The sequence below is a fragment of the Nicotiana attenuata genome, unplaced genomic scaffold (assembly GCF_001879085.1).
Source record: "Nicotiana attenuata strain UT unplaced genomic scaffold, NIATTr2, whole genome shotgun sequence".
Taxonomy (NCBI): Eukaryota; Viridiplantae; Streptophyta; class Magnoliopsida; order Solanales; family Solanaceae; genus Nicotiana; species Nicotiana attenuata.
Window position 1 is genome coordinate 279,144 of NW_017670855.1, and position 72,089 is coordinate 351,232.

At 40.5% G+C, this 72,089-nt stretch overlaps 3 protein-coding genes across 4 annotated transcripts; 1 reads left to right on the forward strand and 2 right to left on the reverse strand.

Annotated features, from left to right (window-relative positions):
- The first annotated feature begins 4,934 nt into the window (after window positions 1-4,934).
- On the forward strand, window positions 4,935-5,519 carry LOC109243928. The gene has a single exon (XM_019410940.1). The coding sequence runs from the start codon at window positions 4,935-4,937 to the stop codon at window positions 5,517-5,519; it is 585 nt and encodes a 194-aa protein (XP_019266485.1).
- Window positions 5,520-29,039: 23,520 nt separating this feature from the next.
- Window positions 29,040-36,160, reverse strand: LOC109243937 (protein RETICULATA-RELATED 1, chloroplastic). 2 transcript variants are annotated; one of them, XM_019410954.1, is made up of 7 exons: window positions 35,536-36,160; window positions 34,850-34,948; window positions 33,981-34,201; window positions 31,903-31,972; window positions 31,599-31,678; window positions 30,503-30,567; window positions 29,040-29,544 (listed from the first exon to the last, which is right to left on the reverse strand). In XM_019410954.1, the coding sequence occupies exons 1-7, from the start codon at window positions 35,959-35,961 to the stop codon at window positions 29,351-29,353; spliced, it is 1,155 nt and encodes a 384-aa protein (XP_019266499.1). In that variant the 5' UTR covers window positions 35,962-36,160; the 3' UTR covers window positions 29,040-29,350. The 2 variants fall into 2 exon arrangements, with proteins under 2 accessions (XP_019266499.1, XP_019266500.1); XM_019410955.1 differs by lacking the exon at window positions 31,599-31,678 and having other exon boundaries at window positions 29,381-29,544.
- Window positions 36,161-36,693: 533 nt separating this feature from the next.
- Window positions 36,694-42,331, reverse strand: LOC109243938 (BTB/POZ domain-containing protein At3g44820). Its single transcript, XM_019410956.1, has 4 exons — window positions 41,961-42,331; window positions 41,170-41,239; window positions 38,310-39,521; window positions 36,694-37,832 (listed from the first exon to the last, which is right to left on the reverse strand). Exons 1-4 carry the CDS (start codon window positions 42,008-42,010, stop codon window positions 37,266-37,268), a joined length of 1,899 nt encoding a protein of 632 aa, XP_019266501.1. The 5' UTR covers window positions 42,011-42,331; the 3' UTR covers window positions 36,694-37,265.
- Window positions 42,332-72,089: the final 29,758 nt, after the last annotated feature.

Sequence of the window (72,089 nt, forward strand, 5' to 3'; positions counted from 1 at the left end):
TTGCACCTTTGGAGGCACTATCTGCTGGAGAACCCGTTCATGGTCAAGACAGACAACATAGTTGTTAGCCATTTCATGACCCAGCCGAAGTTGAATGGTCGATAGGCTAGATGGCAGGAACTCCTAGCTGAATTCCACTTCAACCTGGAGTACCGAAGTAGGAAGACCAATCATGTTGCTGATGCGCTCAGTCGGAGAGCTGATCTAGCATCGGTGTGCCTACTCGCCACCCTAAGGGGGAGCAAAGTAGCCACCACCATCAAGGACCATATACAGGATCTACTCATCAAGGATCCTGCTGCACAGTATTTGGTTGATTTGGTAGGACAGGGCAAGACTCGCCAGTTCTACATGGAAGATGGTTTTCTGAAAGTGAAAGGGAACAGACTTTATGTTCCTAAAGGAGGAGATCTGCGAAGAACTCTTCTGGCAGAATGTCACGATTCTCTGTGGGCCGGCCATCCCGGTGAAGAACGCACCATGGCGTTACTTCGCCGTGCATATTATTGGCCTCAAATGGCCGATGATGTCGCTCAGTATGTGAAGACTTGTCTAGTATGCCAGAAGGACAAGTCGGACTGCTTGACACAAGCGGGACTTTTGGAACCACTAGTTGTCCCAAAGAGAACTTGGGAGAGCGTTTCCCTGTATTTCATCATCGGATTGCCCAAGGTCGGAGATCTCACAACTATCTTTGTTGTGGTTTTCCAAGTATGCCACCTTTATAACAGCCCCACAATATATATCAGCAGAAGATACAGCTCGACTCTTCTTCTCTCATGTCGTCAAATATTGGGGCCTGCCCAAAGACATTGTTAGTGATCGCGACTCACGTTTCACTAGCAACTTTTGGACCCACTGTTTAAGTGTCTTGGGTCAAAATTGAGTCACAACTCAAGTTTTCATCCGTAATATGATGGCCAGACGGAGCGGTTCAATGGTATGTTGGAGGAATATCTCCGCCACTTTGTAACCGGATCACAGAAGAATTGGGTGAAGCTTCTGGATGCTGCTCAACTGTGTTTCAATTCACAAAAGAGCTCTAGTACAAATAAAAGCGCTTTTGAAATTGTTACCAGATAGCAACCGCTACTCCCACACACAGTGAATGCACCAAACATGTCTAAATCTCCTCGAGCTGCTAGCTTCTCAAAAGAATGGAAGCGAAATTTAGAGATGGTGCGGAGCTATCTTGTCAAAGCTCAAAAGCGGATGAAGAGGCATGCTGATCAAAATCGTCTCTTTGTTGAATACCAAGTAGGAGACAAAGTGATGGTCAAAATCCCAAAGCAGTACTTATTTGCAGGGGTCCATGACCCTCGCCTATTGCAAAAATACATTGGACCCTTGTCCATTGAAAGGCGTATTGGGAAAGTTGCATACCGGGTGGATACCCCAGCTTGGTGGAAAATTCATCCCGTCTTCCATGTTAGCCTTCTGAAACCTTTTCGGGAAGACACGAAGGATCCTTCACGGAGCCAGCTCACAATACCCAGTATTCGAGGTCCCAATTCAACCGGGAAAAGGCATGTTGAAGCTATCCTTGATGATAGAGTGATTCATGCCTCAAGGAAAGATCACCAAGAGTTCTTGGTGAAATGATAGGGCTGTGATGCAGAGGAGAATACTTGGGAGAGGGGAACAAACCTCAAAGCCTACAAGAGCCTAATTGAAGATTATCTTGCAAGTAAGGCACCGAGGACGTCGCCAACTCAGGTAGGGGAGAACGTCATGGGTCGCTTTCCAGCCATGCCCCATGACCCCTTGGGCGTGTCCCGTGGCGTCCTAGCAAGCCTCCAAATGCCTAGCACCACGGACAACCCCGTGGTCTTGGCCGCGCCAAGTGACAAGCGCTCATGTGCCTCTGTCTCCCCACCGATATCCCTCGCCACCGCCCAGCCGCAGGCAGATGCCAACAGCACCGCGCGCGTTGACTGTGATGCCAAAGACAATGTTGCTGACAACGGACTTGTTCCTGCCTTGTAGAAAACTAATTCCCTTTCATTGTAAATTTTAAAGTAGTTTTATTTCATTTACTTCCATTATGTTTCTCTAGCTTAGTCAAGTATCTTTTTTAAGCACTATTAGGGGGGATCAAGCAATCAAACTTTCTAGCAAGCAAACAATTCTCTGTACTGGTGTCTCTCCCCCTCGGCACCGTGTTGCTTTTCTGTAATAGCTTTCGTTAATGCAATCAAGCTTTCTTTCATTCTCAATTCTCATTTCTGTTCTCTCAATTGCTCTTGACATTGGTTTTCCCGTACGGCACTGACAATCTCGTCTAGCGTACGGAGGGGACCTCAGTTGGCGGACAGTAAGTGCATTGAAATCAGTTGCTTAGACTTACGTCGCCCTTCTAAGGAATCTCAGGAAGGCGCCGCGTACTATTAGAAGTACCATACCACAAACGCCGATCCTTTTTTTTTTATAATTGTGGTGTACATGCCAACTTGCCACTCGTTGACTAATTCAGAGTCGCCAACTCTTTCTATATTTTGAAGGTGATTGTTGCACTTGCTCAAACTAAAAGATTTGTTCCATGACAATTGTATGGGTCAAAATCCATTTTTAGTTGAAATAGTATCAGTAAAATATCCTAAGGCACCCCGTGTCGAAGTAATCATCAGCAAAGGCCGTGGTCGAAGAGTCAGCAAGACTGAAGTCAAAGAGATGTCATCAAGGCCGAGATTGAGCACCTTTGACAGAGTTACAACGACTAGTTTTAAAATAGGACTTAAAGGAGAATTTTTCTAGTGATATTCTCTGCACTTGTATTATTAGGGCTTCTAAGAACATGTTCCTTATAAAAGAAAGAGACACAATGATATGGGACATGTGATATTCATTTGTAAAACACTCTTTGACTTTTAAGAAGAGAATCAGATCTTATTGCATGGAGAAAAGCAGAACCTTTTGGCTAAGATTCTTGTCTACACTTTTCCACCAGATCCAAGAATAACTCAGATATTCGAAGGATTATCTATCACTCATCATTTTCAGAGAGAATATTCATTACGTCCCCCTTATCTTGGGTGACTTCTTTGCATTTATTAACATAAATGCCATTTATTGTCATTCATTAATATTTAATGCTACATTATTCCCTTTGATTTCTTGAGTATTGATTACCCGTTGCCGCTGCTATCAAAATATACCTTCATAGTACTTATTTCACTTTTAAGGATCCCATCTTTAGGATTATTAATCTTAGCTAAGATTAACTCTAATTTATATTGATTTAATTAGTTGAACCAAGATCTATATATTTGTCAAACAATTTGGCGTCGTCTGTGGGGACTTCTTAGTTAAATTTTTAGTTTCCTCTAGATCTACAATCAGTGCAAGTCACTAACGTCAAAAAACCCCGGGATCTTCTTTCTTTTGTGCATACAAAACCCTATATGGCAGGTAACCAAGGAGAAAGGACAAAAATAACAAGTGACTTCCCAACCAACCTCATGAATGTCATCAATGAAAGCTGTGAAACAGTAGGTGAGGACGTGACGCCTAACGCGTCCCCTAAGCGAGAAAGGTCGCCTCCCCCACACTACAGTATAACAAACCCAGCGGAAAAGGGGCCTCTACGTCTGTAAAAGAAGGGGCACCCCTAGCTATGAAAAATTCCTCGAAGCATGGCTGAACGACACGCGAGCGAGCGTCCTTAACAAACCTACTCCAGGCGTGACTAGAGAAACCGCAAGAGCTTGCATGATACAACAAACAGACAAGCAGTGCAACCAACCAAACACTCCAACGATAGGTATAACTCACAATATTACTAACATTCCAGGTGATAACGTTCTCGTTGCCATTCTAAAGAGGATGGAAGAAATGGAGAATGAAAACAAGGCACTCCGAGACCAGATGAAAGAACATCAAGAATGAGTTGACAAGATACCGGGTGCCCCTAAGCTATTGCCAAAAAAGGACGCCGGCAGGTTCGTAGAGCAGCCATACAATGATGTTACAGACCTACATACCATACCAAAGACTTTCAAAATGCCACCCTACCTCGAGATATACGGCAAAACGACCGATCCTGAGGATCATGTGACTTCCTATGTCACCGTCGTGAAAGGCAACGACCTCGCCAAGGAACAAGTGTCCTCTATTTTGCTAAAGAAGTTTGGCGAAACCCTTACGGGAGGGGCGTTAACATGGTACACCTACCGGCCCGCTCCATAGAAACTTTCGAGGAAATGGCCGATAAGTTCGTAACCGCCTATGCCGGAGCCAAGAAGGCCGAAGCAAGAGTAAACGACATATTCGCTATTAAGCAGTCCTTGGGAGAAGGACTAAGGGACTTCCTTGCCCGGTTCAACAGAGTAAGGATGACTCTACCGAACGTATCCGAAGGGATGGCGGTCGCAACTTTCCAGAATGGGCTGAATAGAGATGGTTCAAGAGTAACTAGAAAACCGTTGAGCCGATTGATGAAGTATCGTACAACCACTTGGGACGAAATCCATAATGCTTTACCGTGCCAAGGTCCGAGCAGACCAGGACGACCTTAATGGACCAATCACCGGCTAGCCTCGGTAGAAGCCAAATCCAGAAAAGAACAAAGAGACAACACCAGAAGAGATCACCTGGTTCCGCGACTCAACAGGGAGTGGCACCAGCCATACGCCATGACGGCTGTTGCGCGTCCCTCCCCCTCTCCCCCCTCCCCCGCTATGAAGAAGGTCGATACCAGCCAAGGACGGGAACTCACCGGAGCGAAAGAGGTATGCCTCATTATTATTTGCTCACAATTTTTGTGTGTCACCTAAAAAAATAGTCTACGCTCTTGAGAAACTTGGAACAAAGGTGGAGTGGCCACCGAAGATGAGTCAGACCCGAACACCAGAAAATCCGACGCCCTCTATGAGTTCCACTAGGAACGTGGGCACAAAATAGAAGATTGTATCGCCCTCAAACAAGAAGTCGTAAACATGTTGCGGCAAGGGCACCTCAAAGAGCTGTTAAAAGATAAGGGGAGAACCAACTTCTCTAGAGGACGTGAACATCAAGGCCCGCCAAAGCCGCCATCGCCAGCTCGTACTATCAACATGATCATCGGCGATGGCGACGATGCCTACATCAATAGCGTGAAGTTTACCACCACTCACAAGCTCAAGCAGTATATGACCCGCCAACGGTACACCATACTCGAAGAAAGTATCATCTTCGACGAGTCGAATGCGGACGGTTTGAATTTTCCTCATAATGATGCCCTCGTTATTACTTTACGCATTTTAGATACCGATGTCAAACGCATCATGGTGGATGCTGGAAGTGGTGTATGCGTTATCCATCCCCGAGTCCTTACCCAAATGAGACTGGAGGATAAGATAGTACCGCGATGCATCACGCTAACCGGTTTTAATAATGCAGTTGATCGGACATCCGAGGTGATTACACTCCCTGTCTTGTCCTGCAGCGTGACTCTGGAGACGACATTCCACCTCATGGACCAGGCCATTGCATACAATGCCATTGTGGGACGACCATGGATACATCCCATGAGAGCCATCTGATAAGTTGGGATTTTGACTACTTATTAGCGCCTTTTTACTTTCGGTTTAGTCCAAAAGTGCTTAATTGTATTCCCGAAAACTGATGAAATATGCCTAATTGCAGCCCTGTGCGGCCGCACCAGGATTTGTGCAGACCGCATAACTTAAGAGATGCGGCCGCATTTTAGAATTGTACGGGCGCAGATCCAGCTCCTGTCAAGTTTGAAGAAAAGTGCGGACCGCACATGGAATCGTGCGACCGCAGAACCTCCAAAAGGGTAATTTTGTCTGAAATTTCCAGCTTTGTATAAATAGACTAGTTTCATGAAATTAGGTTAAGTTTTGAATATTGGAACTCCTGTAGCCGTTTTTCCTTACTGCTTTAGGCAACTTTAGCTTACTTTGGTGATTTAACATTGGATTTTTGTCTTTTAATCTTTCAATATGAGTTTTATCATCTTTTCTCCTCTATTTTCTTCTATACCCATTACGAGTAGCTAGATTTTTAACTAGGATTGTGACCCAACCCTAGTGTGTAAACTAATGGGTGTTTAATTTATGGCTTGTTTATGGTTTGGTGTTTATTATTTAGATGTTCTTGCTTTTTTATTGTAGAATTAATAATTGCAAATATTAGCTCATGCCTATTTGACTTGGACTCTACTTGAGAAAGAGAGACTTAGTCTAGGAAAACTTGGCTAACAAGAATTTGGGATGAAATCAAGAGATTGATAGTCCCAATTAAAGGGTTTAACCTAGAGATAGTAAAATCGACTTGAGCATTTTATCAACTGTTTTGTTCAATACCCATTTGGACTCAAGAAAGTCAAATTGGGCAAAATCACTCTCTTATCGAGAGGTATTGAGTGGGTGATTGAGTGTTGATATCTATAATACACCCCGACCAACAAAATAAGCTTTAAAGCTTACAACCCGCTAAGCAAACACCAAGGTTAAGGTCACAACCCTAGGCCTTCTACAATTTTGAAAAACAACCAAAAGCAATATTTCCTAGTTTCATATTTTTAGAATTGCAATCTTTAGCATAATTTTAGAAGTAAAAACAAAACCATATTTGTAGAAGTGCAATCTAGATACTTCACGTGCTTAGTCCAAATATATACTACTAATTACCGTTCATATAGCTCCATGTGGATTCGATCTCGACTCCTAGTTGGGTATTATTATTGCAATCGACCGTTTCATAACCTCGAATAGAGGTATGACTTGGACGAGATTAATTTTTGGCGCCGTTGCCGGGGAGCTAAAAAAGGATTTAGCTATATATTTGGTTTTGTGTGCGAATTTTATTCTTTTCCTTTCGTGTTACTAATCTTTTTGGTGAAACAATTGTAGGTGAAACAATGGCTCTCAACAACAATGATCCTCTTGAAAACATGCCTATGGGGGATGTGGACGTGGAAGATGATCAAGTTGAAGAGGTTCCTCTTAAACCTCAAGAAAATAGATGAGGACGACCGCCTCAAGACAATGTTCCCGTTCTACCCCACGTCTGCAAAGAGTGGCTCCACATCGGGTGTTGCTGAATGAAGGGTATGCAAGTGCCATAGTCCCACCCCGTATTAGGGCGGGCAACATTCAAATCACAAATTTTATGCTCATATTGTTGGAGCAACAGGGATTCTTCACTAGGGCTCCGAATGAAAATACGTATAAATACTTGAAGGGGTTTGTGGACACTTGCTGGAGGAGTAAACAGACAAACGTCTCCAAGGATGATTTACGGTTGAGGCTATTTCCTTTCTCTCTACGGGGAGGGGCCTTGGATTGGTTAGAAAGGTTGCTAAATCTTTCTATGCATAAATGAGATGAATCGGCAGAGAAATTCTTTTCCAAGTTCTTTTCTCCCGGGCATATGGCGACTCTTAGAGACGAGATTCTAGCATTCAAACAAGAACCCAATGAGCCTTTGCATGAGATATGGGAGATATACCAAACTATGGTGAAAGAGTGCCCAAACAATGACATGACGGAGGTTGTGATTCAACAAACTTTATATAGGGGGATCAATACTACCAATCAATGCGTGGTCAACCAACTTGCCGGTGGAAATTTCATGACAACGCTATATGCGGAAGCTTGTGAGATTCCAGATGAAATGTTGGATACTTCATCGGCATGACAAAGTAGAGCAAATGTTCCTCAAGGTGATCCAAATGTGATTCACTTGCATAAAGAATTACATAATCATGGGCAAGCAATTGCCGAGTTGACCACCACAATGAATCAACTAGCCAAGACTCAACATCAACAAGTGCAAGGTCCTAAGAAAGTAAATGCAATGGAGAGAATTAGTATGATGGTAAACAAGAGAAGGCAAAAGGGTCCTCAAGTGCAAAACCGTGTGGAATATTATGTGCAAGATGATAGTGGGTTTGATCAAGATGAATCTTACAATGAACAAGAGGAGGAAGAACAATATGTGAACAACTTCCAAGGGCAAAGAAACAACTCTCAAGGCCCGAATCAACAACAATGGCGACCTCAAGGAAATCAAAAGAATTGGAATTCAAACAACCAAGGTAATTGGAAAGGTGGTAACAACCAAGGGAATTGGAACAATCAAAGCAATCAAGGAAATTAGAATGGTCAAAATAACCAAGGCAATTGGAGTGGCAATAATCAGGGATATTGGGGAAGCACAAGGGAATCGGGGTCGGGCTTTCAAAGGCCCCCGATGTATTAACAACCGAGCAACCTGACTCCTTATCCTTCCCAAGGTCCAAGTTCTTCCAACAATGAGATGAGACGAATTGAGAACATGTTCAAACAAATGATGGAGAAGAATGCCGACTCCGATGTTCAACTAGCCTCTCGCAACACTTCAAATCTCAATTTGGAAGTTCAATTGGGGCAAATCTCGCAAGCTTTAAACACTCATCCTAAAGGGGCACTACCAAGTGACACGGTGATGAACCCAAAGGGTGGGAACAACACGGGACATGCCATGGGCGTTACTACAAGGAGCGGAAAAGGTGGAGATGCAATCACCTCAAGTCAAAAGAAACTTGTGGATGATGAGAAATTGGTACAAGAAGATGAGATCCCGGGCAATGAAGTGCAAGAAAGTGATGAGGTGAGAATTGATATTGATGACAATGTGGAGGAGACTCAAGTGGAAGTGAACTCGTCTAGGGAGCACATTGTTGACATACCGGAACCGGTAGTGCCAAGGGCTAAGGCACCAATGCCAAGGCCTCCTCCTCCATACCCTCAAAGGCTTGCCAAGAAAAATGGCGAGAACCAATTCCAAAAGTTCATTAACATGATGAAAAGTCTATCTATCAATGTTCCATTAGTTGAGGCTCCGGAGCAGATGCCCGGTTATGCAAAGTTCATGAAGGACTTGGTGACAAAGAAGAGGCCGATGAATTGTGAAACTATAAAGATGACTCATCAAGTGAGTGCAATTGTGCACTCAATGGCTCCTAAATTGGAAGATCTCGACGCTTTCACTATCCCTTGTACCATTGGGAGTGCCGACTTTGCTAAAGCTCTTTGTGATCTTGGGGCAAGTATCAATTTGATGCCCTATTCGGTTTTCATGACTTTAGGAATTGGGCAACCAAGACCTACATCCATGAGATTACAAATGGCGGATCGTACCATGATGTGTTGGTTCGTGCTGATAGGTTCATTCTCCCGGTGGATTTTGTTATTCTCTATTGTGAGGTTGATTATGAAGTGCCGATCATTCCTGGGAGACCTTTCCTTGCTACGGGAAAGGCCCTAGTTGATGTTGAAGTCAGAGAGCTTACCTTCCGGGTTGGTGATGAGAAAGTGATTTTTTATGTGTGCAAGTATATGAGGCAATCCAATAGCAATGAGGTGTGCTCTTTCGTGGACTTGGTGACCGATGTGCTTATTGATGAAACAAGTGCCGTGATGAATGTTGATGATACTTTGGAGGCCGTCTTGCTCAAGTGTGATGGTGAAGAAATGGAGGGTTACGTGGAATGTGTGAATGCTTTGCAAGGAATGGGGTCGTACACTTATGAGCCCGGAAAATTATCTTTGGATCTTGAGAATAGAACCACTCCTCCAAAAAAGCCTTCAATTTAGGAGCCTCCCATCTTGGAGTTGAAGCCATTACCTCCACATCTTCGATATGAATTTCTTGTCCCTTCTTCTACTTTACCGGTTATTCTTTTCTCTTGTTTGACTAATGTGCAGGTAGATTCTACATTGGCGGTGCTACAAAAGAGGAAGAAGGCTATTGGATAGACTTTGGCGGATATTCGGGGAATAAGCCCCGCATTTTGCATGCACAAGATCAACTTGGAGGAAGGTGCCAAACCATCTATTGAGCATTAAAGGAGACTCAATGAAACCATGCAAAAGGTTGTCAAAAAGGAGTTCATCAAGTGGTTGGATGCAGGGGTTGTGTACCCCATTTTCGATAGTTCGTGGACTTCTCCGGTTCAATGTGTCCCAAAGAAAGGTGGAATGACGGTGGTCACCAATGACAAGAATGAATTGTTTCCTACAAGAACGGCGACCGGGTGGAGAGTGTGTATGGACTACCGCAAGCTCAACAAAGTCACAAGGAAGGATCATTTCCCACTTCCTTTCCTTGATCAAATGCTTGATAGATTGGCCGACCGTGTTTTCTATTGTTTCCTTGATGGGTATTCTGGCTACAATCAAATTCTTATTGCTCCGGAGTATCAAGAGAAAACTACTTTCACATGTCTTTATGGTACTTTCGAATTCTCGCGGATGCCATTTGGGTTGTGCAATGCACCGACGACTTTTCAAAGGTGTGTGATGGCCATCTTCACGGACATGGTGGAGGATTTCCTTGAAGTCTTCACGGATGACTTTTTGGCAGTCAAGGATTCTTTTGATGATTGTATAGCAAACTTGGACAAAGTGTTGGCAAGATGTGAAGAAACAAACTTGGTGCTCAATTCATGGTTGAGGAGGGCATTGTCCTTGGCCACAAGATCTCAAAGAATGGCATTGAAGTCGACAAGGCAAAGATCGAGGTGATTTCTAAACTTCCACCTCCAACTTCAGTCAAAGGCGTACAGAGTTTCTTAGGTCACACGGGATTTTACCGGCGGTTCATCAAGGACTTCTCCAAAGTGGTAAACCCGTTGTACAAGCTTTTGGAGAAAAATGCCAAGTTTCATTTCAATGATGATTGCATGAGAGCCTTTGAGTTTCTAAAGCTCAAGTTGACCACTGCTCCCATTATCACCGCTCCAAATTGGAGTGTTCCTTTTGAGCTCATATGCGATGCAAGTGACGTAGCGGTAGGGGACGTTTTGGGGAAACGCATCAACAAGGTCTTTCATCCGGTTTCACTACTACAAAAAAGGCCTTTGACGGTAATTATGTAGCGGCAATAAGGGAATTGCCGTTAATAGATTCTTTAAGCTGAAATATTAGCGGCACATGACCATTAGCCAGCAAAAGATATCCATTTACCGACAACAAAAATAAATTGCCACTAAAAATCACTAATTAAAATATATTGTTGTTATTTTAGCTTTCCCTCCAAACCCAAAAAAAAATCTTTCCCTCCAATTATTTTGGACATTGATGAACTATTTCCTCCAAACTAAGAAAATCTAGACAGCTGGAAACAAAATCAAGCAAACACAATATAACAAAATCACGCAGACACAATAAAATTTCCGGCTGAGATAGTCTTCTTCTCCAGGTAACTTCTCTTCTTAACCATTGTCGCCTTTGCCCAGACCATCCCAGGTAACGCAACTCATATGGCTCTCCTGCCCTATCTCTTTTCCGGATTCTGAGTTTTGGTTTTAGTTAGAGATCTATGTTTCTGGGAAGGATTTTCAGGCCTTGTAAGTTTCTATCTTTATTTAATAAGATTCAAGAACAAGATATTCAATTATCGTCATTCCTAAGACCGTCTTATTTGCCAATTTTTATCTTTGTTTTTTATTTTGAAAATTTTGCCAATTAATATTACTTCAATTTTGAATTTTGGGTGGACCATTAGGGTTTTCTTTGCAAAGTTGTGATCGATATTTTTTCCACCTTTATGCTTGTGAACTGATTCTATGACGCATGACAGACTTATGAACTATTACTGTTTTGCCAAACTCTATTCTCAATTTTTAATTTAGTCTTTGTAGCTGCTAAATGCACTACAACACTTTGCTAATATGACATGTTGGGCATTGAGAAGAGTAATGTTAGCACTGTATTTTTCAAATTTAAATTGGGGGTTCGAGTTTGAGTTCTATTTAGATGATTGCTTTTCGACCTTCTTGGGGATGAGATAGCAGATTCATGTGAATAACATGTGGGTTCTGGCTATTAAACTCTGTTTCATTGCGATTTTAGGTAGTCCAATGTTTCATTGAGATTTCAGGTAGTTCAAAATATGGTTCAGTTAAGAAAATTATTCTCGGTCTCTTTTGTATAGCACATTGGGCCTTCTAGTTAGGTTGGATTGATAACTCTTTTCAGATTTTATTTACATCTTATTTTTAAATTTTGCACTTTGATTTGTGTATTATGGGTCATTATTGTTATCTACCATGAGATGGAAAGAGCTGGTGAATTGTTCATTTCAATATTTAGTTGAGGTAACATTGTTGTCTGATAGGCAAAATGTGTGCTCTAGCATATCATATTCTTAATATATTGTTGGTAAAATGGTCTTAAGCTAATTTAATGAATATATTAAGCATAAATTTGAATTTTAAGCCAAGGAAATAGTCCTACATTACTTTCTAAAGTTGATGATGATTGTTATTTAACTCTTCACCCTGATAGAGAAAGAGACAAGAAGTTGTGGCAAAACATATATTTCTTCTCCATAACGCAGTACCTACAAGGTATTTCTTCTTTTCTTATTCTTTGTATGTGATTTCCTAGCATTGAAATGCAAGTTTGGTTAAGCATCATTGATTTTTTCAAGTCTCTATAGCCACATATGTGAATTTTTCTTGGTGTGGTGTTCTTCTGGTTAAATACTTTTGTGTTATGTTTATTTCTACTCAGTAATTTGACCATTTGCCTTTTGTTAACTCTTGACTCTAAGCTTAACTTGTATATACAAGGCATGACTTTTCTTAGAGTGCAAGAGTGGTGATGTATAACTAGTTATTGGTTTTTAGTATGTTTTCAATTTTATGCTGTTGAAACTCTAAATTACAATTTTTGTTTGTTGTGGTTTTAATGAAGCAAAGTAGTGATAAGGCTAATTATCACTATGTTGTCACAAATAAAGCATTTCTGCACTATTTCTCTATCTCACTCTTTATATAGTCATGTCCTTGTTGTCTTTTTCACCTTTTAAATTACAGTGCTTGTATGATATTTTGCCAGTATGCATCATACATGTTTAGCTTTAGTGTTCACTGTCTCACGGTATTACTCATCTTTATCCTTCGGCACGCTACTATTTGAGTTTTCTATTGATTGAATTTTTCTCCTTTTTATTTTTTTATCGTTGGAATTTGATTTCATGTAAACTTGCAAGAAATGAAAACAAGATCTATATGTCCTTATTCTTTTTTTTCTTTCTAAACTCTAAGGCAGCATGATTCTTTCTATAACATGAATATACTAAGCTTCATGACTAGTTGAAAATAATTTCGACTTACATGCTTCCATAATTCCATTGAACTTTATCAGTATTAGTACCATTTGGGTCTTTTGGATCTTCTGATGTTCCAACATCCAGAAGTAACTATTAAAGACTTTAACTTCGAAGCAGGGAGTTAGCAGAAACTGAGAAATATATCTTTGCACTTGGGATATAGACTTTTTACTGTAATTATCATACTGTTAGTTGGGTTATCAAAAGTAAATAAGAGTTTCAATAACAATAAATTGAGCACCAGTTAATACTATTTGACAAATGACAAAACCAACCCAATGACGATGATCATATTTCAGCGAACTAGTGTTTTCATCGGTTTTTATAGATTGAATTCTTCTTCCTACTTATTAATTCATGTACCAGTAATATTGACTATTTTAGCAACTATGGTGTTAAGTTTATTCCAGTCCATGCTACTCCCCTGCCACCTTTGTCTACAATATATATTTTAGGAAGCCACCTTTCTGCCACAAGTAGATAATAATCTAAATTACATGCATATTTTATGTAGTATATACTTATTATTGATTCAAAAAAATGTCATTAAGTTCTCAATAGTTGAAACCCATTGTTTAAAACTCTTTAGGTTTAGATACAATTGAATATTCCAATTGTGAACGACCCACCAGACAGATCGCTTATGGGCTATAGAGGATATTGTCTGCTAATGGAAGTACCCTTTTTCACATACAATTACAGTACATGACTACATTCAGTAGCACTATAGGAATTATTTGGCCTTGAATCAATTATCTGAATAGTCTACTTAAGTATGTGTTGCTTACAAGTAAAAAGTTGTCTCAATGTGGCATCTCATCCATTGCAGTTGCATGATTTTAGTGTGCTTTTAGGCATGGAAGTCCATGAACTTGTGCAGATTGGTATTTAACATATAGCCGGTTCGTAGTTGTGATAACTTATCTTTCCACTACCCGGATGGTTGGTCTGGTGGTGTTGTGCATTAGACAATTACTTAACAATAACCATTTCGGTATACATGATTTTGATCAGTAAACCTACTTATTTGGATAGAAAAATAGGTGCCATTTGAATCTACAAAAAGCTGGTTCTTCGGTGAAGGCTGCAGGTAGTAATCTTTAGTTGTGAACTAGTTTCTCCGACTTTATTTTCAATATACAGTAGCTCTAAACTAGTTGGTTAACATTAGATTTTGATATTCAACTGGAAAATTTGGGTAGTTTGAGTTGGTTTTGAAACCAAAAACTGAATTGTTATTCTAGAGTGAAAAAAAATAACCTAAATTTGGGGCAGTGTTTTGAGAGCAGGAAAATTGAGGTTTACATAAGAACTACAACTTCTTCTTAAGTGAAAACCCGCTAAGTCAAGCATATAGTGTACATGTTTTTGTTGTCTACATTGGTGTGATCATCTCTGTCTTGAATTCCTCTTATATTTAGTGCTGCTCTAGTAGGAGAAGAAAATTTGCTTGCTTATGTCTATATTACAGTGCATCGCAAACTTTCTTAGTTGTGTTTAACTAATATTGTATGCAAACATTCTCTCATTTTTCCCTCTAGTTCTTTTCCGAGGATATTGTCACTTGATTGTAGATTTGGAGTGTAACTGGTCCAAAATGAGTAAAATGGATTATAAGTGATTTATAAAGTAAGCTCCAACTCGTCTGGAATTGAGGATTATATTTCATCTATTGACATAGTTATTTTATTATTTCAGGTCATACAATTTGATGTTCGATAATTTAGTGGATGGAAGATTTCAATATGACGAAAAGTTGCAGAAATTATTTGAAGATTATTATTCGTTAGGATTAGTAATATAATGGCATTAGCTATTTAGTTCAAACAATATAAGTTTTTTTTTAAGTTACTGTGATATTAATATTTTGGATTAGTATTTTCTTTTGTTAGTTAAATTTAATGAGATATATTATAGTTTTATGAATTAATATTGATATATTTTGTTATTTGGATTATTTTTTGATTGAATGCAATAGCTATTGTTAATGGTGGCTAAACTATTACCATTATAGCGTGTTTCTTTTAATGCCAATTTAACAGGATATAACAACTATAAAAATAGACGATAAAAATGGCAAATTAAGACGTTTGTATAGGGATATTGTAGCCATTCTATTGATGTTAAAGATGACTTTTAGTGTTAATTTAATTGAATTTACTAGCCGTTAAAGTGACGTTAAAAGGGCATACTAATACATTTTTAGAAGAGATGTTGTTGCCAATCTAATTTCCACAGAATAGTTATCGCTAAAGATATGTACTTTTAGCGGCAATTATTTTGAATTTAGCAGCTATCAAAATAGACATTAAAAGAGCATTCTTAGCCGTTTTAGAGTGGGTTTAGCAACTATCATAATTGCCGCAAATATTTGCCGTTAAAGAAAATAATCTTTAGCGGCAATAAGTCATACCTTTTACCATTTTGTGAGAAGTGCCGCTAAAGGCTTTGCCGACCCTGGCTTCAACGGCTAAACACCAATTGGCGGTAAATGATATATCGACTATTGTTATTGCCGCCAATGCTATTTTTTATTGCTGCTAAAGTCCCTTTTTGTTGATAGTACCCAGGTCAACTACACCATTACAGAGAAAGAGCTTCTTGCCATTGTGTTTGCTATTGAAAAGTTTCGCCCATACTTGATAGGTACAAAAGTGATTGTTCATACGGATGGCGGCACTCCGTTATCTCATGAGCAAGAAAGATTCCAAAGCCTGTTTGATGAGATGGGTACTATTGTGGAAAGAGTTTGATATTGATATCCAAGATCGAAAATGGAGTGAAAACCAAGTGGCGGACCACTTGTCTCGTTTGAAGGAGGAGGGGAGGCCGAATGATGGCCTTAAAACCAATGACTCCTTCCCCGATGAGCAACTTTTGGCTATTTCTATGAAGGAGGTGCCTTGGTTCGCGGATTTGGCAAATTATCTTGTGAGTGGTATCATTCCGGTTGAGTTTTCTTCAAGCCAAAGGAAGAAGCTCAAACGGATTGTCAAGACTACTATTGAGATGAACCGTACCTTTTCCGTATTTGTACAGATGGAGTGACTAGAAGATGTGTACCGGAGGAGCAACAAAGTGAAATTCTTGGGGCTTGTCACTCTTCGCCTTATGGTGGTCACCATAGTGGAGCAAGAACGGCGGCCAAAGTGTTAAGTTCCGATTTCTATTGGCCCACTCTCTACAAGGATGCTAGTGAGCTTGTCAAGCGTTGTGATGAATGCCAAAGGGCCGGTGGAATCAAAGAAAAATGAAATTCCCCTCACCACCATCTTGGAGATTGGCATTTTCGACGTGTGGGGTATGGACTTCAAGGGTCCGTTTGTGAGTTCTTGTGGAAATACATACATCTTGTTCGCGGTTGATTTTGTGTCCAAATGGGTTGAGGCCGTTGCTTTTCCCAACAATGAAGTGAGAAGTGTGCTGGCGTTTTTGAAGAAGAACATCTTTACAAGATTTGGTACTCCAAGGGCTATCATAAGTGATGGGGGTTCGCATTTTTGCAACAAGGCCTTCGATACCTTACTCACCAAGTATGGTGTCACTCATAAAGTGACGACCCCCTATCATCCTCAAGCAAGTGGTCAAATGGAAGTCTCCAACCGAGAGATAAAGAGTATTTGTCAAAAACAGTGAATGCCAACCGGACGGATTGGCCAAAGAAACTTGATGATGCTTTATGGGCTTCTAGGACGGCTTATAAAAACCGATTGGAATGTCTCCATACCGGTTGGTGTTTGGGAAAGCTTGTCATCTTCCGATGGAACTTGAGCATAAAGCCATGCGGGCTTTGAAGAAGTTGAATCTTGAGTGGGATGTCGCCGCCAACTTAAGGGTGGCACAATTGAATGAGCTAGATGAGTTCCGCTACCATGCATATACAAGTTCATCCTTATACAAGGAGAAGATGAAGCACCTCCATGACAATTACATTCGGAACAAGGAGTTTAAAGAAGGTGATCTTGTGTATAGTTCAATTCTCGGTTACGGATGTTTTCGGGAAAGTTGAAGTCTAAATGGAGTGGCCCGTTTGAGGTTGTGAGTGTGACACCCTTTGGTGCATTGGACTTGAAAAATAAAAACGATGAGGTTTTTAGAGTCAATGGTCACCGGGTGAAGCACTATTTGGGAGAAGCTGATGATGGCCACGTCATGGTGGTTCTTCATTTCAAGTGATGATGGTAATTTGCGTCGTGCCGCGACGTTAAATCAGGCACTTCTTGGAGGCAACCCATGTGTCCTTTTCTTTTTCTTCTTCTTAGGATAGGCCTTGTTTTGTGCTAACTGGTTTTGAAGTGTGTTGCAGGAATGAGTGTGCTTTGCAGGGACTGTGCTCAGAAAAAATTGGCTATGTATGGAAATTGTGCGGACCGCACAAATTTGAGTGCCACTTCAGGAGATCTGCAGCCGCACAATTCTTGTACGGGCCGCACAACTGGAAAGCCAAAATTGCACACTATGTGAAATTTTCCTGTTAGAGAAATGGCCGAAGTGCGGCCGCACAAGGAAATGTGCAGTCCGTGCGGACCGCACATGAAATTGTGCAGACCGCACTCAAACTCTTGAACCGTTGCCTAACCGGTCAAGTATAAATAGTAACATCTTCACTACTGAAAAACTTTACGAACTTTGAACATTCACACAAAGGCAAACATATTGCATTTAACTAATCCAAGCATCTGGCACTCAAATCTTCATCTTTGATTCTTCCTTAGCATCACTGGTAGTTTAATTCAATTTTCAATTTTCAATTTTCTTAATTTTGTTCAAAATTGTTTAGGAATTTTTAGGCCTAATGTCAAAATCATCATCATGTGAGCTATAATGTGTGTTGGGTAACTTCATACTTGCTAATTGGGAGATGGGTAAACTGTTAATCATGATTACTTGCCACTACCATGTCAAAATTTATGTGCAAAAGATAGAACCCTAAGTTACTGCCCGTTTTTGTTTTGAATTGTGCGGCCGCACAAGAAATTGTACGGTCCATAGATTGCTAGTGTAGGGATTATGATGTGAATTGACTGTGCGGACCACACTTTAATTGTGCGGTCCGCAGAAACTGGACCACGGTCGCAGATCGACCAATTCTCTGTTATCAAATAGTTGCATTTTTTAAGTTGAAATTGTGCGGACGCACTCAAAATTGTACGGTCCGCACTTCAATTGTGCGGTCGCACTTGAAATTATGTGGACCGCAGAATCACCACTGTGGTCGCACTTCAAAATTGTGCGGTCCGCACATTCCCAAATGCGGCCGCAGTAAAAAATGTTCCGCACTTCTGTACCTGCATCTGGTTTTTTCTACAACTGTATGATACTGTGAGTTTGAACTATAACTGATCCCTGTTGTTATGTAGTGCAGACAATGGTTAGATCACGAGGACGAGGTGATACATCTAAAGGGAGGGGTGAATCCTCCCGAGGCCGAAGCAAGAGTACCATACCACTCTCCGTACAGAAAGTTATAAACAAAAAGGCGACAGTCGGGAGAGCCCCAGAGCCTGCTGAGTCCAGTTTCTATGTCCCGTCTAGGGAAACATCAGAGGACAATTAAGTGCAAGAGTAGCCCGATGCACAGTCTCAGCGAAGGCAGTTTCCGGGTAGATTCTAGCTCAGAGATGAGCCTTCCACCTCAACTAGCTCTTCTGACGGTTTGGAAGATGACAGCCAGGGTTCAGAGCCCTCTTCCTCACATGCCCCTGCCGCACTAGTTACAATTGATGATGATGATGATGTTCCGGATAACGGTCGAGGGGGAGATACCCGAGTTGTCGGCCTTGAGAGATTGAATAAGAAAGAAGTTTGGGAAGACAGATTCGTGAGCCTGACTGCTTTCAACAGGTTACGAGAGTGGTGGCCTCAGATATCGCTCACACTTGAGCGTCAATTTGTTTTGAAGGACTTGGATAGATACAACCCGAATGTGGAAAGACAGTTTCGGGAGAGAAAAGGGTGGACATGGTTCACCCGAAGCGTGGTGGATGCCAAGGAGCACTTAGTTCAGGAATTCTATGCCAATGTGTTGCATATCAAGAAGGGGACTAAGGTGACCAAAGTGAGGAACCTAAAAGTCAGATTCAATCAGACCTCACTGAACACATATTTGGGGATCGAGGATGTGGAGCCGGTACAATATTTGGAGAAGTTTTCATGGGGTGATGTAGCTCGCCCATGGCTAGCAGAGACATTGGCAGCTCCAGAACCACCACCACCATGGATCACAGTAGGGGTTCCCATTCAGCGAAACACCCTCAACTTTGAAGCTAAGGGTTAGCAAATATTTGTGTGCAGCCGAATAGATCCGAGCCGGAATGAAAAAAATCTCCCAGTCCCACGGGCAGTCCTAGTTGCCTCCATCATGGCTGGGTACCCAATCAATGTGGGTGCCATCATGTCGGCCAATATATTTCTGGTCGGTAGGCAGGGTGAGAGCTCCTACCCGCATCTAAACACTATCACGGAGTATCTTACGGATGCGGGAGTGGATTCAAAGAGCTTTGATACGAAGGTTCAGGCGAAACAGCCCTTCACATGGTACTCTTTGAAGTACCCGAGGAACTGAAGAACAAGGGTCAGCCAACTACTACCGTGGGCCAGTCTGATGAGCCTTCGGTGGCAGTTACAGCTTCAGCTGACATGCCTACCACTGTAGTTGGGCCTTCTAGTAGTACAACTGTCATTCCTCCACCTCCATCTTTCGGGCCGTCAGCATCAGTCCCATCCACTTATACTCTAAAGACAGTACCCACACCAGCTCACCCACTTTCTGCGCTGCGAGTCTCCCAAACATTGGCAAGTCTCAACAACTGAATGCAGACAGCTACTGCAAAGCTGTCTGATCTATCCAGTGTTGTTGTAGCACAATCTTCTACCCTAGCACCCTAGATTTCTCCCACACTGGAGGATACTTTGAAGAAGATTCTGGAGAACCATCTTGGGGGCTCATTTTCCAATATTCCTGCAATTAAGCATATTTCATCAGTTTTCGGGAACACAATTAAACGCTTTTGGACTAAAATGAAAGCTAAAAGGCGCTAATAAGTAGTCAAAATCCCCACTTATCAACTCCCCCAAACTTAAGCTTTTGCTTGTCCTCAAGAAAATAAGGTAATTCCCATCTCTACAAGTTAAGAGCTATTCCAGCTAATCAAATATGCATCAATCACTCATCAATTGGGACCAACAATTACTCACAACACTTATGAATTATCAACAAGGCAACGGGTTGAACTTTTAAGCACAAATAGTTCTAATGTGACACTTGAGCATCAAGAGTTGACTTTATTCATCAAGGAAGCTCGCTCTTTCATGTTGGTCATTGTGGATCCCAAACTCCTCTTCCTCTACTCTCCGTTTGCCTATCTCACTCAAGAATATAACTCTCAATTCAAATATTTGTGAAAGGTTTGCTCATCTCTCTCAAAAGAATGTCGAAAGTACGGTTCTACGTACCATAGGCTTGCCCCTCATGTAAATCACCACTAATGTAAGCTTACTCGGCTAGAAATCACGTAGGGCTTTCTCGAAATGCAATGAAGTCTTTTTGACTAAGGTTGGATATGCTATGATAGAACATGTTTATCTTTCCTTAAGCACTCCATTTTCTCTTATTGGCTCATGCTTTGCCAACTCTTTGAGGCATTTTCTTTTCCTTAGGGGAACAAGAGAGACTTAGCATCACTCTTTCTTGATCATGATATTCATTTTCTCCTTCCTTTCTCCGTGCTTTGTATTATTACTTTGCTTTGAAGCCTTTCAACTCTTCAACTTATTCACTTTCTTTTTGCATTTTTCTTTTTGTTCTTTCTTTCTTTTTCTTGCCTTTCCTTCTCTTCATCTCTTTTTTGTGCCTTGAAACCTTTTTCAAACTCCTCATCTCTCCCCCAAACTTATGTTTTTAGCCAATTGTTTCTCAAGAGTGTTAAGAAAACTCGGGTGCCAAGAGGTGACAACAAAACGGGTAAAGGCTTGTAACATGGTTATCAAAAGAGAACGGTTTTTAGGCTCAAATGGGTTGACTAGGGATAACAACATTGGTGGGCCATGGAAAATTTCAAGCGGGTCAAAGAGAGCCTACAATCACTTCTCAAGCCAAGCAAAGCTTAAAATTTTGCCTCGAAACACATTTGAGGAAAGTTCTAGACCATTCGCACGGGTACTTGGACTTGTAAGAAAAATATCTCACCTCTCACACAGCTGGATTGTCAAAGAGGATAGAGTCGAGGGCCCACAACGACCATATTCAAGATTGAAAATCACTATGATTCGACTAAACCACTCGATGATTGCTTAAGTCAACACAGGAGTCAGAAGGTCACTAACTAGAGCTATTTCTTTCCAAAAAGCTTGTTTTTAATCATAAGGATGTAGTTAAGTGTCCTGGTACCAAGTGAAGCATGTTTGACGCTTCGAGCCTCACTCAATTAGGTCTTTTTAATCATTATTATTACTATTCTTACCTAAACACCAAAATTGAACTCAATCCCTTAAGAAGGTTGTCACGCCATCCATCGTTGGGAAGAGTCGCCCGATTCACACAATAACTACCTTTGGAAAGAACCGTGGCACTAAGAAAACCAAAGGCTTATTGTCCACTCAAACATAAAAAAAAAAGAAGCTACTAGATTAAACAAGAAGCTACTAAATTAAACATTGACAAATAAGAAAACAGAATAAAGAAGCTACAAAGCAAACTACTAAAAGCACATGAATATACATATGAGAGAGGAAAAGAGAGAATATATACATCAAGAGAGAGAGAAGAGAGTATATACATGATAAAGAGAACGAAGAAAATATTGTTAGTTATTACAAACCAAATGTGTAGAAATCATCTGAATAGCAAATAAACTCCACCTCCCGAATAAAAATGAGCATTGTCCCCAATGCTTAACAAAATAAGAATAACGAAGGGTAAAAGTGAAAAGGACTCCCTATGTGGCCTTGTACATCTCCGTGTCCATAGCAGCGGCACCGCCCTCAGTCTCCTCTAACTGGATCTTATCATCCTTGGCTCTAGGAGTAAATGGGTTGGTGAACATCTAGCACATCGCCTTAATAGTGTCGGCAGCAAGGTCTGGCTCCTCAGACTGGCCAGCTGGTGCCACTGGAGCTGATGGTGCTGCTGGATCTACTGGTGCTGCTGGATCTGTCTCTATCAATATATCAAATGGAAGATCACCAACTGCTGCTATCCTAGTCACCTCTCTCCTCAACCTGTCAACTAACTTCTAGTCACCGCTGTTCTTCTGAGGCGGCATAATAATTGTGCGGTCCGCACTTCTGTTGAACTTGAGATGCAGGTTCTCTGAACTTTTGCCCTAGCCCAGTTTTTGCAGCAGCACATGTCATGTGCGGATCACACTTTGCACATGTCTTTGCTATGAGTTTCTTCACAATCTGTGGCCGCAGACGATAATCTACGGTCCGCACTTCTCTGCCTGTTTTTTTCCTTGAGTTCAAATCACTCCTTCTTGAGTTGGATTTCATCTTGGGGGCTCATTTCTTAATACTCCTGCAATTAAGCATATTTCATCAGTTTTTGGGAACACAATTAAACGCTTTTGGACTAAAACGAAAACTTAAAAGCGCTAATAAGTAGTCAAAATCCGCACTTATCACATTCGCCCAAATACGGGAACAAGAGGTAATCACCTTTATATGGAGAAACATCATCTGCTGATTCGGCCTACCCAAGGAAATCAATTGTTACAACGAACCCCATTTCACAGGAAAGAAAACCGTCGAGTTCTTCGAGAAATGGCATATCAAGAGGATACTCTCAACCCCATATCACCCAGCAGGTAACGGGCAAGCAGAATCCTTCAATAAATCCATACTAAACATCATACAGAAAAAGCTCGAAGACGCCAAGGGACTATGGCCGAAAATACTACCAGAAGTATTATGGGCCTACCAAACAACTCCGAAGAAGAGCACAAGAGAGACGCCCTACTCTTTGGTCTACGGGACCGAGGCCCGGTCGAGGTCAGAGAACCCAGCCTAAGGTACTCCTATAAAAGCGGTACGAGTAACGATGAGAGCAGAAAGCAGGAACTCGACAAAATCGACGGACAAAGAGATATGGCATGCATAAGAATGGTCGCCCAAAAATAACAAGCAGAACGCTATTACAACAAGAAAGCAAAGGTCCGGCCGCTTAAAGTCAGGGACTATGTACTGAAAGCCAAAACTCAAGCAAGGAAAGACCCCCTGGGAAGGCAAGCTAGGAACAAACTGGGATGGTTTGTACAAAATCACAACCAAAGCAAACAAGGGGTCATTCCAACTAGAAACAATGGAAGGAAAGCAAGTACATAACAATTGGAACGTCAGCCACCTCAAATACATCAACTTTTGAGAGAAAAAGTGTCCCCCAAGTTGTACTCTTTTTCCCTCACTTGAGTTTTGTCCCATTTGGGTTTTCTAGAGGTTTTTAATGAGGCGACGAAGGGAACACTTCGGGTCGAAGTACGCGAGGGTAGGACCGTTGTTACTATTTCATTGCTCGACTTCTCAATACTCTCCAAGTCAAACAATGAAGGGACTAGGAAGACTGGGATTGGGACTGGGACCAGAATACCAACCAACACCCAAAATCTGTAATTTTCTCCAAGTATGTAACCAAAGCAACAATGTCAAAGCAATAAGAACATTGTTCTCATATTAAGGTTATGTCTGACCCCGCTCAAACAAACACCTACCAGCCCTAGGCCGCGATTCAATAAAAGGTTATGTTCGACCCCGCTCGAACAAACACCTACCGGCCCTCGACCGCGATCCAACAAAAGGTTAGGTTCGACTAAGCTCAAACAAACACCTACCGACCCTTGGCCGCTATTTAATGAAAGGTTATGTTCGACCTCGCTCGAATAACACTCACCGGCCCTCGGTCGCGATTTAACGAAAGGTTGCGTTCGACCTCGCTTGAACAATACCTACCGGCCCTCGGCCGCGATTAAACGAAAGGTTATGTTCGACCCCGTTCGAAAAAATACCTATCGACCCTCGGCCACATTTCAACAAAGAAACACACACGACATAGGAATATTTTTCTCCAAGGCCACGGTCAGCTAAAAAGACAACAACAATAAGAAGGGCAAAAGCCAAACGAGCAAACAATAGAAGCAAAAAACATATAAGTACAGAAAATAAACCACAGGAAGGGAAAAAGATGCAAGGAACAACTTTGATATTTCATACTTAAACCGTTTACAAAGGCTAATGAAGACGCTGGTAAGAATACACAATCAAAAAGAAAACTACTGGTCGCCACCACCACGACTTTTAGTGCCCTCACCAACTTGGTCTTCAATAACATCACCACCCTGACCAACAGCACCTTCACCATCTCGATCCTCCCCGCCATCGCCACCTTTGCCCTCAGGATAAGCGGTATCATACCAAGCGTTCTCCTCAAGTCGTCCTACACCCTCGTCCCCATCCCCTTCATCGGCCTAATGCGTAACACGATCATATACACAAGCGACTCGAGCTTCACGAGCCTTAACACAAACATCTTCAAGGGCAGCCTCAGAAACGGACCCCGCCGCATGCAAATCTCGAAATACATCTAACTGGGCCTCGGCATGAATCCATTCTTCATATAACTCCCAAGGTACATTGGGAAACTTCGAAATACGGGAGGAGGATGACTGTGCAAGCAACTGGGCGTTCTCAGCCTCCAAAGCGGCCACTCGATCATGAAGAGCGGAATTATCTTTTTTCCAACTCTCCGATCCTCTCCTTGAGTTGATCCTCCTTGGATCTCGCCGTTGACTGATCATTCTCCCGCTCGGCTCAGAGGGTCCTATTCGCTAATTCAAGCATATCTGCCTTCCTAGTTCCTCCGAGCATCCGAACGAGAAGAATCTGCCTTCTCGAGCTCCTTTTGCTTCTCGGCAATCTCACTATTGAGGGTCTCCAGCTGAAGTCGACACTCTTCTAACCGCCCCCGCAACTCGACCACTTGAGCTTGAAGGTCACTGCATTGGGCCTCCACGCCCCTACTAACCTCAAGTTCCTCTTCCTTACTCCTCAACGTCCCCTTAAGGACGCTACATTTCTCGATGGCCTTCACCAGCTCATCATCATTCTCTTTCAACTCGTCCTTAAAGGCCTGCATATAGCCACCTTCGCAAAATTGCCTGCGGAGATCTCGATACTTGCCACGGTACTCAAAATACTTAACTTTCAACTTTACAAATATTTCTTTACACCTCTTCTCCAGGGCACTCTCAATCTCCAAAATCATAGTCTGCAATCATAAAAAGGAAAGAGAAAAAAGAAGTTAGAACCAAAGACGCCCTAAAAAACACAAAAAAAGAAAGAAAGAAAGAAAAGAGGTTGAAACACAAACACTCACCCTAAGAGCAAAGCCGTCAATGCTCCTCGACAAAGCACCATCATCTATTTCTTTAAGGGTCTTACCCTCCATCTCGAAACAGAGAGGGCCGAGGGCAGGGACTACCTCCTCGGTGTTCTTCAATAGGTCGCGATCCATGGGGATCGCGATAGTCCTCGTAGACCCCTCAAACCTCACGTCAAGCTGGGTAAGCCCCTCCTCCATCATCCTCAGGTCGTCCGCATCAACGTCGGAACCTGATTCATCACCTTCCTCAGCGACGCTTTTGCCTCTCTCATGGGCTGGCAAGGAGGTATCAGCAGCCGTTCGAGAAGTCAACACCTCCTCTCGTCGTGAAACATCATGAACATCAGCAGTCGTTCCATCAATTTCCGCCACCGCCGAAGATAGACACACATCCATATCACCTCCCCCCGACCTCGGAACCTTGGGATTCGGATCAATATTATCTCCCACACAATGGTCGCTGTCTCACGCAACGAAAAGTCCCATCTGCCGCATTAACGTCTCGAACGACTCCTTCACCAACGTCCACGGACCTCCTCTTTCGAGGCAGGAGATCTCCTTCACTAGGCAGAGGTTCATCGTCTTCGTCTATGAGAGAATACATGGGAGAAGCTGAAGTATCCACGGCCGAAGCGGGAACAAATTCGGACGCGACGACGGAGGAAACCCGAACGAAGATAGGATCAGTCGCGGTCGAAACATAGGCGGAAACCGAAGGCGTAGTAGCTTTCTTCTTTTGGAACGAGGGCGCGGGAGCCCTCGATTTCCTCGTAGACCCTGGTCAAAGCTAAAGAAAAGCAGAAAAAGGGAAAATCAGCAAAGGAAAACTAACAAAGAAAGCAAGGCCTCTTGGAGAGCAGGCCCGAACTTTTTGAAAACACTTGGTCATTCATGAATCCCTACGATATAAAGGAGGAGCCGCTCGACCCAATCAGAAATATGAGCGACCAAATGAGGAGGTGAGGTCTTGGCTACAAAGCAAAAAGGCAAGAGGTCAAAATCCATGGTCGAACATAGGGGAGAAATCAGGTACCTACGAGCAGAGAAATCAGTTACTTACGAGCATAGTTCCAAGCCTCAGAAAAATCGTCGACATTGGCCACCACGTCCTCGGTTCTGACACAAAAGGAGTTGAACCACAATTGGCTGCTACCTTGTCATCCATCTTCACTACCAAGCATTTTCCCCTTTGGTGGCGAAGATTCAACATCGTTCTCCTATAAAAGCTAGTGGCGAATAAGTGTATTAAGTGCCGAAGTGTCAATTCGACCCCGGCTAGCTCGGCAAACTTGGTAAGCATCTTCATAAGTTTATAGACGTACGACGCAAGCTGAGCTGGGCAAACGTCGTGGTAACGATAGAACTCCTCGACCAACGGTAGGAGAGGAAAGGAATAACCAACTTGGAAAGAACAGGCGTAAAGGGCACAATACCCGGGACGATGGACCTGTACCGCGTCCCCTTTAGCGGGGATCAACTCGATATGATCAGCAAGGCCAAATTTGGCCTTGAGTTTCGCTAATTCCTTTACCATCATCACTAATCGAAAATCTCCAAATACGACCTCAGGGACTTTGGTCAAATCAGATCTGGAATCAGGGTTGCGTGGGACTATTTCCTCCATCGATTGGAAAGTTTTATCCTCAACGGTGGTGGAAACACTCTCCCCACGAGAAGGGAACACCACTGCCAAGGGAGCAGCACGACTCCCCTCGCCAGCCTCAGAAGGTACGTTGGACATGATTTAATGTAAAGAAAGAGAATAACAAGCAGGAGGGAATAAGGAACAAGGTAAGTTGCTGAAACAGAGAGTAGAGAGGGTTCTGCAAAGAAGATGAAGGAGAAGCTAGTGCTTAAAGATAAGAAAGAGTTTGGAAAAAGTTCCAAAATCGACAAACCTTCTCCTATTTATAAGGTTTAAGAGGCACCAGAATCGAAATGACGGGTCATGATTAGCGCGAAAATCGAAACGGCAGGGCCAATCAAGGGTCACACTTGAATTGATGCAATGTGTTAGGAAACAGCGTCATTATGACGCATGAGGCCATGACGTCACTTTCTCTCTTGGACCAAATGGCTCCAACAGACTTCCCGGGTAATTCAAAAAATTCAAAATATGCGGACCCCAGAAGGCTACGTGGCCTTATCTCCACAACCACGACCTCAGCCAACTTCATAGAATTGTATCATGAACGACATTGTCCGCTTATCGACTTCGTCCGCGGTAACGACGTCGATAAGCGAAGGGACTACTGTATGGGTCAAAATCCATCTTCAGTCGAAATGGTATCAACAAAATATTCCCGGGGCACCCCGTGTCGAAGTAATCTAATTATCAGCAAAGGTCGTAGTCGAAAAGTTAGCAAGACTGAAGTCGAAGAGATGTCATCGAGGCCAAGGTCGAGCACCTTTGACAGAGTTATAACAACTAGTTTTATGATAGGACTTTAAGAAGAATATTCTAGTGGATATTCTCTGCACTTGTACTATTAGGGTTTCTAGGAATATGTTCCCTATAAAAGAAAAAGAGACACAATGATAGGGGAAATGTGATATTCATTTGTAAAACACGCTTTGACTTTAAAGAAGAGACTCAGATCTTATTGCAAGGAGAAAAGCAGAACCTTTTGGCTAAGATTCTTGTCTACACTTTTCCACCAGATCCGAGAATAACTCAGATATTCGAAGGATTATCTATCACTCATCATTTTCAGCGAGAATATTCATTACATCCACATTATCTTAGGTGACTTCTTTGCATTTATTTACATAAATGCCATTTATTGTCATTCATCAATATTTAGTGCCACATTATTGCCTTTGATTTCTCGAGTATTAATTGTCCGTTGCCGCTGCTATCAAAATATAGTTTCATAGTACTTATTGAACTTTTGAGGACCCCATCTTTAGGATATTAATCTTAGCTAAGATTAACCCTCATTTATATTGATTTAATTAGTTGAACCAAGATCTATATTTTTTGGTCAAACAACAATGACCACGAATCGTGATTGACTCAAGTTTTGATCTCAATTTCCGAAGTGATGAGCCCTTCTGGTGGTTCTCCTGGGTACCAAAATGGGTTCTTTACAAGAAAGAAATATGTCCATATAAGTAAGCTGAGCTTGCAATTGCAGTTGTTCCAAAGCCATGTTAGTAGCTGAGCTGGGCCAAAGACACTACTAACACGGATTCATAGATAAATAGACTATAACATCTGATCTTACTTTGAGGCCGTTAGGCATTTGCCTAGCCATCTAAGCAAATGCAGTTCCAGTTCAACACAGAACACTAAACCTGAAATCTCATGATGAATGGACATTTATAGCAAAAGCTCATAAAAAAAGGGCAGCCCGATGCGCGAAGCATTCCACGTTCATGCAGGGTCCGCGGAAGGGCCGCACCTCAAGGTGGTGTGATGTAGGGAAGCATCGGTGACTGATTCCACGGCTCTAACCCGTGACCTATAGGTCACATGGAGACAACTTTACCATTGCTCCGAGATTCTCCTTCTAACACTCATAATACCATTCAAAATTATTAAGGGAAAACTAGCAACATACAGTAAGAGAAATATCCAGGGTAGCATATAATATTTTCAACAGCCTTCTAGCTTGCCACTAGTGGATCTTAACAGGCTGACATTTGGTGCTTTCTATTCAAGAAATGAACCGGATTTTGATACTATAATACCAGTGTATGCTAGGAAAGCATTGCATACCAAACTATTTTTTCTATTCTAGGAAGAGGAAGGATCAAGGAATAGAGGTGCTGGGAGGGGATTTAATGAAAAACTATCTAATTGAATGATCCTATAAAATTGAACATTGGAATATCTAAAAGAATTTTTTTTATTCTTTGTAACACATTCTCCTATTGCACTCCACTCACCTTAGCCCACTCCACAAATTGCATCCCACCATAAATATTGTTAGCAAATCGTACACCCACTGTGAAGGCCATCGCAACAGGTGGGACACGTTTTGCCACAGGTGATGCTTCAACTAAGCGCTCCAACCCGTTTATAATTTGGTATCGAGTATTTGAGGAAACAGCAAGAAAGAATCCTGGAAAAGGAGAAGGAGAAGGAAAAGGAAAAGGAAAAGAGTCAATTCTAGCAAAAGGTAGAGTAAGGCTACAAGACATGCAAACTTGACAGCAAAAAGCACTTTGGAATAATAGTAATACTATCATATCAATCAAATTCAAGGTATTAAAGTTAATAAGTTCAGAAATTATGTCAAAATTCAAAATTGCATCCTGTAGTCCATTTTAAACCTTTTTAAGTTTTACTCTTTTAAACTATATGATGGAGGTAAAATTTTCAAGTCTCACCCCAAAATTTATCTATTAGTTGGTCATTTATTCTTCACAATGATCGACAAGTACACAGAAAGTAGAGCTTCAGATCTTCATAAACTAGAACCGAACTAATGAATAACACCGCATAGAATATATATACGTAATATTTTTAAATTTTAATTCTTTATAAGGAGTACAGGTCTACTTGTTATTTCGATACACGTTCCTTCTAAATCTTATTCTTTTAAATAATCCACTAAAGCTTACTTGCTTTAAATGGGTAATAACATAGTTCACCATTTTGTATGGAATGTACAGATGCTCTTGAAAGGCATATAACTATTTACATTCCAATCCAAAGTCTCCGCATTAGTCTACTTTGGCTAGTAACAAAGATCGGCCCTTGTTCTTAGAACTATTACGTAATAGCCATGTAATACCAAATAAGTCTGCAATTAGTATAAAGAAGAGAATCAACAAAATGAGGAAGAACAGGGAAAATGCTTCATGCAGCAGGAATTTGAGAATCAATAGTAATTAGAAAAGCCCACAGGATGACGGGATGGATCTCTAAACAGAAAAATAGTGATGGTCCTAGAAACTCCGTGTTCTATATAGGAACAGTGAAACACGCATCACATTCTACTATCTGGAGTTTGCCCTTTGTGTTATGATGTTTGGCTGCACATATTCAAGGTAAAATCAAAAAGCAGTTCAACATACCCCAGAGTGCAGCACTTTTTAGTAAAGGAGGGACAGGTATATCCTCTTCTGACTTCTTGATGCTCCTGTTACACACATAAAGGATATCAGATAATTATAAGAATGCAAAGCACATTAGCTGAATAGAAGTGCAGCTGATTTCATGGCAATCAGAAAAAGAAACTAAGTATCACAACAGAAGCACATACCATAAGATTTAGTGCATTGGAGAGAATAAAGATGTACACATTCCAATAGCAACATTTTGAGAAGTTGGTGCACACACACGAACTCCATGTTTTATGGTATTATTCCATATAATGTTCTTTAGTGAGAAAATAGCATGACATCTTGACAGAGAGTCCACAAAGTTCCAATAACATCCATGTCAAAACAATATGAAAAGAAACTAAATGCAGATATCACTGCAAGAAATCCAACTTCGAATATATTGGAGATCCATCTACAAAAGAATACATAAAATGTAGCCCCAAAAGAGAGGAAGAAGAAGAAAAGGAAAAGAATGTAGATTATAGCTATAAGGCAGCCTGCAATTGTCTCTTGCTAAATTGCATACAGAAAGTAACTGAAAAATAAAAGGAAAGAGGAGATATAAAACAGCCTGCAACAGCCAGGAGAAAAACCTCTTGCTAGGTAGCGTGCAGCTGCCACAGGAAAAAACAAAAATAACAAGAAAAGGGAAAATGACACCATATATATATATANCCGTAAGTGTCGAGTCTAACCTCAACGAGGTAATGAGGAGGCTATGACAAGACACCATATATATATATATATATATATATATATATATATATATATATATATATATATATATATATATATATATATATATATATATATATCCCCAGTTACCCCCCACAATTCTAAAATTGATCCAATTGACATGTAAATGTGACAGGAAACAAATCAATTCCAAAACAGCAAAGCATCTCTATCTTTGTTCTATGCAACTGGCCAAAAGACTTGAATGAACTTGATTTGCAAAGAGAAAGAAACCCTCAATAACTGTACATTGAAAATTGGCTAGACAAGAGTTAGGGGTGCATTGGCAGTTCAAGTGAACTAGACTGTGGAGAGTAGTTCAAAAACATACCTCTTAGCAGTCATTATCAAATTTGCAATGCCCTGGCCAATGAGGCCACACCCAAATCCAACTGAGCCATACAAGAATCCCTGGCAGTCATGAAAGGGAAATAGGTTATAACACTAAAATTTAACACTACCAAATGGCTGAACACTTGGACCACATCGAAACAAGCAGAACCAAACTAACAGATGTTGAGCCAGGACTTTGGAAAGGACTCACGTCGAAACAAATTGTCTTATCCAAAATCTATCATCTGTATATCCTGAAAGTAGTCTAAAAGATAGCAAAGAAGTTCAATCATATGTTATACCTTGTAAAAGTATGTTGCAATACGCTGCTGTAATGTGAATTTACACCCTGGCCTCTCAGCTTCAAAAACGCTGCACAAAAATGGATATTAAGAAATCAGAACCAGCAACACTGCTATTATCAGCTGTCATAACATTATTTTTTTTGTTGGTAAGAAGCTGTCATTACATTGTGAAGATAGACCATCAAATCTAACCAACCAAAGAACTGAGGATGCACTGATTGTGTCATTCCCAGTTTTCACATAGAATATCGCGCCCTTCTGGAAGCATTAAATCATTTGTCTTGAGCTAAGTGAACAAGAGAACTTCCACAAATCAAAGTTCTAGCATGCACTTAAGGCAGCCAATACCTTATATGGAGAATGCCGTAATACCAATAGCCAGGTCCATTTCCACAAGAAACTTGGTTACTTTCGTTACATGTTTAGTCCTAAATGGTGAAGCTTGCCAAGTAATCTTAATGGTCAGCAGAAGTTACTTTACTCAAAAGAAGGAATCAGTTTCTGAAGGTCAACAGCATACATGTTCTTAAAAAGGAGAAAAGAAAAACTTGAGATATAAGGGTGCCTAGACACAGCCCTGGTTAACCAAGAAGAGACATTGGCCCTTGACCGAGGTTGCTGTGCAAATAAACGTATGTGCTCGTGCCTCAGTGCCTAACCCGCAACATTTTAATGTTTAGGCACATAAAAATAGCTAAACAATCTCAATCTCTGATTGAAGTATGAGAAACTCGAGTGTTAAAAATATAGGTTTTCAAAAACTATCTTGAAAAGGTATAGTCTTAGTCGACGCTTCTTCACTGATGACGACAGAATATCTGGATAACTATATCCTGATTTCACCTTTAAGTCAACTAGAATGAAAGTCTTATATCCCATCATGTTGGTAGTCTGCTTCTGCTACATTAAAATCTTCAATCTTGTCACAGCTCACAAGCTGGATCTACGAGAGAATCACCACTCTCTTACATTCACCAGATCTTAAAGGACCTATAAACGACACAAAATTCAACTGGAGATTCTCAAACTAGATTACTTTTTCCAACAGTAGGTAGTTGAATCAAGTTCAAAACTTTCTTCATCTGATTTCCTAGTAGCCACATACTGTGAGAATCCAAATTAGAGAACATATTTCGTTGTTTTACTCTTGTTGAGATCCTACATATCAAAGTCTCTGCTGAACAGATAGTGTTATAATTGATCGGCTCCAAAGAGATAAACATATGCTTTTCTGATAGATCTCCGCAGGTGCATGCATTTCTATATTGCATTGACTCCAGCGTATGCTTCTTCGGTCTCAATTTCAGTGTTCCAGTGACAAAATGCATTCCAAAAATTTTGAAACCTTTCAATTACGTTTATACAGGAAAGGGTGAAAATAAACCAGAAGCAATCAATCGGATACAACAAGGAGATATATACATTCTAAACTTAACTGGTTGATTCAAGAATGCTTTTACCCTTGTATTGATTGTCCATTTCATCTTACTTGAAGTGTCCATTAGTTTGTAATTGTTGCTTTTCCATTTGAACCCATGTGTGAGAACACAAAAAGGAACTCCAGATAATTCACAGAATATGGATAAGGTTTATATAGGTTATGACCAAGGTCCATCTGCATGAGAGGAGAGTTTTTAAGCTTTCGACAAGGTGAAACATTTTCATGAACAGAGAATTACTTTCTGTGTCTTGCCTACTGACTATCGCTCAGAAGAGCATGGCAGTTGCATGAGAGAAGATTTTTCAGCATTAGACGAGGTGAAACAATTTCAAGAACAGAGAATTACTTTCAGTATCTAGCCTACTGAACTCTCTCTCGAAAGAATGTGGCAGCTGCATGAGAGGGGAGTTTTTCATCATTAGACAAGGGGAAACAATTTCATGAATAGAGAATTACTTTCTGTATCTAGCCTACTGAACTGTCTCTTGGAAGAATGTGGCAGCTGTTACTCTGACGCAATTAGTGTAGGCCCTAGATGTTATGCTACATCCGCAAAATCATGAGAACAGAAAGTACAAAAGTTGGAAATCTGCATGACTTGGAAGCCAAAGAAAACAGAGAATAAATTGGTCACCTGCTAGGGAGAGCTCCACAAGCATGTCGAAAGCGTCCAAAAGAACTGCTTGAAACAGACTGCTTGCCTATTCGGACATAAGGAGCCAACATGCCTACCAATGCTACGTCAACAACAATTCCAACCAGAAGATCTGCAGCATACAACTCAAATTCTGCCCAGAAATCCTTTCCCCTTTTCTGAACCTCTGCGAATGTTGCACAACAGGAGTCGATAACAATCTGCAATACACCAGTGTAGGTACAAACTGCCACTATAAGATCAGGTTTAGACACTTGAACAATCAAGACAGTTTGAGAAGGAAACTGGTGCACAAAATGTATCCATCAATGAAACTGTTTATTAATCCATTTGGCAAAACCTACATTACCAAGTTACAACCCAATATATTTCCTTAGATTCAAATTTTTTTCTTTGAATATCCTCAAGCATGTGTAGCCCTTTGGTTCCTCCTTTTTCCTTTTTTCCTTACTTCTTTTCTGTTTATGCTTGTTCGCACCTCATGTATTATTGTCCCTAGAGGACTAGCAGTTACATAAAGTTGCTTCACATTGTCAAATAATTGTCCACACAACTTAATAAAAATTAACCTATTCCATAAAAACTTATTACAAGCTTTATACTTGAGTCACCTCACAGTGGCTACTTAGTACCCTATACGATACAAGTGCAAGTCAAGCACATATCACAATCACAGAGCTTAAAGAGTGAAATAATCGTGGCATGATTGTCAATCTGATAATACCAATCATGAAAATCCTCATGACATTAGTGATTAGCCATAACAAACTACAGGTATAACTGCATTCCATGTTTTTTTATTTCTTGAAAAAAGAGAGAAAATAGAGCTACCAGATTATCAAACTAACCTCTGTTCCAACTTTAAACAAAAACGACGGATCAGCAAGCATTCGATTTCTCAGCATTGAGGAATGTCTCATCAAAAATCCCAGCGGCCCGGCTGAACCCTGAATGTCAAATACAAAAACAACAATGCCTCAGTCCCAAACAAGTTGGGGTCGGCTGAACATTGAATGTCAAATACCATTTCAAAGTGCAATGAATATATTTGCACATATACTCCCTTCATCCAATTTATGTGATAATCTTTCCATTTTAGTCTGTCTTCATCCCAATTTATGTGATAATCTTTCCATTTAGCTTTATATAATTAGCAATAATTTAACTTTAAACTTCTCATTTTACCTTTAACGAGATTATTATAGCCATACAAATATCTATGGCTTGTTTTAGGTCACTAGCTTCAAAAGTATTTCCTTTTTTCAGAACTCCGTGTCCAGTCAAACAATGTGGTATAAAGTGGGATGAAAGGAGGTGGCGAAGCCACGTGGTCACTAGTCGTCGAAAAATTGCACTGTGTATACAGGTAAAATATTACGTTTTAGACATAATACATATTAAATACCCTTTGTCGGGATTTTTTTTTTTCAATTCTTTCAAATTTGAATACCCTTGGGAAAATTCTAACTTCGCCACTGATGAAACGAGTATTAAAAAATGAAACACTTAGCATCAAAGATTACATTCTCCGTACCTGCAAATCCAAGTAACGACTAAGAATCAAACTCCGAAGCCCTGTGGTCTTAGCTGCTTCCAACATATCACAAGGCAAACTCACCCCTCGTTTTTCAGCCTCTTTGATCACCTCATCAAACTTCACAATCGGCCCAAACTCTTCCTCATCGTAATTACCATCATCTCCACTGCCGCCGCCGCCGCCGTTGTCAGGTGGATATACTCCTTTTCCGTTACCACCGTCACCTCCATCAGCTGTTCTGATGATAGACTCTTGTCCGGTACATTTGATTCTGAAAATTTGATCAGTTTTCCCAATCGAATGATTTAAAGATACAAACTTCGATGAATTTGAGAGTCTTAATAGTGTGTTGTTTGAGTTGGAATCATTTGGAGGTATCGAAAGATTTGATATATGGAAAAGTGATGATTGAAGCAGGGCCATTGTTTGATGAAATTACGAATGTCTTGAAGTTTCAGAGGAATGAATGGAGTGTTTAGTAATAGCACAGAGTAGGAACAGAACAGCGTACGAGGAAATGGCATTAACGTTGGTGATTGCAGGTTGCAACCCTAAGTTCGATATTGACGTTTGTTGTCGGATTGCGCGGGGAACTAATTAACAGGGGTGGCGAATGTCGACCTTTCTCTGCATGACGTGTGTTGCATGAAATATACTACTAATAGAAAAATTATAATGCATTATTGGCAGAATACATAACCCCCCCCCCCCTCCCACCCACAAACTTGATTTGTTGAAATTGTTTATTTGGGGTACACCTAAACTATTCAGTGCTAATTACCTCATGAAATTGACTATTTAGTATGAGTTTGCGGGCTACTGCACTGTGAGCAGGTTATCAGTGAATAGTCGGAGCTTGTTGACCGGACTTGACTAATGCGGTTTACTAATGCAGTGGGCATGTTACCTAGTATGCACCCCAAAATTAGTCGGAGCTTGTTGCACCGGGCTTGACTAGTACAGTTTACATCTCATGTGTGATTTGCGAGCTAATTTTCCAAAAAAAAAATATACTATGTGATAACACTAATTTGTCATTGCAAATATACTCTGTTGTTTAATTTATTTTGAAATATTCTTTCGTGTTGGAAATTTTAAGAATTTGTTATCTAATGAGTGAATTCAAATTTGCAAACAAGTTTAAGAGTTCCCACAAATTGAAAATAATGAACGTGAAGCACGATACATACTTCTTTTAGGAAATAATTGGTCCCATCGCAATAAAGTGTTTGGACCTCGATTTTATGGCCACAGTTAGCACATACACTTGTATACTTTTGAAAAACAAAACACGAATACCTTCATCATGTCACTTTACAGAGCTCTTCATGAAGCTGTACATGTATAAGGGAGAATTTGGACATCAGAGTCCTATTGTATTGTTCCAAGGAAGGAACATATATTTACTAAGTATCAGCTGAGTTCTATGTTTGTATAAGATTCATAATGCTCAACAAGAGAGTACCAGCTTCTGCGATCAGGCTTTCACCATTCCAAAATTGGAGTGAGGGTTGTATGTTCTTTGGTCCAAGCGTGAGGGTTGTATGTTATGTAACAAACTCTATTTGGTCTCTCTGAGGGAAATATAAGGTGCTTGTGCCTCCAATTATCATGGGATGAATCTTTTCCAAACATGTAACCCAAAATTTCTGGGGCAATGGATAAATATTTCTGAAGACCATTCTTCAGTTGTATGGATGTCCAACCCGAGTCTTTTCATCATAAAATCAAAACAAAGAGGAACTTTTACGGTGTCTTGAGTTTCTCGGTTGCTCTATGGATGATCTTGGGGTTGGACCAGTGCTTTCAACCACATCTGGTTGAGTGTCTGACGATTGGGGAAGCAGCTTGCATCCAATCTTTCGGGCAAGAAAGCGTGGGGAACTGAGGTAACTGTGCGACTTTGTGACCTTTCTCATCTCTTGTTTGATCTTGCTGAATTCTTCTTCAAGTTCACCAACCCTGGACTTCATCCTTTCTAAGTCCACCTTTAGACCCTGGTTCTCACGCACGACTGTCACCCATCCATCTCTCTGAACAACTTGACCTGCCACATCACTGGGGCCAGTGACAGTGAGAGGAGCTGCAGGGGCACTTTCTGTATCCAAGACATGAAGGCAGCCAGCTAGAGCTGTTCTCAGTTGCAATTGCTCGAAGAACAGGACTTGGAGAACTACTCGAAGAGGCAACCTGTCATTCTGGGATGCATGTGCGCAAGCATCAATAGAGAGCTTCTGAAAGTTGATTATGTTGCAAAGCTGCTCCTTCTCTTTATCTGAGAGCCAAGGATGTGCCTATACAATTTCATTTTAATCCATTAAGAATTTCGTTCAGAACTTCCGAAAGGTTTGAATATTAAAAGGTTTCACAGTGCAGAGTTGAAATCAATTTAGCTCTAGATCATCAATGAAGTAAATAACAAGCACAGTGACAAGATATACGTCTTAAGACTACACAAACAGCATAAAAGAGAGCAGAAAACTAAGCTAGAAAATCAGTCAGCATACAAAAGATTAAGAAGCTTTACTTGATGCAAATTGCTTTGACTAGAGCTCTGTCCTCAGATATGAAAGACTGTTTAATTGGAATAGTGCATTTTCAGACAATAGGTATGCTAGTGACACGTAATGAAATACTAAAACACAGCCATCCATGGAATAGAATGAAAGGACTAACCATTATGTGGCAGTAAATTAGCAGGTAAATAAACTAATCACAAACAATCAGATACATCATCATTAGCACAAAGTGAGGCAGCGACTGAATCAAACCTTAAAGTATATATCTATAGCTCTATATAGCCCATCATGCAGAGATCTTGAAGATTCTGGGAGAGCTTCAGCAAGTGAACGAATTTTTCCAGGTTTTAGGTTCACATCAGATGCAACTTCTGCAATATAGCTGTCTACCAGCTTCGCCACTCTCCTTAAAGGGTGAGATGATGGTGATGTTCCTATCTCAAATGAAGATGGAACAGGTGTTGCGGCGACCCCAGGTTCAGAAGATATAAAATGATGAATCATTCGTTCAACACAGTCAGTGTGATATAATGTATCAGAATCTGAGTAGGAAGGTATCAGCAAACCATCAAGGGACGCTAGGTCCAATTGCATTCCTATTCTCCTCTCCAGCGAGTCCTGGCATGTGTGGTTCACACCAAGAATCAACGCAACTCGCAGAAGTCCCAACAAGAAACGGCAAAAAGATTTTCCCTTCAATTCAGGAAGCAGTTTCACAACACTTTCTAGGAGAACTTTCTGATCAACGGCAGCGGGTGTCATACTGAAACTAGCAACTGTTCTAGTTTTACCACTTTGCCCACTCTGCCACCGGCCAAGTCCCGGAAGGTACTTTCTACAGTAGTACATCATAGCACCTGCTAAATTTTCATGTCTAATACCTCTGGCTTCCATGGTTTGAATTAGTCTCTGAAATAATGGTACAGAAAGATATGAGATGTCTTCGAACCACCAGTCAGATTCAGTGGTTTGGATTCTAGCACCAGTGTTAATTCCATTCCACAATATACTACCTCCAGGGCTCTGTAAGCTGCCATACATCAACATAGGCCATCCAAATAAACTAGGATCTGTGCAGACCATCACAGAGAGCGCATTCAAGCATTTACTAATGATCTCTAGCTTATCTGCTCTTGGAATGACAGGATCACAAGTTTGGAGAGCCAATATGCAATCTTTCCAATTCCTTATAGTATTCTTATGAAAGTAAGCATCTGCCTTCAACAGTAAATTATCTTCTCCATACTCCTCCGTCATCTCTAAGTAGTCTGCTGCACAATAAATCATTACTATGTTCCTTGGGGTATATTCAACTCGAATACTGTAGCAGAATTTAACAGCGACCAGAAATATGTCACTCCCACCAGGGAAGTCTTCTAAAGTTGTCAGCAAAGTCCCTTCAGGCGGACCTTGAGCTGCTTCTAGTATTTTGGCAATCCTCCCACATCTTGACATAAGTGGAAACTGTAGACGGAGCATTTTTCGGCTGTTAGGCACGACTTGGTGTAGAGAAGTTAAATTTGATTTAAAAAGGTGAGTCGGGGAGTCCATATAAATTCAGCAATACTTGATCATGATAGGATGCAGAACAAGAAACAGCATTAAGACAAACTAGTAATGATTGAGAGGAAAAATCAAAGCAAGCATATTGAAAATCACCCTTGAGAAGAGTACAGTTACTTTGTAGACTTGACACTATAGTCATCTTCTACAGATCACTGATTGCACGCACATCAGTTCTAAACTAGGGCTTGCATCACTTTGTGAATTCTGAAAAATCCTATTAGATGAAACTAAGTTGCCACAAACATTAGCATTCCAGTTTATTTCGGCTCCAAAGTTCCGTAATTTTCTGAATCATTGCAACAAAAACTAGCTGATTGGTGAGAAAAAGTGAAGCTCGTTAGTGACTTTGTCAGTGGAATATCCACTGCTTGGGAGAAGCAAGAATTAGGAAGGAAGAAATACTGAAATTCAATTAGAATAAGCCATCGGAGAGTCACTAGATACATCGAAGTAAAACACTGTTTCAGGATATTATCCACACAAGCATAATCAGTCTCTGCTGTAATTGAGCGCCCTTCAAGCATAAATAGTCTAGGGAAATGATTCTCATGAGCAAAACTCGTCTGTATTCATCCAATTAAGATTCATCTCTTCTTTTTGTTTTTCTTTCTTTTTTCCTGAAGTGTGAATGAATTGAAAGGATTCATATAGCTGAACCTATCTAATTTGGGACTGAGGTTACACAAGTGAACCAAGTCGGGTATTTAAGTGGAGAAAGATAGAGAGGCGAGCCCATTATACACCGAGTTTCATAGGAGAAAATTTTCTCAGCTATTTAAAAAAAGGAGATAATTAACCAATTTATGTATCTCTTTCTCTCAATTAACAGATATCAAAAGGAATTATCAGAGAATTCAGATATTTTCAGATGCTGGAAATGATTATTTCCAAACAGTATTAATTGTTATGACTAAGCTAAATATAATTCCACCATTCACACCGTATGCCAACCCGTTCAAAATAAAATACTAATATATAATCCATGACGATTATGACACTTGACAGATTATTATTACTATACAAGAATTACTCTCACGCCCCATTATATCTTTCCAACATATCCATTAAATCGTCATTCTAAAAAAAGCATATCCATTAAATCATATGACAATGCTAGGATTATTATTACTAAACAAGAATTAATTGTAAGCAACCCATCAAGTCTTGCTATCATGTCCATTGAACCTTCCCCAAGACATAATATTCAAAACTCATTTGATGATGGCTATTCCATATTAAATATACCAACATAGTTAGTTATAGTTCAAAAAGTGATGGTCCAGAGCAAATGTGGATTCGGTAGGCGAATATTTTAAAGGAAGTTCATTTCAATTAGTTTATAACATAAACAGTATGAAAGTGCATCTCCTATAACTTTCGTAGTAGCATGGACTACCAGATGTAATTGCCAGTTTTTCCTTGACAGTTCAAATTAGAGATTACATACAACGTTAGGGACAACTCAAAAGGTAAAACAAGACAATCTTTTTAGTCACAGGTTAAGTTGCACGTCCTCAATTTTAAAGATTTAAAGAAGAACGACTACCTTGTGAAGGTGGAAGTTTACTCCATCCACTACCAAGGTAACATCACTGACCAAACTTGCATTGCAAAACCTGCCACGGGCATCAAACTATGAATCAAGAGAAAATACACAGCTAAATAATTCTAAGTTATCCAAATCTACAATCAAAACTATTATCACGTTTTTTATGCTGAAAGGTGAATGAGACTCCAATCAGAACTATAACCCAGCCAGGGAATCTCCTGCTACTGAAATAATAGTTTAACTTGCATTAACCAAATAGATTAGGTAAAAACATACATATCCTCCTCGCCATAAAATAGATACACCCCCCCACCCCCCCTCACAATATTACCATAAAGATTGATATTGCCTCAAAATATCTAAAGCACATCATCAAACTGGCAAGTTAACCTAAAAGCAAGAGCTTAATAAAGTTCAACTCTTCAATAATATCTATGCCGGATGCAAATTTCTTCATTTTTTGTAATGGTAGTGTCCGGGCTAGCTTGTGCGCCCCTTCGACTATTCCACGAGGTACCTTCTACCTCCCACCAGCACAGGTATCGGATAACTCATCCCACCAAACCTTAGGCAAATAGGAAAAAATCACCTAGTGTTTTTTGCTCCGCTGGAATTTAAACCTTCTCCTATCACCCTTGAGTGTTGGATGCAAAATTATTCATTGTAGCCAATAAAAATGAAAACTTGGGTATTTTTTAATCTAAAGAGAGGTTAAAAAAAATAAATTTACAACCAAAATAGGTTCTCTTTTATACCACAGAAAGAAATGTTGATGTAGAGTAACATACCAGTCATCTCCCTCACGGTAGAATCCAGTAACCTTCCCAGCAGGTGCCATCACAAGATCCAAACTCCACAACACACCTCTCTTTATTCAACCTTTCACTCAGTTTCTACTTTCTCCAACACAAATTCTCCTGAATTCAATTGAAAAAAACTTATGATACCCATATGATCTTAACATTTAATAACCAAAATTAAACGAACCCCATCAACGGAAAAAAGCAAACCACCAAACATGGGAACCACATAAGAGAATTCCAATGAGTCAAACCTTAAGTGGTCTTACAAGAATCTACTCAATTAATTACACACATAAAAAGCAATCATAATCATTGGTCCCCCTTCTCTTACAGCTAAGCTTCTTCCCCCTCCCCCCAACACCCCCCCCCCCACCCAAAATAAAGTTACCCTTCGCTCTTGTTATGTTTCTAAAAAAAGAGGCTCAAATTCACTGCTCACAACAACCCTAACAAAGAAAACAGCACAGCAAACACAACAAGTATGGTCCATAATATACAATACACTTTATTTTTATATATACTGTATACTATATGTTTATATACTTGTGGCCTATGTGTAAAGAGAACCCACAAAAGCAAACAAGCAACACAAAGATTCTTCCTTTCAGCAAAGACCAAATAGAATATTAAGTTGGATTTTTGACTAGTAGCTAGCTTTTTCATTAACTTGCATTTGTATTTACATAACCCCTCACTCACTACATGTTAACTCCTACGTGTACAATCCCCACCCCCCTCCATCCCTAAGGGGTTTAAAGGCCGGCGAAGAAGGGAAATGGAGACAAGAAAACATGGTTAATGATGAGAGAGAAGGGGAATATGATGGTTGGGTTTTTGGTTCAAGCTTTTTGTCGAACAGGTAGAGTGGGAAATGGTTTTTAATCGAGAAAACAGCGTGGATCCAATGAGAATGTGGCTTTGGGTTCTGTGATGGCTCTTTTTTGTGGTCCGCTTAATTGGGTGACACGTGAAAATGGCGTTACTACAATCATTTATTTTTCAAATGCGTTTCCTGCCTTTTATTGCTTGGTGCTTTGTTTTGTGTACAAGATAGAGAATAGAGAATTTAGGACATTAAATTAAGTCATTCATTAACTAAATACATTAATAAAAGGAGTAAGAGAAAAGTACAAAAGATGTGAGTTATTTGGGGAGCAGAATATAGGATTATACTCCAAATTCAATAAATGCTTCGATACATTATGTATTTAATTACTTATCAAAAGAAACGATACACCATGTATTTAGTGGTTTAGTGTCAAAACATATTTTCTCTAAACTATTGCAGAATCTGTTGTTTGTTGCATTATTGCGTTATACATGTTTGACTCAAAAGATGCTAACTCTTTTTAAGCAAATCAATCAAAAAGATAAAGGGGTAAATCCTAGTTAAAGATATTTAACTTTAGATCCGAGACGAATAATATGAGTAGAAAAACATAGCCGAGTATAAATATTGGGCGTGATTATAACTAGATTTAATAGCATAAAGAAAGATGCATTGAGTAACATTAAATGGCAAGAAAATGTAGATAAAGGAAAAGATTCACCCGATCTTGAGTGAGTCGGATCTTCTTTCATTTGATAAAGATGAATGATAGACAAAATACAAGAACCATTGGACCCTTTATGGATCTAATGAAAGGATCACAGATCCTCTCATCTCTTTTGAGAGGAGTGTTTACATATTTTTCTAGAAAGAGGGAGAGGGAGAGAGCCCGAGCCCCTCCATTTTGGGAAGTCCTCCCCTCCTATTTATAAGGGGGGTATCCATAAAAATTTAAAGAAAGGTACAATTTAGAGGGAATATTCGGTAGAATATTCCTTTTGAGTACTCCAAAGCAGACTAGCTGTTTCATGACTGTCTGACCTCGGCTTGTCCGAACTCGGCCTATCCGACCTCGGCCTTATTGATGACGGTCCGGCCTCGGCCTGTCCGACCTCGACCTTATGTCTCCGCGTACCGAATTTCTCTGATCTAATTTTGACCCATACAGTTAGTCCCTCCGCTTATCGAGGTCGTCTCTTAGTCGAGCTCGGTGAGCGGACTTCACTAATCGTAGTTCGAGAAATTCGGACGGGGAGGTCGACTAGTGTGAATCATGGATGAGGGTGCCGACATTTAGGTCAAAGTGGTATCCATGCGGGCTGAACTTTAGCAGAGTTCGATCAAGGCCAATGACTCGAGTGATGAATCGATCGAGAAGACGGTAGAGTTTGGAGAAGGCCGTCGAGGCCTGGATGGCAGCTTTGGCAAGGATGGCGGCATCGGAGGAGGTCATTCGCGTCCTTGGATCTGAAAGGGCGAGGAGGTCGAATGTGATTTTGGGCGAGGTCGCCAAATGTAGATTCGGGCGAGGAGACCGAATGTGAATTCGGACGAGGTCGCCTGCAGTGAATTCGGACGAGGTCGCCGAATGGGAATTCGAGCGAGGCCGAAGGTTGATTCGGACGAGGCCGAATGTTGGTTCGGACGAGGCCGAATGTTGGTTCGGACGAGGCCGAAGTTTGGTTCGGACGAGGCCGAAGTTGATTCGGACGAGGCCGAAGTTGATTCGGACGAGGCTGAGTGTTGGTTCGGACGAGGCCGAGTGTTGGTTCGGACGAGGCCAAATGTTGGTTCGGACGAGGCCGAACTCTTCTTTTTTGGTGACGGCCCTTGGCCGTCGAGGTGTTATTTCGAGTTGGTCGAAATGTTAACCCATCGTGGTTTGAACGAGGTCGAACTCTTCTCCATTGGCGATGGCCTTTGGCAGTGTGGGTGTTATTTCGAGCTGGTCAAGATGTTAACCCATCGTGGTTCGAACAAGGTCGAACTCTTCTCTTTTGGCGATGGCCTTTGGTCGTCGGGGTGTCATTTCGAGCTGGTCGAGATGTTAACCCGTCGTGGTTTGAACGAGGTCGAACTCTTCTCCTTTGGCGATGGTCTTTGGCCTTGGGGGTGTCATTTCGAGCTTGTCGAAATGTTAACCCGTTGTGGTTCGAACGAGGTCGAACTCTTCTCTTTTGGCGATGGCCTTTGGCCGTCGGGGTGTCATTTCGAGCTTGTCGAAATGTTAACCCGTTGTGGTCCGAACGAGGTCGAACTCTTCTCTTTTGGCGATGGCCTTTGACCGTCGGGGTGTCGTTTTGAGCTTGTCGAAATGTTAACCCGTTGTGGTTCGAACGAGGTCGAACTCTTCTCCTTGGCGAAGGCCCTTGGCCTTGAAGGATGTTATTTCGACTTATCGAAATGTTAACCCGTTGTGGTTCGATCAAGGTCGAACTCTTCTTCTTTGGCGAAGGCCCTTGGCCTTAAAGGGTGTTATTTCGACTTATCGAAATGTTAACTCATCGTCATTCAATCAAGGTCGAACTCTTCTTCTTTGGCGAAGGCCCTTGGCCTTGAAGGGTCGAAGGTTGATTCGGACGAGGCCGAATGTTGATTCGAACGAGGCCGAATTCTTCTTTTTGGTGATGGCCCTTGGCCGTAAGGGTCGACCCCCTCTTTTTTGGCGATGGCTCTTGGCCGTAAGGTCGACCTCTTCTTCTTTGGCGAAGGCCCTTGGCCTTGAAGGGGTGTTCCCTGGGGGAGTCCCAATTTGCTTAATTTTGCTTGCGCTGGAGAATATGATGTATTTCCTGGGGGAGTCCCAGTTTGCTTAATTTTGCTTGCATTGGAGAATATGATGTATTTCCTGGGGGAGTCCCAGTTTGCTTAACTTTGCTTGCGCTGGAGAATATGATGTATTTCCTGGGGGGATTCCCAGTTTGCTTAACTTTGCTTGCGCTGGAGAATATGATGTATTTCCTGGGGGAGTCCCAGTTTGCTTAATTTGCTTGCATTGGAGAATATGATGTATTTCCTGGGGGAGTCCCAGTTTGCTTAATTTTGCTTGCGCTGGAGAATATGATGTATTTCCTGGGAGAGTCCCAGTTTGCTTAACTTTGCTTGCGCTGGAGAATATGATGTATTTCCTGGGGGAGTCCCAGTTTGCTTAACTTTGCTTGCGCTGGAAAATATGATGTATTTCCTCTAGTTAAGCTTTTAGTGGCCGCTACCAGTTTGGCAAGGTCGTCTGCTTCGATATCCTGTGCTCGAGAGATTTGTTCGAGCTGGCATTCGCCGAACTCGGGTAACGGCTTGCGAATCTCGGTGTGGTATTCTTGCAATATTTGTTTCTTGATTTGGAAAGTCTCTGTGACTTGATTGACGACGAGTTGTGAGTCATATCGAAGGATGATTTGCCGTGCTCCATACTTGAGAGCTAGTTTCAGTCAAACTAAAGCTATAGATAGAGAATGTCGCCAAAGCGCTCTCTATTAGCATTCCTAAAAAAAAATGCTTGTAAATGTCAAAGCAAAAAGTGAAGCTGGCATGGCAAAGCGCACGAAGGCCTGAAAGGACGCCACTGTGCAGAACCACACCTCTCAACCGTGGTAATTTAGCTGCCAAGCGTAATGTTGGGCCACTGTAAAGAAGGAACAAACCAATCTTTGCAAGGAAGACATCAATTGTTGTATTCCTTCTTACGTCAGCAAACACATATAGAAATGCTTTTGTAATTGAAATAAATTGAACTGCAATTTTCCAACAGCAAGTTCTAGATTCTATGCATTTGACCAAGTTATAATCAACTTGCCTAATTCATTCTCAGGAACTCCTAAGGCTTTTCAAACAGCTTTGGAGAGCAAACATATTTATTGGACCTAGAGGCCGATAACACACATTCCTTTTGAGTGTCCTTTAAGAGAAAAAGGTGGGAGGTGGAGAGCATTAGTTAAATGATAGAAATGTGTGTTGTTAGGCTTTGTTTCATTGACGTTTGCCAGGATGTCCTTTCACATTATCAAAAATGGCTAAGGACTAGGAAAACAGTAGTAGCCGTACTGTAAAATTTGGGTTGTCATTCACAAACAAGCACTCATACACCGCCTTTATGTTCGCGTATGCATCAAATTCGCTTGGCTTCCCTTAAGATGTTCCATAGTTGGAATTGAATTTTAGATCTAAAGGAAACTAACATTTTAACTAGAAAATCCCCACAGACGGCGCCAAATTGTTTGACTCAAAAGATGCTAACTCTTTTTAAGCAAATCAATCAAAAAGATGAAGGGGTAAATCCTAGTTAAAGATAATTAACTCAAGATCCGAGACGAATAATATGAGTAGAAAAACATAGCCGAGTATAAATAGTGGGCGTGATTATAGCTAGATTTAATAGCATAAAGAAAGATGCATTGAGTAACATTAAATGGCAAGAAAATGTAGATAAAGAAAAAGATTCACCCGATCTTGAGTGAGTCGGATCTTCTTTCATTTGATAAAGATGAATGATAGACAAAATACAAGAACCATTGGACCCTTTTTGGATCTGATGAAGGTATGGGATCACAGATCCTCTCATCTATTTTGAGAGGAGTATTTCTCTAGAAAGAGGGAGAGGGAGAGAGCCCGAGCCCCTCCATTTTGGGAAGTCCTCCCCTCCTATTTATAAGGGGGTATCATAAAAAATCTAAAGAAAGGTGGGAATATTCGGTAGAATATTCCTTTTGAGTACTCCAAAGCAGACTAGCTGTTTCATGACTGTCTGACCTCGGCTTGTCCGACCTCGGCCTTATTGATGACGGTCCGGCCTCGGCCTGTTCGACCTCGACCTTATGTCTCCGCGTACCGAATTTCTCTAATCTAATTTTGACCCATACAATACATGTTTTTGCACTCATATCCAATCTTCCTATTATGAATTAGACTATTTTGTAACTTGTATAGTTGTATGCATTAATCACGTAATAGTTCATATACTTTGTTTATTTTAAGCAAAAAGAAAAAAAAAGTAGTTGATTAAAAATCTAAAGCTCACTTGGAATTTTTACTCATGAGGATTGTCAGTCTTATTCAAAAGGTAGAAGCGATACTGTTTCCTAACCACTAAAGGTTTATATGGATTTAATGAAATTTACTAACAATATTTTTTTTAGAGAAATGAATAAATTGAAAGCATTAAATTGCATGCAGCCAACTAATTTAGAAACGGCAAAAGTAGCTTTGTCAACACAAAATGGAAGAAAGAAAATAAACTTGATGTTTGGTATTAAAATAGGAAAGGAAGATTTACGCAATATTTTATAGATCAAAGGAAGATTTTATTACATATTTAAAGGTAACGAGGAATATATGTGTAATTGACCCATTTATCACTAGATATCGTAGTAAAAGTGCAAAAAATATATCTATGTTAGAATTATTTTCCCCAATCTCTCTTTTATTATCTATTAATTGGATAAGTTTGGTATTATTGTCGAATAGTTATTTCCGTCCTTCACCATCATTATTTTGCGCAAGAAGAAATACATTAGCCGCCACCTAGGAAGGGGGAGCTAGATGGGCGGAAGTCAGTCACTAAACCTCCTTTGTTCGAAAATTACACTATATATATAAGGTTTAATTATTTTTTATATATATAATATTAAATATTGAATCCACTTAGCTTCTTCGTGTATTATTTATTGAATCCCCTTAAGTCGGTTTTTTCTTGATTCTGTTTATGTCGGGTTTTGTCGGCTTTTCGATTTTTTCGGTTATTAAGACATACTACTAAACACATATTATATTCCGGCGATCATATTTTCAACGTAACACTATCAAATCAATTGCCCTTTGAGAAATCTATTATTTACCAAGATATATTGATGATAATTGAATCAAATAGTGATGAATAATTAAGGACTCAATTAAAAATATATTATTTTTAATGCGAAATGGATTCTTACACTTAACAAAAGAAAACTACCAATCAAACTAGAATGTAAAGGTAAAGAACTATACTAAAAGTGCAAACTATTAACATTTACCATTAAATTTTTGAAACTTTATATAAAAATACACACACACACATACACACACACACACACACACACACACACACACACACACATATATATATATATATATATACCCCCTGACCTATACCCGGATTCTCAACTACACACTTTTTCTTTGCGGGAATTCTATTACCCCCCTAAACTTATTTTAAATGGAATTATTTGCACCCTTAACGCTGACGTGGCATAGTGTGTGTATTTCACTCTCCCAAAGGAGAGTGAGAAGCAAGAAAAAACGATTTTCAGATTATTTTTTATTCTTTTTTACCTTTTTTCTTACTTTTGTTTTCCTTTTTCTTTTCCTTTTTCTTTTTTCTTTTACTTTTTTTTTCGTTTCTTCTCTAATTCCGGCGGATATTCATTCGCCGGCGACTTTATCTAACCGTTTTTCTTCTATTTTTTCTTTTTACACACAAATTAAACTCTCAAAAAGATCTATTCATAAGCAAAGCAAAATACACTCAGATTTGGGGGAAAAAAAATTCATCATCGGAAAACAAAAAAAAGAGAATGAAATAACCAAAGAAATGAGAATAATAAGAAATAAGAAAAAAGGATAAGAAAAAGACGAAAGAATTAAAAAAGTCTAAAAATACATGTGGGGGCGTCGTGTAGCTCACCACTTGCCAAGAGTTTGGTTGTCAGCGTTAAGGGTGCAAATAATTACATTTAAAATAAGTTTAGGGGGGTAATAGGATTCCCGCAAATAAAAAGTGTGTAGTTGGGAATCCGGGTATAGGTCAGGGGGGTACTTATGCATTTTTCCTAAAATTAATTAAAAGCGGTTAATGGTTTAAATTATACCATAGACTAAAACATGTATTAAAATCAGATAATAGGCCAATTATGATAGTTTAAGCGACCGTGCTAGAACCACGGAATCTGGGGATGTCTAACACCTTCCCGGGTTAACAGAATTCCTTATTTAGAATTTCAATCATAATAGAGGGACAAACCGAGGGACAATACTTTGTAAAGTTATTTTCCTAGGCCTTAATCTTTGTAACATTATACATTATCACGGAATATGGAACATCAAAATATCATTCACGAGCACCAGAAAATGTGTCTTTTTCTTATAGCAGTGAGGCCAAAATGAAAGAATTCTTTCAAGATCCAAAGTCTGCCAGTGATAAACGGTAGCAATGCAAATAACGGAAGCAAAAAGCAGCAGCAAGGCATAATTTTTAACAACTAATTATATGTTATAGTTACAGATTTTCTAAGCTTATTTAAGTTTTNTAAAACCAAAACCAAACCAAATTTGATCGGTTTTTAAAATTCAAAACCAAAACCAAACCAAACCAAAAAGTATCGGTTTTTTTGGTCGGTTTGATTTGGTTTTCGGTTTGGTTCGGTTTTTCGGGTTTTTATGAACACCCCTAGTGAAAATGCTACTTCTGCCACTGCCAACTAGAGTGGAGTTATCTTATAGCACATTTTTTTCCCTTTTCGCAGGGGCGGAGCTAGTAGGGATGTACAAATCGAATAGGAAAATCGCACCAAATCGAAAAGTCAAATCAAAGCTATTAAAAATCGCTATTAAATTTGGTTTGATTTGATTTGGTATTGAGTAAAAAAAACCAAACCAAACCAACATATAAATATATAATTTTATATATACTTTTAAGGGTTTTCATAGAATTTTCTTTTAAAATGTGTAGAAATATTTGTGATTGTCTTATGAGATGTATATTTAGTTAAATATGAAGTGCTCTATTTTTATTAACGTTAAGTAATGGGTTGTATGATCACTTTCTTACCAAGTGTTAGTGAAATGCAACAATCTCTTTGCTCTTTCATATTCATATGTCAAGATGTATTAAATTCTTATATCTTTTTCGAATTTGAATTGATATTTCAATAATCTAAAATTAAATAGAACATATCATTATATAGGTATCGTATTGATTTTATATTTAATTATCAAATTCAGTTAACCTTGAAAATGTACATCAATGAAAAATTATTGTCAGGACTAAAAGAATAACTATCATGTGTTACTAAGAAAATTCTCCCACAAGAATATGTTAATAGATCATATGTGTGTTAATTTTTAAATTTTTACTAAGCATATATTTACTTATAAAAAATTAATAAAGTAAGATTGAAATACTATTCATGTAACAAGAAAATTCGAAAAATCCGACAAACCCGAACCAATCCAAACCGATATAGTTGGTTTGGTTTGGTTTGGTTTTAATAAAAGTTGAACCAACCTGGTCCATGTACACCCCTAGGAGCCATAGTATTGGTGGGTTCGGCCGAACCCAATTGCTTTTGTTCAAATTTTATATTTGTATTAAGAAATTCAATGAATATATTCAAATAACAATTTAGAACTCAAGAACTTAAAAGAATTATTGTTAGCGTTACTGTGTTAAAACACAAAATCAGAAAAAAAAACTGTTAGAAGAATTAAAGAAATCTGGAAAATAGTAGAGAATTAGAAATATTCCGAGTCCACAAGTTTCTTGTGTGTCCTTAAGGAATTTTAACCCCCTCACAAGTTGCCAAGGTAATGGATTAAATCCTCCCAGGATAAAACGGAATAAACCTTCCTGCAACAGTGGCAATACAAACTGCAGGATCCCAGCGAACTCAAAGAACGGAGCAAAATCACACTTACGAATTGGAGAGAAAGAGACTGCGAATTACGATGCAGTATATTCAAAAAGAAAGAAGTTCTGGAGTGTTTTTCGTGTGTAGAAAATGGAGCCTTGCCTCATAATTTATAGGCAATTATCAGAAGAGGTGTCTGGAAAAGGTGCCTTTTCAGAAGAATATTATCGATCGATCATTTGACGAAGCCGAAGCCGAAGCCGAGCGAGCGACGACGACGTCGCGAGGGTTCATTCTCTTCAACTCCTTTTAAGAGCTTTAAGAAGTGATTCTATATATAAGCACACAAATGTGATTGTCCCTCACCAATGAGGGACAAAGTGCAAGACAAAATTTCACTTTTTCAAATTTTCATTTTTCCCTTCATTTTATTTCCCTCCATTTCCAATTCACACTTCTTCTACTTTAAAGCCCAATGGCTTAAAGTCCAACAATTATTAAACTCATAAAGTTCAAATCTTAATTTCGCGAGAAGAGTCAACAAGGATAGGGAATAATAACCAAAAATTATTTGTTTGTTAAAGTATTATGATATATAGTACATGAAAAGAGGAGAAACCTCAAGATGTGCATGCAATAGAAATATTCTCATCATTTAGGTAAGAGAGAATATTTGGTTGGTTAAATAAAGAAATCCAAAAGCTTTCATTTGAAAATATTTATCTAAAGAATATTTTGCATGTATGATTCCAAAAATTTCGCCTAATCTAATCACACTCTTTGATTAAATCATTTTCATTAATCAAGATCATTTTAGTTATCACACTAACAACAGCATACCCAGTATTATCCCACATCGTGGGGTCTAGGGAGGATAGTGTGTACACAGACCTTACCCCTACCTTGTGAGAATAGAGAGGTTGTTTTAAATAGACCCTCGGCTCAGGAAAACATAAGCACCACATTAATGAAAATATAGACAAGAAGGGACAGTACCAAAAGCCATATAAAAGCAGAATAAAAATAACAAGATAGTAAGGTAATCAATAATGAAAGAAAACAACAGTTAGTCATAAAAACCTACTATCCACAGAAATTAGCGAGACTAAATACTTGTATCACATAATGTTTTTAACTAATACCTTTTTTTTTTTCTGCATTAAAGTGATTAATATAAAATTTATTACTCGATAAATACTTGTTTATTTGTCGTTTTAATATAAACCATATGGCCTAGTACGTAATCCTCATTTAAAATTTAAGCAGAATTTGATTGAAAAGACACAAAACTAGGAAGCTCAAAGGCATTTAACTTCTAATCAAACGATTGTGGGTTCAAGTCACAGGGTATTTCCCAAATTCCATTGTTGGGAATTCTATTGTTTGGATATAGATTATCAACAATTCATTGTATTTCCCAAATTCCAACCTTTCGTTATTAAAATTGATAGCTTTTCTGCAATTAAGTTGCAAAAAGTGCAAGTATATGATCGATTAAGACTGATACTAGGGAAACAAATCAGATTTAAGGTTTTCAAACTTTAGACATTTATGTCTGAAATTGGGACCGTGAAGCTTAACTTCCAATATTAAACATAAATGTCGGAAGTTCGAATGGCACGAGCAACGTGCCAACTTAAGACATACATGTCTGAAATTAGGTTTTGACAAGTCCAAGTCTAACTTAAGAAGTTGATTTTGAAGTGAGTAAGCTTACCAAAAATTATAAATTTCAGCTATTTTTTTATATAAAGATCTTCAAAGCGGCTATCTGTGCACTTTTTTCCCAATAATAGAGCCAGAGCATTTGAATTAGTAAATGAAAATCGTAGTCCGAGCCAGAGCAGTACCGTTGAATCGTCGCTGGCGATGATATTGGACTCATCGTCGTTGGATCTCAGGCATGGTCGATCTACCATCTATTCCACGATTCCCCGATCGTCAGAGGAATGGACGGAGGTGTGACGCTGGTGAATCATGTGTACAGTTTGGAAGCTCTGTAACGAGAGGGAGTGATTTCTTCATATAAAAAAAGTTGCCAAAAATTAGCGGAGATTATTGTCGATGTTGGTGAGGTGGCTCTAGCGAGTCGGATTCGTCGTCGGTGAAAAAGGAAAAAGGGATTGATTAAAAAAAAAAAGAATAGAAAAAATACTATTAGTCTAAGTTATAGTGATAGCTAATTAAGTCTAAAATAATGATATCATTTTCAATTAAAAAGTTGCCACTTGTATAAACTAATCAATTTTAAACGGTCTCTCACGTGCTTTCAAGAGAATGAACACACTCTTCTTGCCACGTCATCATTCAAGGGCGTGTTTATTTCACTTTAAAAAGGTTCAGGGGTAATAGGACCTCCAACGATAAAGTGTGTAGTTGGAAATCCAGTTATAGGTCGGGAGTACTTATGCATTATCTCCTATTTTTATCTTAAATAAAGCCAGGATCAAAATTGTCGCTTTTGAACTTATATATTACTAGTCTTAGGATACGCGCATTGCGCGTGTATCCTATTTCAATGAGTATAAAGTTTTTAAAAATCATATAAATATTATATTAAAATTAGAAAATAAAATTTAAAGAAAAAGTATAAATTCTTAAAAATAATGATCGTTGATCCTATTTAGCTAACTCAATAAAGGAAACTATTATGCCACATAGAAGTACTCAATCATCTCGGTCAATATATTTAAATAAGAATTTACTCCACTTATATAATTTTATTCGATTTCACAAGTTATCATGTTTTTATTTATATTACTTTCTTCTTAGTTTTTAGGCATGCATTTTGTGTGTGTACCATATATCAATGAGTACATAATTTTTAAAAATTATTAGATAATGCATTTGGATAACAAAACAAAATAAGAAGTACTATAAGTTTCTGAAAATAATGAAAGTTAATTTCATTTAGCTAGCTCAATAAAGGAAGAAATATATCTCATTGTGAATTTTGACGTTGTCTCTAATTATCGCAGTTATCTTATTTTCTCTTATACTCTTAATCATTTTTTGTTATTAATTGTTGAGTGTAGTTTTCAAGTTTTATACACAAAAAATCAGTTGAAGACAAAATTATTTTTTGTGTATGACATAAAAATTGTACAAATATAACATCAACTGAATTAGAGCCATGTTATATTATTAAAATTCTTAGCTTCGTAAACTTTTAAATATCAAGGCTTCTAACATAGTTCGGATAAGATATGATTTAATAAATAAGTTTTTAGTTTTTATTTTTACTTTTGGATATGAAACTAATTTTGTATCAAGACCACATACCTTTCAACTTCTTGATATTGATGTCCAAAATATTAGGACTTTCGAATAGTTCAATACAAAAGATTTAATAAGCAATAATTTTTATTGATAGCAAAGTATTAAATATTATAAAAATAATTAAATAATATTTTAATTAATGTGTAATATATATTTAAAGGGAAAAGACGATCAATATATAGATATAGATAAATCAATATTAATCAACATGGTTGCAATATAAATTGCATTACTACATATATATTTCATGCCGTGAGAATTATCCTTCGCCAAAAGGTTTACAATTACAGAAAGGCATATGATGAAGTTGTCGCGCCCCCTTTTTCCCTCCGCGGAGAGGAGTCCGGGTCTCGACATTCATGGAGGTGTAATGACTCATTTCCTTTTGGGAATTGGGTATTGCATTTTTTGAAGAGTCGCCACCTAACGATTTTTAAGGTGCGTTAGGGCACCTATAGGGTTTATTTACAACTACGTTTGATAACCAGAGATACGGTAAGGGCTTGAAATTATCCTAAGGGGAAGGTGTTAGGCACCCCTCAGGATCCAATAGTGTGGTTCCCGGCCAGACAGTTTTTGTGAATTTGTGCAATTAGCAAGTAGATAAGTAAGGCTCACATAGCAGGGGATTTAGGTTAAAATACACAAGCGTTTGAAAAACGATTAATAAAAGCAAGGTTTTGAAAAGAGTTATAATCTAAGCATGCTTATGAATGTAAAGAGGTCCTAGGTTTGTTTGTAATATGGATCACATCAATGCAATACCCGGTATGACACTCCTCAAAAGAGGGGATACACGTGGTATTAGTGCACCGATCATCATATCCATATCTACCCTTTCCCGCCCCGTGAAGGTAATTAAAGCGAGGGTTGATCTCGATTCTTATTGCATGCTGTTACCCGTCCCTTCTTATCAGTCCCAGAGGAATTTAGGACTCCTATTCCTATAAGATGGAGGTTCTAGGCAGACCCTCAGGTTCAAAGGCAAAAATACTAAAGCGACATACAAAACATATAAGACTGCATTTAGAGGGGAAACATATAAGCAAGTAGAAGGCTCATGTATAACTCCGCAGATAATGCACATAGACATCATGACTTATACGCAGTTAAGGTCTGAATTTAAAATCTTAAAGCAACGTGTTTGAGCGATAACATCAGAACCAGATTTATCACACGACTCAGAAAAGAAGTCTGAATCAGGTTTTGCCTACTGATTTTAACAGTTGATAATTAAACAAAGGCAGTTCCAATTTTGTTAAAGTTATTACCTAAGGCTTGCCTAGGCGCAAAGCGAGACGCGGCAGTTGTTCCAAGTCATTAAGACAGTTTGGAGATTATTTTTATTTACCTAAAACATGTTGTTCTAGTTGTAGAGATGGTTACCAATTTTATTCAGAAGCATCACAATGTGAAAATTATTACTTTAGTACCTATTCATGAATCAGTAATCAACTAGGTGTTTTAAACGAAATGCAAATAGAATCATAGGACATGATATCTAATATGCACATGCAAATGGCGGAGTCCCTAAGGCATGATTTCTAAGTGTACATAATAGTTGCAGGATTTTTGAAATAACAACTTTTTATACCAGTGTTGTTATTGCCCTAGGAGCAGGATTTCTAAGTGATAGGCATAAAGCATGGACTAATGAATGAAGTGCTGAAGCAAGAAACAAAGGTCCTAAGAGCATGATTTCTAATGTATAATGAATCCTAAATATGGTTTCTATTGCACAATTAGGAATATAAACCTAATAATATGCTTTCTACCCTTAAACAACTATAGCATGCATATTTTCCATCCCTTTTCACTAGCGACCCCAATACTTGTTTACAAATTATTACAGACCATGTGATAGAATTACATAAGAACTGAAAAATAAGAAGTTACAACTATAGGAAGCCTGATTCTGACTTCCTCTCTGAGTTATGTAATAAACCACCTCAAATGCTAATATTGTTCCATAGCTTTCCCTCATACCTAGGTGTGTCAGAGTTCCCTAAGGACCCCAAGGGATCTCGGGCAGTGCTCACACCCAGATTGCATAACCAAGAGTAGGTGCAGTGTGGAAGGGCCAGCCCTTATATGTCCAGGTTCAGAGGGAGCTTAAGGGTCCCAAAGCAAGTCTCACACAAGAGGGGTAGAACCTAATGATCTAAGAGTGCATGTGAGAGTGCTTGAAATAGTTTTAAAAACAGCATGTTTGAAATAAGTTTGTAGAACAGCAGAAGAGTTTTGAAAGGGAGCAAGGGATAGGAGCAGCAAAACCACAGAACAAGTTCAGAGAGGAGTACATGCTTCAGCAGTTACAAACAGGGGAGTAGGGGTTGGGGACATAGAGGACCCAAAACAGAAACACATAATTAGTCACGAATCAAGTACATTAGAAGACATGCTAGTTAAGGGACATAAGCAGGAACAAGTAAACATACTAATTACATTTGAACAAAAGAGGGCAGAATTTTAAGCATGCTGAGTAAAGCAGTAAACAAAAAGTGCAACAGCACGAGCCATTAAGTCAATGCAGAAAGAGACAGTGATTGACAACAAGGGAACACATAGGTTTGAGTTTCATAATTTAAACTAGGGACATACCAGTTGAAGAAGCAAAGTGTAGGAAAAGAAAAGTAAAGCAATCAGAATTCCACAGTCTAGCCTTGGCTTTCAGCAGACTAGACAAGGCGGTAGCACAAGTAGTAGAGAAAGAGAGAGAGTTTGAATGTGTAAGTGTGTGTTTTGAACTCAGTCGTTCGTGTGTTTAGAGAAGAGAGGATAGGGTATTTATAGCTTTGAAAACGAGTAGAAAATAAGGTAACAAGTAAAGCTTTAACACAAATATCGAAATAATCACAATCAGAATCCCATTAATACAAATACTTCCCTTTAATCAAGGAATTACTACTTAACGCATACTAACAGGGATAATTAAGGAAAGAAAATCAATTTGAGGAAGAATGATTTCTGACCATATAAGGGATAGTAAGAATATAGAGTATACAATTGAGTCTAAGTACATAATATATTTAATTTGGGGAAATGATTCAGCGGGGGTGAAACATCACAGCAAATAAAGGAATGGGAATCAATCAACTTAATCAAACGAGTAAATCAGGGGTTTATAAGAAAACCTTTGTAATCAATCGTAACTTGAGGAAATCAAGATCAATCAAGAAGGAATCATGATTGTCACGACCCATTTCCCGAACCCGGTCGTGATGGCGCCTCTCGTGAAGACAAGGCCAGCCAGACCAATACAGAACACCTCTTTTAAGCAGTTAATCATCATTAAGCAATTATGAAGCATGATTCAATAACAATAATTTGCGGAAACATAGATAATAATAGTAGAACCATCCCGACACAGCCCAAACCGGGGTGTCACAAGTCATGAGCATCTATTAGAGTGAAATTACAACTACAAAGCCGGAAATATACAAATAGGATTTATAAATAAAAGGATGAAATGCGGTGCCGCGAACGTTGGCGGTCACCTCGCTCACTCTGATGGCATAGTCTCTAATCAGCTCAAAACCTGCTACCGGGTGAACAAATACCTGCATCTGCACGCGAGGTGCAGGGAGTAAAGTGAGTACTCCAACTCAGTGAGTAATAAAGGTAAATAACAACTAAGCGGTAAGAAACCACGTATGACAAATCATCATGCTGTATAGAAGCAGTGTAAACTCTTCTTAGAAAACAGTGAAGCTGTGAAATCTTTAGAGAAACATCTTAGCTCAGTTTAAATCTCTTTTGAAAATGATCTTTTTTAGCAGTTACGCAAGTGAATGCAAAACAAATAGTGCAGATAAGCACAGAATTCCGCCCCTCGGGCACAACACTCAGTTATCAGATAATACCAAAACAATAGGTAAATATTGCAAGAAGAAGCACAAACAACATATAATGGCAGACAAACGAAATAAGGTAAACACATCAAACAGTACCGGTACTGCTGCGGCGTGCAGCCAGCTCCACATATCGCTGCGGCGCGCAGCCCGATCCGTTTATCATCGACGACGCTCACTGGGGGTGTGCAAACTCCGGGAGGGGCCCCTTACGGCCCAAGCGCAATATCAAGCCATCTCGTGGCATCAATCTAGGCCCTCGGCCTCATATCAGCATCAGTATAACACTGCTGCGGTGTGCAGCCCGATCCAAAAGTATCCTCACAATACAGACCCTCGGCCTTACTCAGTCAACAAAATCACATAAGCCACTTGGGCAATAGTAAAGCATGATGCTCAGCCCAAAATATTTTTAGAAATATCATTTTGAGTGTTTAAGGCATAATAAACTTGGCTGAGTTTTAAAACAGTGGAAAATACGTGACTGAGCTCAAGTATATAATTAAAACAGTGAGGAATTTTCAACAACAATCCCCGAAGGGTTCAAATAGCTGGCACGAAGCCCAAATATGGCAATCAGCCCAAATTGTGATGATAACAAGTAATTTCAGACAAATACGCAGTAAATTCATCAATCGGGACGGACCAAGTCGCAATCCCCAACGGTGCTCTACCCCACGCTCGCTATCCGGCGTGCATGTCACCTCAATATAGCACTATGATGTGCAAATCCGGGGTTTCAAACCCTCAGGATATCATTTACAATCATTACTCACCTCGAACCGGCGAAATCTCTAGCTCGCGACCCCTTTGCCCCTCAAATCAGCCTCCACGCGCGTCGAATCTATCCAAAACCAGAACGAATACATCACAATATGCCAATGGGACAATACCCAATCGAAAACAATCGAAAATTATTAAAAATTCCGAAATTAGCAAAACCCGAGCCCCAGGCCCACTTCTCGAAACTCGAAAATTTTCACATCAATAGGTTCCTCATCTCCTCACGAGTTCATACATACCAAAAGTACTCAAATCCGACCTCAAATGGTCCCTCAAATCCCCAAATAATATTTCAAAATCTCAAGCCCTAGTTCTTCAATTTTAGGCTTAATTTCCATGAATTTCTAGGTGGATTTCACAAAAACGGTAAGAACTCAGACTCAGTCAAGACAAACAAAGGAAAGGGTTTAACCATGAAGAACTCAATCGAAGCAGGCATACGTACAAAAAGACAGTTTCAGAACCCCGGATAAAACCAAAGATACTTAGGGTTTTAACACGATCAACCAGATAGAAGAAAAACATAAACAAATCATTTACACATAGTAAAATCATAAAACAACACTAAAAAAATTGGAGAAGAGATCTTTTAAAAGAGGTTAAGAAAACCCTAATCGTTGAAGATGAAGAGTCGCTTTGAAAAAATCGAAAAACCTTTAAGGAAAACACTTAAGAGGTTCATAACATACAAAGATCTAAGACAGATCTGAAAGAAAATCGGAAAGCCTTTAAATTTAGGGTTTCGGAGAACCCAGAAAAAATGAGAAAGACTTCGAAAAGTTACCGATCTAGCCGGAAAAACCATGAATGGCCGGGAAAAGACCATAGATAGAAGTTGAGCAAAGACAGGACTAGATCTCTTTGAGATCTTTCCCTGAAATCACGAAAACAAGCAACCAGGAGACATAGGAGACCGGTACACGTCTCAAACAGCCATGGGAGTCCATGGATTGAGTGAGAATCGAAGGGGATTAGGGTTGGTTTGGGTGGCGGCGTTAGGGTTTGAGTGAGGTTGCAGAGGGAATTGGAGAGGAAGGGGATTCAAGGGCGGCGGGTTGGTGGAAATGAACTAGGTTAAGGGGGTCGTTTGGGTTTATTTTAGGCAGGTGGAATGGTGGTCGTTGATCTGAATGATCAACGGCCCAGATTAAATGGGGTAGGTGGGGATCTGGGTTTGGGTAGGGTTTAAAAGGGTTAGGGTCGGGTTTAATTAGAAAGTGGGCCGGGGAATTGGGGGTTTGATTTGGGCTAGATTTGAAATACAAAAGGGGCTGTTATTTAAATAGCCATTTTTCCCTTTTTAATTTATAAGAAATAGTAAATGGCTTCTGAAAAATAAATTGAAAGTACTAAAGTGATTTATAACATATAATTAACAATTTTAAAATACAGGATCTAATTTTGTGCGTCTAAAGTATAATTAAACTTTAAAATGGCTAATATTGCAATTATGTGCAATTTAGCTTTAAAAATACTAAATAAAATTGTAAAAAATTTATAAAAATTACTTTAGCCATATTTGGCATAAATATAGAAATACAATAGATGACTTATCAAAAATAATAATTTTGCAAATAATTATTGAGATTTTATGGATAAAAAAGGGGGAAATAAATCAATTAAAAAACCTTTAAAAATATGGAAAAATAATAAAACCCTTGGACATGCTCATATATGCATACATATGCTATTTTGAATGTGTTTTGCATATTAAATATATATAAGGAAAAATTGGGTATCAACAGCTGCCCCTCTTTACCCGGGAAGAATGAAAGAGTTTCCAAGTAAAGAAATGATGGCCAGTTTTGACCGAGCGAAACGGTTTGAAGAAGATTTAGGCCGCACCCTGGCTTCTGAGCTGCCTACATATCCCTGGTTTTACAGGAATCAAGCCGTATGTAGTTCAGGATTCGTCGGCAGAGTATGCCGATGGAGACTTTTCAAGGACGGACGTAATATCTAGAGCCGGGTGAGTGATAGGTTTACGGGAATGGTTAAGTTTGATATGGCTGCGGGCACTGGAGCGGAATTGCTCCTGCCGGGATGGCCGTTGCTCGCCGGTTTACCTGCAAATAAGCAATGCAAGCATATATTGTGCGCAAATTTAAACATGATGCAAATTCCCGTTGGACCATGAATGTTGTCTTTAGACGGTTAGGAATGGCGTCCTCAGACCATGATGTCCTGGGCCATGAAGCATATGATAAAGGATTCGCAGGCCATGAAATGATGTTCTCGGGCTATGAGGATGGTGCCTCCGAACCATGACACCTTTGAATAATGATATGCAAAAGTTTGAAAGAGATCCTCAGGCCATGACATGGTGTTCTCGGGCTATGAAGATGGTGCCTCCGAACGATGACGCCTTTGGATGAGTTGGCGATATTTCAGCCCATAATGAGATGCAGTGTGTGGCGATCTTTCAGTTGTGCAGATGCAGTATGTGGCGATCTTTCAGCCTATGAGATGCAGTGTGCGGCGATCTTTCAGCCATGCAGATGCAGTATGAGGCGATCTTTCAGCCTATGAGATGCGGTGTGTGGCGATCTTTCAGCCATGCAGATGTAGTGGAAGGCAGAATGGTAGCCTTATGCAGATTGGAAGCAGAATAGTAGCCTTACGCTATGCAAATGTAGTTGGAGGTAGAGTTTAACCTCGAAAGGCAGAATGAAAGCCTTATGTAGATTGGAAGGCAGAATAGTAGCCTTATGCAGATTGGAAGGCAGAATAGTAGCCTTATGCAGATTGGAAAGCAGAATAGTAGCCTTATGCAATGCAGATGCAGAATAATAGCCTTATGCAATGCAGATGCAGCTGGAGGTAGAGCTTAACCTCGGAAGGCATAATAGTAGCCTTATGCAGATTGGAAGGCAGAATAGTAGCCTTATGCAAGAAATCAAATAGCAAATGACAGTAGAGTTTTCTTAGCTGATAGCGGATTGCGGCGTTGTGACTACTGGGAGCATTGTGACATATAGAGCATTACGGGTGCGTGCTGATAGATAATGTTGGAAAGTGCAACGGTTCTGAGAATCGTATTCTTGAACAATGTTTGTTCCATGGGCGTACAGTAAGTTTAATGATTTCGCAGTCCTAGTGCCTGCATCCAAAGAAAAATCGTGAGTTTTGTAAAGGGGGAAGGTTAGTTCGCACCCCCGTTGGCTTTGCTTGACTCGTTCGGCTTTGATCTGGTGATACCGTTTGTATTATTCGGGTAGCGTTGCTAAACGAAGCAGTTTCATGCATGATTTTGTAAAAGTATGACATAAATGTATAATAATAAAAAAATAATTTTTAGATGAACCGACGACTGTGACGTAGTTCAGGATATTGCAACCTCTCCTGCTGCGGAATTTTGAGGGTCCTCCTCAAAATTCTGCCCCAGTTTGATGGGTTGACACTTCTGACTGTTTCTCGTGTGGCGATCGGCTGAAATTACTTCGGAATTTTGAGGGTCCTCCTCAAAATTCTGCCCCAGTTTCCAATTTCAGGGGGAAATGAAAATTTTATTGAATTGTGACCGAACCCATAGGGCTGCCTACGTATCCCCTCTTAAACGGGAATCAGGTCAGGCATAGTTCAATTTACATCATATGAGGAAAGCATAAAGATTACACATAGTAACGCTTGACTGCATCTGAATTAATCGGCTTTGGCCAGACTTCTCCGTCCATTTCTGCAAGTATGAGGGCTCCTCCTGTCAGAACCCGATGAACCATGTATGGGCCCTGCCAGTTGGGAGAGAACTTCCCTTTGGCTTCATCTTGATGCGGAAAAATTTTCTTTAACACCAACTTCCTCGGTGTGAACTGTCTTGGCTTGACTCTTTTGTTAAAGGCTCTTGACATTCTGCTCTGATAGAGTTGACCATGGCAAACTGCATTCATTCTCTTTCCGTCTATAAGAGCTAGTTGCTCATAACGACTCTTCACCCACTCTGTGTCGTCGATCTCAGCTTCCTGTATGATCTTTAGGGAAGGAATTTCTACTTCAGCGGGAATGACAACCTCTGCTTTAGAGTAGCTTTGAAAAAATCGGAAAACCTTTAAGGAAAACGCTTAAGAGGTTCATAACATACACAGATCTAAGACATATCTGAAAGAAAATCGGAAAGCCTTTAAAGTTATGGTTTCGGAGAACCCAGAAAAAATGAGAAAGACTTCGAAAAGTTACCGATCTAGCCGGAAAAGCCATGGATGGCCGGGAAAAGACCATAGATAGAAGTTGAGCAAAGACTGGACTAGATCTCTTTGAGATCTTTCCATGAAATCACGAAAACAAGCAACCAGGCGACATAGGAGACTGGTACATGTCTCAAACAGCCATGGAAGTCCATGGATTGAGTGAGAATCGAAGGGGATTAGGGTTGGTTTGGGTGGCGGCGATTAGGGTTTGAGTGAGGTTGCAGAGGGAATCGGAGAGGAAGGGGATTCAAGGGCGGCGGGTTGGTGGAAATGAACTAGGTTAAGGGGGTCGTTTGGGTTTATTTTAGGTAGGTGCAATGGTGGCCGTTGATCTGAATGATCAACGGCCCAGATTAAATGGGGTAGGTGGCGATCCAGATTTGGGTAGGGTTTAAAAGGGTTAAGGTCGGGTTTAATTAGAAATTGGGCCGGGGAATTGGGGGTTTGATTTGGGCTAGATTTGAAATACAAAAGGGGCTGTTATTTAAATAGCCAGTTTTCCCTTTTTCATTTATAATTAATAGTAAATGGCTTCTGAAAAATAAATTGAAAGTACTAATGTGATTTATAACATATAATTAACAATTTAAAAATACAGGATCTAATTTTATGCGTCTAAAACATAATTAAACATTAAAATTGCTAATATTGCAATTATGTGCAATTTTAGCTTTAAAAATACTGAATAAAATTGTAAAAATTTTGTAAAAAGTACTTTAGCCATATTTGGCATAAATATAGAAATAAAATAGATGAATTATCAAAAATAATAATTTTGAAAATAATTATTGGGATTTTATGGATAAAAAAGGCGAAATAAATCAATTAAAAAAACCTTTAAAATTGTGGAAACATAATAAAACCCTTGGACATGCTCATAGATGCATACATATGCTATTTTGAAGGTGTTTTGCTTATTAAATATATATAGGGAAAAATTGGGTATCAACATTCCTACCATTTTGTAGAGAAGGGATGTTGCTCCAATTATTCTACACGAAATATATAAGAACTCTCTCACTCTTTTCTCTCTAACATACTCTCTCGATATTGTTGCTCTTACTTATTATCTTCATACTTGTTCTTCATTTATTGCTTATCATTGGCCATAAGGAGCCTCCTTTAATTATATCACGACTGTTAGCCCTTCCCCGACTGCCCCTAATAGCTCGAGCCCGAGACCGGGAATCGACCTCGAGGCCCTGAACAGCTAACTCATCGGTTCGATTATAACTCTATTTTAGCTCGCATTTTGTCCTTAAACTTCATACACATAGCATCAACTGCTTTACAACTAGCATAAAAATAGATCACCTATTTTTAGAGTCCCATCAACAAATTTAATTGTTATTACCATTTTCACGGTAAACAATTTGGCGCCCACCGTGGGGCTAAAAATAATAGTGATTATTTTCTTGTTGGTTTCGTTACACAACTCAAGTTATCTTTCACACTTTTCTTGTCCAAGATCTTCGATTTCAGGTCAATATGTCTGGCTCAGTAAACAGAGTTGAGAACGACGACCTCGAAAATCACGGAGAAAACAATGTGGCTATTCCAATTGTTGGTGCGCCACCACGGAACTCTGAGAACGCACCTGGACCGATTCCAGCGGACGCGGGCTCGCGCGACGTACAGCAGATCGATGAAACCTCATGCACCGACAGGAGTATACAACAAGGCGACCAACAGGAAGCCCAAAAAACCCCAGCTCGGGAAGAACGGGAAGTTAGCCTTCATGTTATTTTTGAAATGTTGCAGGCACAATAGCTGGCTATCGCTCAGTGGCAAAGCCACCAAAAATCTCCCAGCACCGTAGCACCGGGAACAACTCCCCCGGCCGAACAGGTACCGGAGAGATCGAGCAATAATGGTTCGATAGCCGACCCTGCTATCATAAAAATGCTCGAGGATCTCACCAGAAGTATCGATTTGGGCGAGAAAATGATAGCAGCCAACGACAAGAACGTCGAAACTTACAACTCCAGGGTCGACCAAATCCCGGGCGCGCCCCTTGTCCTGAAAGGCGTAAACTCGAGAAAGTTTGTGCAGCGGCCATTCCCGGAGGAAGCGGCTCCGAAACCCATTCCAAAGAAGTTCAGAATGCCGGAACTCCCAAAATACATCAGGACCTCAAACCCCAATGAGCACGTTACCGCCTACACGTGCACAGTAAAGGGCAACGACATAAAAGACGACGAGATCGAGTCTGTCTTGCTGAAGAAGTTTGGGGAAGCGCTCTTGAAGGGAGCCATGATGTGGTACCACAACTTAGCTCCCAACTCCATAGACTCATTTGCCATGATGGCAGACTCCTTCATAGAGGCACATGCCGGTGCCATCAAAGTAGCAACGAGGAAGTCTGACGTATTCAAGATCAGGCAGAGGGAGAATGAAATGCTGCGAGAGTTTGTATCTCGCTTCCAAACGGAACGAATGGAACTACCCCCGGTCTCCGGCGATTGGGCGGTACAGGCCTCAAGGTAGCTAAAAAAGAATCTGATCGAGTATCCTGCCGTAACCTGGTCGGACGTCCACAATCGATACCAGTCAAAGATTAGGGTCGAGGATGATCAATTAGGAGCCCCTTCGGGCTCAGCATACACGAGCAGGCTCTTAGCAAAGGAATCCAAGCCAAATAAACAAAGGTATCATCCGTACATCGAAGACAGAAGAAACGCCCCAAGACGCAACCCGCCTCGCAACGATCGATTGTTCAACCGAGGGCAGAATCCTCCGGGAATCATTAACAGAACCGGATTCGACGGAAACACGGGGCCAACAGGGGCACCACGCCTATTAGAATACAACTTCAACGTTGATGTTTCAGACATCGTGTTTGCCATCGGCAAAATCAAGGATACCAGATGGCCCAGGCCAGTATAGTCGGATCCTTCCCAAAGGAATCATAACTTGGTATGCGAATTTCACAACACGCATGGCCACAAAACCAAGGATTATCACCAGCTCCAAGAGGAAGTAACCAGGCTACTTAATAAAGGTCATCTCAGAGAATTCTTGAGCGACCGAGCAAAAAATCAATTCCGGGAAAGAGAGGCGGACAAGAAGAACGAAGCACACGAGCTACGACATGTTATCCACATGATATTAGGGGGCGTCGACGCTCCCCAGGAACCCGTGATGAGAAGGACAAAAATATCCATCACCAGAGAAAAGCGAACTCGGGGATACATACCCGAAGATGCCCTCACATTTAGCGAGGAGGACTTCGAGACCTTGTCCCAACCTCATAACGACGCACTGGTAATCTCATTCCTCGTAAATACATTTCAAATAAAACATGTACTCATGGATCCAGGTAGCTCGGCCAACATTATCAGGTCGAAGGTAATAGAGCAGCTCGAACTGCTAGACCAAATCGTGCCCGCCACTCGATTCCTCAACGGATTCAACATGGCAAGTGAAACAACGAAAGGAGAGATCACTCTCCTGGTCAGCGTGGCCGGCACGATCCAAAAAGTCAAATTCCATGTCATCGAAGGAGACATGAGGTACAACGCCTTGTTCGGACGGTCGTGGATACACTGCATGAGAGCAGTACCATCCACCCTCCACCAAATGATGAAATTCCCAACAAAAGACGGGATTAAAATCGTCCACGAGGAACAGCACGCGGCAAGGGAAATGTTCGCGGTGCACGACGCGGCAGCGACACCAATATCTCCACTCTCGAAAGAGCCAAAGGGTAATCGAACTACATCTTTGGCTAAGCCCAACTAAACATAGCGGAGGACCATACTGTTGCCCTCATTACAAACAACAGGGACATACCAGACCTCAGAACATCGCCAACGCATCCCACGATAAGGTATAACCATCTCCCTTTTCATTTTATACCTTATACTAACCCTTATGCAGGCACCCGATCAAAGCAGTCAAAAGCGCTAACCCAGCCCGAAGACCTTATGGTTTTAAAAGCATCCGTTGCACTCTTTTCCTTTGACCGAGCTTTTGTCCCGAAGAGGGTTTTAACGGCAAGGTTTTTAACGAGGCAACACCTATATGCTACCTAAGGGGGATCCAACAAGTCTTCAAGGCTTCTTTTGCTATCAATCCCGAGAGCCGAAGGACATCCTCTCGAAAGATCATCTGCTCGGAAGAGCCAAGAAATGCCAAATAAGGTCCCAATGGGAAAATGATGTACCGAATAAAATGGTCGAATGAACCGTGTCTGCATAGCCAAGCCCCCGATGGCAGAGACACATGTACTAGTACCAAATATTCAAGGAATACTTTTGCCAGCGTATCTCATGCTCCAAAGGAAACCTAGCATTTTCGCCAAAATGATTCCTTCATACTCGGAGACTGGCGTCGATAATTCGGCACCCGCATGACCTTAGGGTCGAAGCTCCAAACTCGTAAGCCCTCAACGAGGCAGCACGGAAATCACGAAACATCTCCAAAAGAGAAAAATGCCCCGATCACTCGGAGACTGGCATCACAAGCTCAGAAAATGCATGACCTTAGGATCGGAATCTCCAAAATCGTAAGCCTTCAATGAGGCAATTCCGAGCTCACGAGTAACGGCTCTCGAGCAAAAACGAACTCGATGACTCGGAGACTGTCGCCAATCGCCATTCTGTAAAAAACCTGAGGCCATAAGACCCCAAGCGGGCAGACTCGGTCTCGTAAGACCTACATAAGGCAACAATAAAACTGTAAGACCTCAAGCAAGGCATGAATCATACTTGTACCAAGTATTAACAAACTGTAAGACCTCAAGCAAGGCATGAATCATACTTGTACCAAGTATCAACAAACTGTAAGACCTCAAAGCCATGAAAAATTTGTAAGACCTTACTACAGGCATAAACTCGGTCTAGAAGTTTAGGCTATATATCGCATTTGTAAGATTCCTGAAAAGGCATACCCTCGATATAGACACCTAAACTACTACACTCGGGACCAAAAATGGCTCCGGCCAAACACAAATGACTACGGTCATATGGCTGTACTAGCCAAACCAACGCGACTCGGGGACGCCCGACCGTCGCTACAAAATCATAGGCCATTACTTCGAATCTACTTTGAAAAGAACCAGTTAAACAGGCTACGCTCGACAGGCAAATAGCTTCGACCATGTTAGCTCCAAATTACAAAGCTTCGAGCTACTTAACCTACGAGCCAAACCTTCCGAGGTGCTCGAACATCGCCGCAAACGACTTGAAATTGAGGTTCTTCCCGAACCAACGACGGGTTAGGAAAAATCATTTCAAAAGCCCTTAACGAGAGGAAAATAAAGCCTACAATAAAAAGGTCGCTTCGACCCTAAGCGTAACAGCCATTGTCGCCAGCTTACATGAAAGGCCGCATCGGCCCTAAGCGTAAGAGCCATTGTCGCCAGCTTACTTGAAAGGCCGCACAGCCTAGAGCGTAAGAGCCATTGTCGCCAGCCAAATAAGCCTTAGGGCCATTCACATAAAAGATCGCTTTGATCAAAGGCGTAAGAGCCACTGTTGCCAGCCCATGCAAACATAAAAGCTTGAGGGTCAAATGAGCTCGAGTCGAAGCCCGACTCGGAGACTAAACCCAAAACAGTTGAGCAAGAGCATAAAAGCCCTAACACCAGCTTGCACTAAAGGTCGCATCGACCAAGCGCGTAAGAGCCCCCGGGCTAGCCTAATGAGCCCCAGGGCCATATCACGAATCCAAGGATTCTCGCCAAACTCTGAGACCAGTTCACTTGGCCGAAAGGGAGACAGTAAGGGGTACGGATGAGGTAAAGCCCCAAGTTTCTTTTATACACATACGCGAAAAAATACATTCTTCATCTACAACACATGCGCTGGAAATGCTATGTACAAAATGGAAAAATCTACGACCTACCCCTGGGAGCTATGGCCTACCGGCCTCATCTTCACTCTCCTCAGTGTCGGATAGAAGTAATCGAGCATCACGCTCGTCCGCCCTCGCTCGTGCCAACTCTTCCTAGAGGACAAACCTTTGGTGCGGATCTCCTCGAGAATTTTTCTTCGAGACATGCGACGGGCATATTCTTTGATCCTCTCTTCATGATCGAGGACCCTCTTCAACTTAGCTTGAGCATCGGTAGCCTCCTTCAAATAAATTGTCATCTCCTGATCAGCCTTAGTTCGGCTCAATACACGTCCAATCCGGGCATCAACAATCTCAGCCCTGACTATCGAAAGCTCGGATTCGAGCTTCATGATCATATCCGCTTGAACTAAAGTATTATCACGAGCTATGCGGAGTTGAACCTCGAAGGCAGGAACTTTAGCCAAGGCATCCTTCTCCTCTGAAGCCTGAGCCTCAGCCCGAGCTCTTAGTTCGTCATAGTCATTCTTGACACGGTCAGCTTCATCTCGAAGATGTTCCAGGGACTCCTCTTTTTCTGCAACTGGGATAAGCAAGTATTAGCATCAGAAGCCAAAAGGCAGAAGGCATATTCGCTCGGGATGGAAAGTTACCTGCTCCATCAAATAGCTCTCATAATTCGAGCTCCGATACGCCTCATATCGCCAGTATGCCAGCTCGACTTCCTTTTCCTCACAAAGGAGCCTAAGGGATCTATCCTCATCCAGAGCTTTCCAGAGCCTGGCTCCATGACATAGCAGCTCAAACCTCATCCAGTCAAAAGCCTGCAAGAAAAACTCTATAAGGAAGGGAAGACGCGGAATTCGGAAGACCTATGTCGAAACTCACGGTAAAATGCAACCGGCGGGCTTCCTCGAAGGCCGAGCACACATCTGTTGATCTAGTCTCCTCAGCCCAGGAAGAATCGGCCCCGGTCGAAGCACGATCGCTTGAAGAGGCCATCTTCCCAGAACCAAAAACTTCGGGCGCGGCAGGCTCGGATGATGTTTTCATCTCGAAGACGCGGCTCCGTTTTGCCTTGCTCTGAGCGCCATCGCCCTGCAAGGGCATGTCCCGCTTATTGTTATCATCCTTTATCCCGGGAACTGGCAACCCCTCCCCCTCTCCGGAGGAGCACGGCCTCGCCTCGAAAGGCTCTACGACACCGCAGCAAGATTAATACGTAAAAAAGAAAAATGTCTCTCTAAACGAACAAGGAAAGGAAAAGGTAGCACAAACACACACCGTGGTGTTTTGCTTCCCATCTGCCCCGGGACACAGCTCGCCACCTACGCTCATCACAAGCGGAGCGAATCTCCAGCTTCCAGACCCAACTAGGCAGATCCGAAACGTCGCCCGGCGCCCACGAAACCGCTGCAGAAAAGGAGGAAACATGGATATGAAACTAGATTTCGCCGTAAGCAAACTTGAGAAGGCGCGGGATGCTCCACTTAAGTGTATAGTTCCATTCCTCGGGGAATGGCATGAGTTCCACGGGGATAACGTCAGCCGTCCAGACTTGGACAAACCGACTAGTCCATTCCCGATCTCCATCTTCCTCATCATCAACAACGAAAGGCGTGGACGAACGGCACCGCAAGGTTAGCAGACCTCGGTGGTGAAAGGGCTGGTATAGCCTGACGAGATGGTTGAGCGTGAATTCAAGCCCCGCCTTCTCTGCAAAAAACCTCATCATCAACACTATTTGCCAAAACGATGGGTGAATCTGCGCCAAGGTAAACCGATACTTCAAACAGAAGTCGAGCACAACCCTATCGAGAGGTCCCAGTGTGAAAGGATACGTATACACGTTCAGGAATCCATCAACATGATCCGAGATGCCCTCATCCGGGGAAAAAGTCTGTAACACCACTCTCTCCCCCCATTCGCAGTCTCTCCTTACTAACTCAAGATGTCGCTCTCCTATCGAAGAAATAATCTTCAAAGAAGACTCTCTTTGATTTTGAGCATCGGGAGCGGGACTCTCCCCTCTCTACCGAACAGGCCCCGATGTAACAATCATGGCTACGGCAAAACTAGAGGAACTGAAGCAGGAATCTGCACAAATACTTTGGCGCTAGAGGTAATGAGGGGCTCAACACCGAAACAGGGGGATAACTATCTAAAATAAGGAGACCCCTAAAAGAACGGAAGAAACCCAATATATATATGGGGAAACAGCAACGGTCCGCTGTGGCGATCAAAACACTCACGCAAGTGCACGTGATCGTCAAGTAATAAAGTAGTGAGTAGAGTATCGTTCCCACGAAGACTTGTGATTAACTGTTGACTGATTGAAACTCAATTAACTTATCTATCCAAGAGGTTTTTCACAAAGTGGAGATGTAACTAATTTACTACCTATACTATCAAGCAATAATTTAACTAGAACAATTAACCAAACAACCAGCAATTTCGAGTAACAAACAGTAGGAGAGGATATTCCAGGGTCACAGGCTAGCTGACAATCGTGTTGTGTTCTTGGCTTAAAACGACTAATTGATTTATCTGGATTGTTGATTGACAGGGTAAATATTACTCATAAGAATATGTCGAGTTCTTACTCGCCTATCCAAGTTAACTCAATGCCTATATGTCTATAGAATTAAGATTAACAAGAATGCATTTACAATTCCTGTATTTCAACCAAGCAAGGCAATTGGGTATATGTCTATCCCAATCGCTAATCCGTTCCCCGATGCCCAGGTTCAAAAACTTGCTCTATTTAATTCTATATGCAATCTAAAGTTCCCACT

What these genes read in the sequence shown, in the direction of transcription:
- LOC109243928 (XM_019410940.1), top strand. Translation starts at nt 4,935, where the DNA reads ATGTTGCGGCAAGGGCACCTCAAAGAGCTGTTAAAAGATAAGGGGAGA.
- LOC109243937 (XM_019410954.1), bottom strand. Translation starts at nt 35,961, where the DNA reads ATGGCCCTGCTTCAATCATCACTTTTCCATATATCAAATCTTTCGATA. An exon ending in TGTTTAAAGTTGGAACAGAG is followed by an intron (nt 34,202 to 34,849) that starts GTTAGTTTGATA and finishes GGTGTATTGCAG; the next exon opens with ATTGTTATCGACTCCTGTTG. An exon ending in TTGATAATGACTGCTAAGAG is followed by an intron (nt 30,568 to 31,598) that starts GTATGTTTTTGA and finishes TGTGTGTAACAG; the next exon opens with GAGCATCAAGAAGTCAGAAG.
- LOC109243938 (XM_019410956.1), bottom strand. Translation starts at nt 42,010, where the DNA reads ATGGCACCTGCTGGGAAGGTTACTGGATTCTACCGTGAGGGAGATGAC. An exon ending in TACCGTGAGGGAGATGACTG is followed by an intron (nt 41,240 to 41,960) that starts GTATGTTACTCT and finishes TGCCCGTGGCAG; the next exon opens with GTTTTGCAATGCAAGTTTGG. An exon ending in TAAACTTCCACCTTCACAAG is followed by an intron (nt 39,522 to 41,169) that starts GTAGTCGTTCTT and finishes CTCCGTCTACAG; the next exon opens with TTTCCACTTATGTCAAGATG.